Here is a 72,089-nt window from a genome sequence, read left to right as displayed (position 1 = left end):
GATCTCATGGAGTGTCAAGAAACAACAAACCTTCGCACGATTATCCATGGAGGCGGAATATCGAGCATTAACAGTGGCGATCACAGACATCATCTGGCTATGAAAAATATGTCAAGATTTCAAATTACCGATCTCAAAACCCATAGATCTCTACTGTGACAACACCTCAACCATAGCCCTCGCCAACAATTCGGTCTTTCATGCACGGAAGAAACACATAGAGATCGATCATCATTTCATACGACATCAGATTCACTCGAATATCATTCGAGTTCAACCGATCAGCGCTCAATATCAGACAACAGACATCCTCACAAAACATCTTTCCACTCCGTGCTTTCATCTTCTTTATGCCAAGCTGAAGGTTCACAAGAAACTATCTGCTTGCGAGGGGATAAAAAGAATAGACGAGATCAACCACAATTTAACAGAACAATTGAGCTTAAATCAAATAGAAACGAGTTCCACTGCATTTCTCAAGGAGAAGAGTCCAGATGCAACTCACACGAACACTAAATCACAGCCATTCATCTGCAACAAACACAATGTATTAAAATCACAAATGTATACATCACAAGGCTATAAATATCAGAAAAAAGTAGGAATCAAGACAATTGTAATGAGACTTAAATAAAGTCCAGCCTTCTCATAATTACTCCATATCCTTCTTCTGTTGCATTTTGTCGTTTCTTTTGAGATCCTTTGCCTTGAAATTTTGAAAATTGGAATTAAAAAAAAAAGAAATTCATTAAAGTAAGAATATATAGAGTAAATGATTAGTCTTAAAATATAAGCATCATAAGGCTCTTGTGATTGATAACTAAGAAAAGAATATGAGAATGCCATTGTAAATTTGGAATTAGTACTTGGGAGAAATTGATTCGGGTGAACAAAAAAATATTGTGACTATCCTAAGCTTGATTCATATTTAGGCTTTGTGTCTATAAGATGACAATCAATAGATAAGTTTATTTTCTGTTCAGACGATTAAATATAAAATGGATACTATTGAGTCTCGGCCATAGTCATGTTACTTTCAATATATCATAATTATATCAAATAAATCTTAAAAGTAGTGATGCATGAAAAGTAATGATTTTATCTCATAGAAAACCCCAAGAGATATTCTCAATAAATAAAGTATATTTGTATTTTAATTTGAATAGGTCAAAGGTTAATATCAAGAAATAGATGATACAAAACTTTTCTTCTTTAAAGGATAGCCTATACTTCAAGCCGAGATAGTTCACAAGATAGAGGATGAACCATCATAACTTAGAGGTTGTTTGGGATAGTTTTCTAGCTGCTTTACTTTTCAGACAACAATTATAATTTCATTTGGTTATTACTTTTAAATTTTGCTTTCTTATTATTTTTCAAAAATTTATGTTGTGGAAAATTATTTCATGCAACCATAATAGTAAAATTATTTTCTCCACAACACCTTCACAACTAATTTTTATAAAATGTTACCGTCTTCCCAAACAAATCCTAAATGAGATGATTATTTCTATACATAGAAAACATATGTGAGGACAATCATTGAATCACCAAAAAGTTAACCATAGTGAAAGGGCTCAAATTTGGTAAGAAATTCGGCAAAATGTAAAAACAAAATAGTTAAAATTTTATGGAATTGTCATCCTAAATTATCTTGCTCGAGGTCATTTAGCCATGAAGATAATTTACTCAGTATAGCTATGAGAAACTCTATCAATAACCATGAATTATGTTGCATAGTGAGAGTCTCATGATGTTAAATTGAGGGAAAAAAACATAGATTCTTAAATAGATAAAATCTTTGGGTAGATCTAAAGAGAACAAGGGCATTTAATTTTCAAAAGTATAAAGAAACCCTAAGAAAAAAGTGAATGAAATGTCCTAATTTTACACAATTCAATCTACTTGATTGAACTTTTAGGCTTCATTTGAGATAACTTTATTTATGCTTCTTAAAGTAGCTTTTTAGTACAAAATTTTTAATTTGTGCACTAGAAAGCTGCTTTAAGAAGTAGAAAGAAATTCGTCCCAAACGAAGCCTTAATTTTATTTGGATCAAGTTTGTCACCACTTAGTATATATATCTACTATATATATCCACCAAGGTGCATATTTAATTCAAAATGAATTTTTTTTTTCTAAACTAGTTTTAAGTAGATAATCAATGTATTAAAGTTGCTAGATATAATGAAGCAAAATATTCGTTTGAGATAGCTTTCTTAATACTTTCTAAAGCCGTAAGAAAGGTGTCCTAGAGGAAGCCTTACCCATTTATTTTAACATTTTAAATGTTGATGCATATTCCATGTAAATAATAAATGTGTTTATGATCATACATCCGAGGTTTGTAAAAAAATATCTCTACCCTAATGCAATAAAGCATCCATACTAATGTGTTTTAAATAATCTATGGCTTCATTTGAGGAGAAATTATTCTGTGCAGACGCCGGGTGTAACTCTTCATCCGGATGTCGCGGGATCTCCGGATGCCATTCAGCGTCTGCACATAATAATTTTTCTCATTTGAGGCATGTTTCTTACAACTTTTCAAAACAAATGTTTAGTACAAAATATTTAAGCTCAAAAAATTTTTGTACTAAAAAATTGTCCTATATAATTACTGTAATTATTGACAAAAATGTAGATGTCAACCATTACAGTATTTCTTCAAGTTCTGACCCAGCAAAATGATACTAATCGACAAAGTTGATTTTGAATGTGTCGAGCTGATCTGGGCTCTGAAAAATTCGAATGGTTTCGTCCGGCAGAAGTCAGAATTGCAGGCTATGACCAAACTAATTTACTTTAATAAAGTATAAAAATCCGAATTGCAGCAGAGTGGGCATTTGGTCTAGTGGTATGATTCTCGCTTAGGGTGCGAGAGGTCCCGAGTTCAATTCTCGGAATGCCCCCATTCATTTCTTGTACTGCTTTTTAAACTAATTTTTTTAGAGGTTATTTGGTTGGCAGCAAAATGAATAAAAAGTAAATATATGGGCGTTGTTAACTTTTTAGCTGTTTGGATTGAGACGAACTAAAGTGAGCAAAATCTTTTTGTATTTTCAACTTGTTGGTGTAGTTCATTTTGCGGGTAAAATAAAATCGTTCAAATTTGATCTGAAAATGAATTCACAAGATGCAGACGAGATAAATTCAGCTCCTTTGACGGCGTTCCTTCCTATCAACTTTGCCCCTTCGACGATGTTCCCCTCCTGTTTATTTCGCTTCAATTCTTCATATGAGGTAGAGTTGCTTGAGTCGCTTCTTCAGCGGCTCCTTCTTGCTTTTAGACTTCACATCCTTCGACAATGTTCCCTTTCTATCGCGTGAGATATAATTTTGCTCGTGTGGCTTCTTCAGTGGCTCCTTCTTGATGTTCAACTTTGCCCTTTCGACGAGGACATTCCCCTTCGACTATGGGAGTCCGCACGTTGTGAAGGTAACTATCTTTCACCCATTATCACATTTCTTCGACCAAATATCCTCAATCTGCAAAATTCTATGAAGAGGATAATAATAATTTTGCTTTGCTCAACATTCACCCAACAAAACAGGAAAAATAATTCTCTGCATTCACTTTGTAGATAACTAAACAACTTTAATATTTATTTTACATTGTATTCATTTTACATTGCATTTCTATTTTAGCAAACCAAACAACTCCCTAGAACAAAAAAATTTGGGTGTGAAGCCTAAAGCTTCGTTTGTGATGGCTTTTTTACTGCTTCTTAAATCATTTTTTAGTATAAATTTTTTAATTTTTGTACTAGAAAATTATTTTAAGAGACATGAAGAAAGCAGTCCCAAATGAAGCCTAAGCTTATCTCGCGTCTATTTATGTATATATCACTTCTTTTCTTAAGCGTAACTTTGCTTAAAACAGGATATAATAAATAAAGAAATTTTACGCAACTTATATTGTCCTGTTGGTTAGAAATTTTGGCTATTAATCAAGAGATTTTGTATTCGAAATTTACGTATGTGATATGTATATGAATTTGTTAGTTGATCAAATGTAAAAAAAAAAAAGAGTTTTTTAAAGAAATAGGATAATAAAAGTAAAATTTAAAAGTAGGCCTAAATTGATGATATGTAAGTTTTCAATTAATGGAAACTTAGGCCTAAGGGTGACAATTCGGGTCAACGGGTCGGGTTCGGGTTGAATCCGGAATTGACCCGACACTATTCGGGTCAACCGAACCCGACCCGTTTTAAAAAATGCGTCAGGTTTTCGGACCCGAACCCGACTCAATTCGGGCCCAGGTCAACCCGACCGGACACGAATGGCCCGGGATTGACTCAAAATTACTAGTTTTAGGGTAAAAAATTGGTCAATCTTCGATTTTCGGGTCAAAAACGGGTCAATCTCTGTTTTTGGGGTCAAATATGAGTTTTCGGGTCAATTTTGGGTTGCTGGGTCAACCCGAACCCGACCCTTTTCAAAACGGGTTGATTTGCTGAACCCGACCCGTTTTGGGTCCAGGTTGACCCTAACCCAGATTTTTCCTGGTTGGGTTACGTATAACATTTATTATTTATTGTTAATGATTAAAAATTTCATATTAAAATTTTGATGAATTTAATGAATTTATTTTGAATATTTTCAAAACAACATTGTATTAATGGAATAAGAAATGTTTCATTATTTTGAAGACATGATATTTTTATTAAATTTTATTTCAACTTCACTATAATATACTTGTGGAAAGCAAAAAAAAAAAAAAAGCTATAAAAACCAATAAGAAAGTCAAATAAAGGATGACTTTCCTGAAAAATATTTTTTTTTTCCAAAATTCCCTTATGCCGCTTCACGCTATAATTCTCCGTTGCAATTCTCTTCTCCCTCTTCTTTCATTGCTGACATTTTTTTGAAGGCAAATAGTTGCCTTGTCTCGGCGTTGAATTCCCTGACAAGGCCTCGTGGTCTCTTACTCTCTTGCTTGCTTCTTGTCGCCGAATGCAACAAGTGCAGGTGGGTTGTACAGAATCTGATTCCTCAGTTTCGTTGTCGTCTTTTTAGTAGCTTTTATTTCGCTAAAAATGTCTTTTTTATTAAGGATTTTTACATACATAACACTTAAAAAAATTTCTTATTTACTCATTTAACATCTAAAGTTATCTTTTTACACACCGACCACATAAAATTTATTTGACTTTTTAAAATACCATTCCGTCTTCTTCCGTCAAAATCTAGCCCGATATCGCACTACGCTGGCTGAATCGCTGGACTTGTCCTTTCGAGTCTTCGGCCTCCCATCCGACATTCATGACTATCTCCATAGGCAGCCCTGATGATGCCAAGGCCACAAAGATTTTGAAGAAAGCAAGGAGGAAGCTTGCAATGCTAAACACTTGCTTGCACAGAGCTTACAACTAGCTCTTCTATAGCTGTGCGGAGATAATCTTCAATAATGTGAAACAAGAAAAGATGGCATGGATGCTAAGTGACTGCTTCCAATTGGATTATGGGAGACAAGGATTCCTTTCCTGCAATGACGCTGGGCCATGATGAAATGCCTTAAGAAACTAAATGATGCAGAGCACAAAGTATTTCTTGAAATATATCTAGAAACCAATGCCATCTGCCACTAATTACAGTTGAGTTTTGATCAGCTTCTTGGATTACCTCGTTTTTAAAAGAATTCGACATGTTTTCTCTCAGAAGCGATTCAGCTCTGTCTGGATGATCACCCAAAATGGAGAAGGTGGGCGGCGATGAGTTTCGGCGTTCGACATAATGGAGAAGATGATCAAACAAGAAAGGAGAAGAGGAGCTGCTCAAACAAGAGGCAGAGAAATGAGTTTCACACTCAAACAGCCATCATGGTGTGGTATGGGACGAGGTTTTGACGGAGTAAAATGGAATGATATTTTAGAAAGTCAAATAGGTTTTAAGTGGTAGGTGTGTAAATAGGCAACTTTAGATATTAAATGAATAAATAAGTGTTATGTGTGTAAAAATCCCTTTTTATTACCGTATTGTTTAAAGTTTCGATTTACTTTCCATTGCAGATTTCCTTTCCATGCCATGGAAAACAAATACGCCACCATTTTTCGCCACAGCACAACACAACACAATGCAAAACTGCAAGAGATTTGTGATGGAAATTCATTTGCATCTCATATAAATTACAAACTTGCTACAATATATATATATATATATATATTGCTAATATCCATTGCAAAATAGTTGAAATGTTACAGTGCACCATCTGATCATTAAAGTTTCGTTTGGGACGACTATTTTATTCATTTTTTAAGCAGCTTTTTAGTATAAGAAAAAAATTTATACTAAAAAACTGCTTCAAGAAGTAATAAGAAAGCCGTCCCAAACGAAGTCTAAATGTCGCTTCATCCTTTGCCTTTAATTACACTACATTCACTTTTTCGAGAAGAATTGTCCCGGGGATGATCTAACTAGGGTAGAAAATGAGTCGAGTCGAATTGGAGTTTATCCTTTATTTTAGGGCATCTCCAACCGAACGGCAAACACTTGTTTGCCGTTCTTGTTTTGCTCCAACCGATCGCCATTTTTTACGCCATTTGATGGCGGATGAACAGTGCGACGCCAATATTGGCGTCGCACTGTCACTCACGCCATTTTTTTCTCTCAACCGGAAAAACGCGCGAAAGGGAGGGCGATCGTTACCTTCTCAAAAACACCTAAAATGGCGTTCGATTGGAGCATCACCGCGCCATTTTGGAGTTTTGCGTTACTTTGCCGTGAAAAATGAAGTTTTCGGTTGGAGATGCCCTTAGCTTGAACATGATAAATTAACCAAGTTCGAGCTCGAGGTTGAGCTTTATTCTCCGAGTTCAAACCGGCTTGTTTGTAATGAAATAGAAAATGATTATTAGTCAAGTAATTGGTATAATAAAATGATAAAAAGAATGAGAAATTAGAATGAAATTAATAATAAATTATTTATTATAAGAAAGTGAGATATATTTTTTTCAAAATCTTTAACAACTTTGTCCTCAAAATCATGAATGCTAATAAATTTTAATCACATTTTATATTAATATATTTTAAATGAGCTATCTCACAAGCTAACGAGTCAAGTCAAAGGTGGCTCAAGCTTGAATTGTCAGCTCATTGAGTTAGGCTCACGAGCCATTTATCGAATCCAACTCGAGCAGGCTTAAGAGTCGATTTGACTAACTTACCCCCATAGTATAACCTCATTACATTGCCAATTACACGGATATTAGCAACATCTTAATTTTATTTGCATTGCTTTCACTTATCTGTAAGGGCACTCTCTATTGTAGAGGTGTAAAGAAATGACCCAACCTATCAATTTGATCCTAAAAATTTGGATTCATGTTGACCCATCTAATAAATGGGTCAGATTCAGGTTGGATTTTTTGACCGGTTTATTAAACAAGCTAGATTGATATAGACTCACCAACCCATGAATGGCCCAAAAATATTTTAAATTTTATGATTAAGACGTTATAATTTTTTTATATATTAAAATGGGTTAACAAGTGGGTTTCAGATCATCATTTAGGTTGTTAGAAAGTCAGGTTCGGATTAGAGTTTTTGACCGTTTATTAAAAGGGTCGGATTCACATTAAATAAATTTAGGTTGAGTCAATTTCAAATCAGACCTGAATCTGACCCATCAACCTGTTTTGATACTCTAGCCAGCCTATTGTAACTTGTATCAACTGTATGTAATTTTTTTAGTTCTAGGTTTTTCATTAAAATCATAACCCCTGCTTTTTTTATTTACTTCCCTAACTATTTTTATGGATTGTAGTTAATTAATAAAATGGTCAAAATCTCTGTTTGCAAGCAATGAAATGAATCTTTAGAGAATTAAAAAATATGCCATAAAATAAGAAAAATTATTTAAGAATATTATGACCCAATTTTTAATTAGGTTCAGTTTAAAAATTGGCACGTGTTATTTCTATTATGTTTAAATATAATAAGCTCATTTAATTTTGATTTGCAGGGAAATTTAAACATAATGATGACAGTTTTTGTCAAATATATAGCAAAAGAGTAATGTTGCGTCCAGGAGTATTTGCGGCGGTAAAGAAGTACCCCCTAACACTGAAGTACCACTACCGGTCTTCCGCCTGACACCGGAGTTCTATCGGATCGCCACCTGACATTGGAGTGACGTTGGACTCTTGCAAAACTCATAGTTGATACTTATAATCTGGTCGCCTTCAAGGATGAGTCAGACCATTGTATTTTTCTCAAATTCTAGTGGAATCATTTTCAACTGGGCTAGGCCCCGTGGTTTTTCCCCTTTCCCGGGTTTTCCACGTAAAAAATATTGTGTTCTCTGTGTGTGAGCTGAATATCCGTGCAACGCTAAGACGTAGAATTATAACTCTATCGCCGCGTATATTCTAGCCAGCAACAAGTAAAATATTAAAATATTTATATGTTTTTGAAACAAATATAAAAAAAAATTAACACGTATCAATTTTTCAATGATCTTTCTAATTAAAATTGAGACATTGATATCCTGTTTTTTTTTTCTATATAATTAGAAAGGGTTTTATAGCTTGAAACTCTTAAAATTCAACATGGAAAGCTCATAAAAATGCATGTACTGTTTATATATAATCAAAGAATGTTCAATTAATTCAATAAAATTGGACATTATATTCCTTATAATGCACACATTAGCCAACATATCCCTGTTGTACATTTGCTAGAAGAAATATACCTGAAATTCATATTGGGAGAAATTATCACAGAGGAGGATAAACTCTTATATAAGCATAATAATTATTAAAGTTGCACTATAGGAAAATTTGTTGTTACCGTTGGGTTTAAGTAGACCGGCGTAATATCTATTGGATATTTCGCCGGTAATTTCCGGCGGACAATATGCCGGAATAAGCTTCCGGTCTTATCAATAGTGAGGAAGACTGGCAGATAATCCACCAGTAACAGGCCGGTTGAGAATTCACCGAAAACTCTGCCGTTACGTTACCGGCGAAATACCTGCTTGTTAGTTTCCCGCTTTTACCAGCATATTTAATTCAGTCGGAAAGTTCGACAATAATACCGTGTTTTCCTGTAGTGTTGAAACCCTTCAAGACCGATTCAAATGTGATTTTAACCTCATTAAAATCAAGGTTCAATTTGGGATTGCAAAACTACAAGATGCTTAAACAAGAATCCAATGTTGAGGAGGTATAGAAGGGGACTAAGGACATGTGACAAGAAGGCACAGAATGAGCCTGATGCCGGAGCTGAGCTACTTAATCCTATTAAACTTCAGGCTAGTTTAATTCCATATGGTTGTTAGTATGGCTATATATATGTAATGTTCCTTATATATGTTGGGTGTAGCCTATTATGTTGCTACATTTGTCTATAAAATACATAGCCAATACTTGTAATAGAGCAAATTTTGAGTTGAATAAAATTTGAGCTTAATTTAGTTTATATTTCTGTATCATGAAGTACATTGATCAGGTGGTGTTTTCTTCCAAAAAGGAGTTATTGGAGTTGTGTTCGGTCTCCGTCACAGGATCATCGACAAGGTGTTGTCGAGCCCCTTCTAGTACAGTGTCATTTGGTATTAGAGCCTGCAAGCTCTTCTTGTTTTATTTTCTATATCCTAGACAAAGATCCGGGTGGTGGCCACCTTCCATTTTCTCTACCAGCCGCCTCATCCTCCTCCTTTGCATTAGCAATTAATAACCTCCATGGCTCCATCTTTGAGCTGCATATCTTTCTCCAAGGCCAACTGCCAACCATGAAGAATTGCAGGCCACCGATTTGTGTCGAATTATCTTCCAGCAGCAAGAATTGCAGCCCAACCCCTCCTTAGCAACCAGATTCTTCATCCACAACAATCAGCTTCTAATGTCCGCCAAAGCCCGATTCACACACAGAGAGAGAGAGAGAGAGAGAGAGAGCCATCTTCGGCGATATGGATAAGGATTTTTTTTTGAGAGGGGGGTGGGGGATAAGCTCATTGTCAGACCTACATAGATGTAAGTCCATCATTAAACCACACTCTTGCCTTCTTTGAATTTCTTTCCGTCGTGCAAATGTATAATCTCAGTTTGAATTAAGATTTGAACCCTTGCATTAGGTAAGAAAATGGGTTTTAATAAGGTTCAAATTAGTTCAAATTATTACATATGACTTTTGATTTTAATAAATAATCTTTGAATACAAGATTTTATTCTTGGTTTAAAATAATTTCTTTCAAAATAAATATTTAAAATCTTTTATCAAATAAAAAAAAAATTAATCAAATCCACATATAACGAGTCATATAATTTCTCTGAATTTAGCGAATGTAACCAAACTACTTCAAATCCTCGTAATTTATGTTGGCCCAATAAATCTCGTTTACAAAACTAACCTTGGTATATTAGCTGAGAGCTTAAACTCTACCAACTAAGAGATTTTTTATTCAAATATTATGTATGAGATATGTGTATAAGTCTGTCTTAATTGACCTAAATGTCTAAAAAAAAAAATCTCTTACAAAACAACCTGCATAATATATAGCCGCCATGCCTTCACGGATAACAAAGCACATTTCTTTAAACGATATTCCCAGCAAGATTTCACAACCGAAAGGCAGAAGCTAAAGAATCTATATTCAGACATCAATCAACATTGAAGATTTTGATAAATCAATCAAGTGTTTTTCATTACATTAAAGAAATCTCTGAACTCCCATAGTAGAAAAAGAATGAGAAGAATTAAAGATCAAAGCTTTAGATATTCAATGAAAAGAATTTACGTAGCCTGCCAGGCCAACTTCACCAGTACACTTATCCTTTGCCAGCCGCTGATCTACTTTCGTCTTCCATCCTACTTCTCCAAGAGATCCCGGTCAGCCGCCCTGGAATAAACAACTGGGCCAAGTGGCCTAACCAACAAGTTGCCGCCGCCGGAAAAGGGCACCACCGGCAACGATGGGTTGTTACCCGGCCTGACCAAGAAGTTTCCACCAGCCCGATAGACCGGCTCGACCGGGTACCGTCTGTACAATAAGCCGGGAAAGGTAGGAACGAAGTAGGCCTGCGGAATCGGCGGCAGCGAAGCAGGAAACACCGGAGGCAAGATCCACGTTATGCCCGCCGGCTTGTTTCGTGGCCCGGACCTGGCGTCAATGGTCGGGCCCGGGCCCGACTTCTTCTGTATCGTGGTCGTTTGGGACGGAGGCGAGAGCGGGGTATAGTTGGCTCTGGTTGGGGCTCCGGTGAGACGCTGCACGACGGCCTTGAAGTTCTCAGGACGGACGCGGATGATTTTGGGCGCGCTATCGTGGATGATGACCGGGTGTCGCGGCGGCGGAAACTTTGGAGGAAGAGGAGGTTTCTTGATAGTGTGAGAGGCGTTGCACAGCCCAAGCTGAGAAGGTGGCGTCGGGCTGCTGCGCTCCATTGGAGAGAGGAGGTTGGGGTTTGGAAGTTGGTGGTGAAAGAAAGAGAAACATCAGTTGAGGGGAACTTGTACTGGCCATTGATTGAACAAAACATTTATAAACAGAGTTTTATAGCGTACTAGATGAAAAATATAAGTTCTTGGTTAGCTGCATTGTTTTTTATTGATCTCTGATGCGAAAATAATAGGTTTCATGGTTAAAAAAACAAAGGTGAACAACTTGGCGTGTAAATTTTTGTTTTTTTAAATTTATATCCATTAAACTTTATTAATTGGTTGATGAAACATCTCTGCATCAATCATTGTAACTAGTGGTGTCAAAAATTGATCTGACCCTGTTATAAATTAATGCAAAATTAGGTTTCGTTTGGGACGACTTTCTTTCTGCTTCTTAAAGCAGCTTTTTAGTACAAATTTTTTTAATTTTGTACTAAAAAACTGTTTTAAGAAGCAGAAAAAAAGTTGTCCCAAATGAAGCCTTAGTTTAAATTAAAACTCAAACGGTGTTAGTGAAAAGGTGAGGTTAAGTGACAGCTTGATTTATTGTAGTTTTTGTTTAAAAACTGCTAAGTTGTCCTGTATGGTTTATGGCTTGATAAGAAAAAGCTTAAGTCTTCTGTTTTCCTCTATTACTTTAAGCATTTTATTTTTTAGTTTTTGTGTCTCCAATTACTCCAACATTGTGGTATCGAGCCCAGCTCCGATTAAGTGGGTGTCAAATTCTGGATTGAAGCAAAGTTTTAGAATATTTAGTGTAATCTTCTAAAAACAATGTGTGTGATTCTCATTCAAGTATTTTGATAAATTTTTGATGGCAACGAGCACTACTTCTCAACCTTTGATTCCTATCTTCAATGGTGACAAGTATGAGTTTTCGAGTATCAAAATGAAGACCTTGTTGAAGTCACAACATTTGTGAGATATTGTGATATATAAATGATGTACAAATTGGAGAAGATAAAGGGAGAAATAATGATAACAAGAAGAAGCATTCGTAGGCTTTGTTTTTCATTCAACAAGCATTCAACAAGCAATAGATGATAGTATATTTTCAATAATTTCTATGGCAGAGACATCAAAAGAAGCTTGGGATATTTTGGAGAAAGAATTTCAAGGTTCAATAAGAGTAAAAATAATAAAGCTGCAATCTATGAGACGTGACTTTGAAACTATGGATATGAATGAAGGAGAAGGCGTTCAAACTTATCTCTCTCGGGTATAAACAATTGTGAACAAAATGCAATCATTTGGAGAGCAAATATCTGATGAGAAGGTTATATCCAAAGTTCTAAGGAGTCTTCCAACAAATTTTGAACATGTGGTGACTATTATTGAAGAATCCAAAGATCTTGCAGTATATTCTTTTGATAAAATGATGAGTTCATTGATGGCTCATAAGGAGAGAATAAATAGACGAGAAGTGAAGACAATTGATAAGTCATTTCAGGTGACGAAAACTTCAACTAGTAGCAACAAAGAAGGATGTCGTGGTAGAGGAATAGAAGTACTTATAGAGGAAGAGGTGGTTGTGGTGCTTTTCGTGGAAGAGGAGCTTAGAGATAAAAGATCAAGTGGAGGTCAAAAGCAATGCTATTATTGTAAGAAGTTTGGTTATATTGAGACAAATTGTTGAAATAAACAAAGGAATCAAGAAGGAAAAGACAAAGTGCAGTGTGATTTTTGTAAGAAGTTTGGACATTTAGAAGACAGATGTTGGTTCAAAAAAAAAAGCCAATGTTGTAGAGAAGACAACAGATCAAAATAATTTGTTTATGGCACATTTTCAAGGTGATTGTGATAATTCAGAAATTTGTTTCCTTGATAGTGGTTGTTTTAATCACATGACTGGAATGAAGTCTCTTTTTAAAGAGATTGATATGTTAAAAAAAAAATTCAAATTTGATGAGAATAATGTTGTTCAAGTTGCAGGCAAGGAAAGCATTACTGTTGGGACAAATAATGACAAGGTAGATCTATTACATGATGTTTTATATGTTTCAAAACGTGCACATAATTTGTTAAGCATTGGACAATTAATTGATAGTGGATATAAAATTGAATTTGATAAAAAGGCTTGTAACATTGAAGATAAAAAAAGTAAGCAACAAGTGACAAGAATTCAAATGGCTCTAAACAAAATTTTTCTACTTAATATTTCAACCGTTTAAGAAAAAGTATTGATGGCATAATGAATACACCATCTCATGGAGGATATAAATATTTTCTTTTATTTGTTGATTATTATAGTATAATGAATTGGGTGTATTTTTTGAAGCATAATTCAGAAGCCTTTGAAAAATTTATGCATCTTAAAACATTTGTGGAGAATCAAAGTCGCAAGAATATTAAAATTATATGTATAGTAGAGATGGAGAATTTACATCAAATAAGTTTGACAAATTTTGTGATAAGTATGAAATTTCAAGACAATTAACTGCTCCTAATACACCACAACAAAGTGGGATTGTGAAAAAGAAGAATAGAATTGTTGTTGAGATGGCAAGAAGTATGTTGAACATGAAGAATTTATCAAATACCTTTTGGGCTAAAGCTGTTGCAGCTGCTACTTATATTTTGAATATTTCTCCAATAAAAGTTGTTCAAAATATTACATCTTATGAAGCATGGAATGGTTGACAGCCTATTGTTAGTCATTTGAAAGTATTCAAAAGTATTGCCTATGCATTGAAGAATGACCACAATAGAAGAAAGTTGGATAGAAAATCTAGAAAGTTGATATTCATTGGTTATAGCATTCAGTCAAAGGCATATAGATTATTTAATCCAGAGTCTGAGAAGATCATTATCAATAGAAATGTTATTTTTTTTGAAGATGATTTGTGGATTGGAGTGAATCTATAATTCATAATAAAAGAAAAGAAATAATTGAATTTGAGGTGAATCATCAAATTGATATCACTAACAATCAATAAGTTAGTGAAAGTTTATCATATAATTCATCTCTTTCAGTCCAAGATCAGTAGATTCAAGAGCATATTAAGAGAGGCATCATAAAAAGATGAGATCTTTGCATGAGTTGTATGACTGTACATTTGCTCTTATGTTTACAGAACCATTATGTTATGTAGATGCTTGTGGAAAAGAAGAATGGGAAAATGCTATGAAAGAGGAGATTCAAAGTATTGAGAAGAATAATACTTGGGAGCTTTTTAATATGCCACAAGAAAAAGATCCAATTGGTGTGAAGTGTATTTACAAAGTGAAGTAAAATTCATATGGAAGCATCAAAAAATATAAAGCCAGGCTTGTTGTCAAATGTTACGCACAAAAATATGATAGTGATTTCTATGAAACATTTTCTCTAGTTGCTAGATTTGAAGTTGTTAGACTATTGCTTGCATTAGCTGCATAAATGAAGTGGAATGTTTTTCAGTTTTATGTTAAATCTGCATTTTTGAATGGTGATTTGGAATATGATATCTACATTGATCAACCATAAGGTTCATTATTAAAAGCAAAGAGGAGAAAGTTTATAAACTAAAGAATGCACTTTGTGGGCTTAAACATGCACCAAGAGCATGATATTGGAGGCTTGATTCATACTTCCAAAAGAAGGGATTTTATAGAAGTGAAAGTGAGCCTACTTTGTATGTGTTGGCTAAAAATGGTGATTTGCTTATTGTTTGTATTTATGTTGATGATATTATCTATTATGAATCTTCTAATATGTTGATTGAAAAGTTTGAGGTTGATATGATAGATTTGGGGTTGTTGCACTATTTTTTGGGCTTACAAATTATTCAAGTAGATGATGAAATTTTTATATCTCAAAAAAGATATGCATTGTAGTTACTAATTAAAGAAGTATAATATGTTGACTTACAGGACTTTTTCAACACCCTGACTATAAATGAAAAGTTAGTTCAGAATGATTGTACAACTAAAGCCAATGAAAAAGTATTTAGAGAAATTGTGGGTGGTCTTATGTATTTGACACATAGTAGGCATGATATTATGTACTCTATCAATCTCATTTCAAGGTTCATGCATAATCCTTATGTACATCATCTTGGAGAAGCTAAACGCATTCTTCGCATCATTCGAGAGATAACAAATTATGAGATTTGGTACAAATCAGTTTCTAACTTTAATTTAGTTCATTTTACTGATAGTGATTGGGCAAGTTTTAAAAAAGATATGAAGAGCACATACAATTGGATTCATATTCAATCTTGGGTGTGGAGCAGTATCTTGGAGCACAAAGAAGATAGTTAGCACTGCATTGTCATCTTTAGAAGCTAAATATATTACAGCTTCATCAGCAGCATATCAAGCAATTTGGATGAGAAGAATATAAGAAGACTTTTAACAACCTCAATTAAAGGCGACATACATATTTTGTGATAATAAATCCACAATATCAATAATAAAGAATCCAGTATTTCATGGTAGATCGAAGCACATAGAGGTCCGACATCATTTTGTAAGAGAACTTGTGGCAAAAGGAACTATTGCAATTAAGTATTGTTCTACTGAAGATCAAGTTGCTGATGGATTCACAAAAGCTCTCAATTTTCAAAAAATTTGAGAGATTCCGATCAAATCTTGGTGTTAGAATTTTACATTAAGGGGGTGTGTTATAAATTAATGCAAAATTAATTTATTATTTATGTTAATAAAACTCAAACGGTTTTAGTGAAAATGTACATGTTAAGTGACGGTTTGCTTTATTTTAGTTTTTGTTTAAAAATTGCTAAGTTGTCATGTATGTTTTATGACGTGATAAGAAAAAGCTTTAGTCTTCTGTTTTCCTCTATTCCTTTAAGCATTTTATTTTTTAGTTTTTATTTCTAAAAAACTAAAAGGGATGCGGTTCGTTCATACAGGGCAAGCGAACCAAGAAATTTATGAGATTTGGCCGAAGAAGTGCACAAATTGGAAGAAAGGGATGCGGTTCATTCGTACGCGCCAACGAGCTAAAGCCTAGAGGTCCAATTTCTAAGAGGATAAGAAGATTTATAGGATTTGGCCAAAGAAGTGTGAATTAGAAAAAAAATGTTGGCTGGTCCTGGTAGGTCGACCAGAACTGGGTCGAGTTTGGGTGTGGTATTAGCAACAACCAGCACATCAGATAAAGAAAGAGAAAGAAGAGTCGAAGAGAATAGAGATGAGAAGAGTCGCGTGTAGAAGAAGAAACTATAAGCAGAGCGAAGAGGAACGATCTGCCACGTAGACTCAGTGACAGCTCACGAACAGCTCATCGACTTCCAGAACGATCAGCTCACCGGACTTCAAGAACGGAAGCTCATCATGTTCCAGAACCTCCTGTAGAAATATATAAATACAGGATTAAGCTTATGTAAAAACCAAGGAGTAGAAATCAATTTCTAATAAGATCAATTTGGTTTCTCTTCCACATATCCCATTTCTTTATGGTATCAGAGCTCTAAGACGGATCAAGATTCGTCGCTCGATCATGGCGCAATCATCGTCTTCATCATTGTCACAGGTTAGAGAACCTGCACGAACATAAACAGATGAAGAACATCACATCCCAGCATCACTCAAATTTGTGATTTCCAATATCAAAAACTTGGTTCCGACGCAATTATCAGGAGATAACTATCCTATATGGAAATCACAAGTCGTGAAGCTACTCAAAGAAAATGGATTCATGTCATTCTTGTCTCCAACAACAGATCCACTAGAAAAAATATACAAGAACGATGGAAGGAAACAATGTGATAAATTCACAGTATTATAAATGGAATCTTAATGATCAAAATTTAGCCGCAGCATTGTGTTCCACGATCTCAGCCGCTGTTCTTCCGTATGTCATCCATCTGGAATCATGCTCCGCCATCTGGAGTACAATAGAGAAACGCCTGCAAGCAACAAACAGATCAAAGGTAATTCAATTAAACAGTGAATTACACAACCTGGCAATGAAAAACCAGTCGATGACACAATATCTCAGTGAAGTAAAGATGATAGTAGACAAAATTACTGCAGCCGGAGTAACATTAGATACTGAAGATATCTTAATGTATACGCTCAACGGTCTTTCCCCAGCCTATCAGGTATTCAAAACATCCATCAGAACAAATCTCAATCCAATAAGTCTGGATGATTTGTACTCGCTTCTGATGAGTGAGGAAGTTAATATACAAAGAGAAGCTCTCAAACAACTGACTATTACCGAGTCAGGAACAGCTCTGTATTCCTCACGTGGCAAAGGAAGGAGAGGCAGAGGAAGAATGAACAACTCTGGATCAAGAAACACATCAAATAACACTCAAATATGTCAAATATGCAACAAGAAAGGACACTCACCATCAACCTGTTGGCACAGGTTGAACATGAATTACAATTCTCAACAAACAACAGCTCAAGAAAATCAAAAAGCAATGGTGGCATCAACAGAACAACCAAATCCAGATTGGTACCTAGACTCAGGCGCATCGTCGCACTTGACAAACTCAATTGAGAATCTGAATCAACCTCAACCATACAGTGGATCTGATAGCATCACAATTGGAGACGGAAGAAATATTTCAATAGCAAATTTTGGATCCGACATTCTTCCAACACCAAACAGTAAGCTAAAACTATCTCAAATACTTCATATTCCACAAATTTCACATAATTTGCTATCTGTCTATGCTCTCACAAAAGACAATAACATCTCCATTTCTTTTGATGGCAATGACTATATCATCAAGGATTTGAAGACACACAAAACTCTACTCACAGGTCCAAGTTCTAATGGCATGTATCCACCAAAAATCACTCCGCCCTCACAGCCAAACAACGATCTGCATTTTATTGGCATGATCGATTGGGACATCCTGATCAGCAAATCCTTACGGATATTGCAAATAACAAAAAGCATCTCAACATATCCTCATCTACAATAGTATGTCATGACTGTCTTGTATCCAAGAGTCACAAATTAGTTTTTCATAAATCTGTAACCAGGTCATCTAGACCACTTGCTTTACTACACGCTGATGTATGGGGACCTGCCCCAATTACATCTCGTGAAGGATTCAAATACTACATAATATTCATTGATGATTTTTCGAAATTTGTTTGGCTATTTCTTATGATAACCAAATCTGAAGTGCCCTCTGTGTTTATCAAATTTGCCACACTTATTGAAAATCAACTCCAGTTAAAAATTCAATGCCTGAGAATAGACGGAGGCAAAGAATTTTTTAATCAGCAAATGTCTGAATTCCTCAGCACACATGGGATTTTACACCAAACATCGTGCCCATACACCCTTGAAAAAAATGGGGTGGCTGAGCGTAAGTACAGACACCTCATTGAAACTACCCAAACACTTCTTCACTCAGCTCAAATGCCACCAACATTCTGGCCGGAAGCCACCTTAACCGCATCTTATCTAATCAACAGATTGCCATCCATAACAATCAACAATCTCTCGCCGTTTCAATGCCTATACAAAACCAAACCTGACTACTCATTTATGAGAACATTCGGATATCAGTGTTTTCCTTGGCTACCACCAAATCAAAGACATAAACTAGCTCCTAGATCAATTCCATGTATATTCATTGGCTACTCATCTATCTCAAAAGGATACAAATGTCTAGATCTCTCTAACCACAGAATATACATTTCCAGACATGTAACTTTTGATGAAAAATGCTTTCCTTTCAAAAACATAACACCAGCCAATAATCTCACACCTATTCAACTCAACATTCCCCCGGGGCTCCTCGTTCCCACAACTTCATCTACCACTACAAAAATTTCTCAATCCTCACAAAACCCAACCATGTATACACCACAACGTGCAGCTCAGAACATCTCTCCTCAACAGTCTCTAATCAGTGATGAGCAACAAGTAGAAAATTCAAATCATCTCAAAACTACTCATCCTATGAATACCAGACTTCAAACGGGGTCATTAAAGCCTATACAAATTCTTGATCTGCTTCATGCTAATACATCAGCAACAACAGACACTACTGATCCTACATCATACACAGAAGTCATCAAACATGCTGTCTGGAGAAAAGCAATGGCATAAGAATTTTTTGCATTGCAAAAACAAGGGACATGGGAACTCACACAAGCTCCCCCCAATACAGCAGTGTTGGGTTGTAAGTGGACATTCAAGACAAAGTGGCACTCGGATGGGACCATCGCCCGACACAAAGCAAGATTAGTTGCCCAAGGAAATCACCAAGAATATGGTGTCAATTATCTGGACACATTCAGTCCAGTAGCCAAAATTCCAACAATCCGTGCATTTCTCAACATAGCAGCATCTAAAAACTGGCTGATAAATCAACTAGATGTAACCAATGCATTCTTACATGGTGACATAGAAGAAGACATATACATGAGATAGCTAAAGGGATTTGAAGATACGACTAATCCAAAAATGGTATGTCATCTTCGAAAAGCACTGTATGGACTGAAACAAGCACCAAGACAGTGGTATAAAATGTTCTCAGCACACATCAAAAAGATCGGATTTGAGAATGGCAAAGCTGACTCATCTCTGTTTATCCTAAGAAAGAATAACATAGAACTATACATGGTGATATATGTGGATGATATACTACTTACGGGAAACAGCCCAAGTATGATCGCTCAGACAATCAGCCAAATGAATCAGAAATTTGAAATGAAGGATCTGGGAATAGTAAACAACTTTCTCGGCATAAAAATTACTCGATTCAAAGGCACATATTTTCTATCTCAGTCATCATATGCAAAATCCATAATTCATTTGGCTGGATTATCCACATGCAAACCACTTGCCAACCCAACAGCAGTTAAACGAACTCAAAATCCAGAAGCAGATCCTATATTATCAGATCATTACACATATCAGAGAATAACTGGGGCCCTACAGTATCTAACGATCACAAGGCCAGACATTTCATATGAAGTTAACATCCTGTGTCAACACATGCATCAGCCTGAAGCTGAACATGCTCAATCCCTGAAGAAACTTCTAAGATACATTCAAGGGACATGTAACTATGGTATTCCGGTTGTTCCAGGTTCACTAGATCTACATGCCTATTCAGATGCAGACTAGGCAGGTGACAAAAAGATGAGAAAATCAACTACAGGATACTGTACATTTCTCGGAAATACTATACTGTCATGGAGTGTAAAGAAACAAAACACGGTTTCCCGATTATCAACAGAAGCCGAATACAGAGCGCTGGCAGCAGCGACAACGAAAGTTATCTGGATAAGAAAACTACTACAAGATTTCAATGTGAAGCTCAAAACTCCAACAGAACTAAGGCGTGATAATATGTCTGCTATTGCTCTCGCAAATAATCCAGTGTTTCATTCAAAAATGAAACACATTGACATAGATCAACACTTCATTCGTGATCATATACACTGCGGAAACATCAAGGTGATCCCTGTGACTACACATGATCAACTAGCAGACATTTTCATAAAACCTTTAACTACAGCCAGATTTCAAGATCTCAGGAACAAGCTCACCATCCAGCCGGACAGTAAGCTTGAGGGGGAATATTAGCAACAACCAGCACATCAGATAAAGACAGAGAAAGAAGAGTCGAAGAGAATAGAGATGAGAAGAGTCTTGTGTAGAAGAAGAAACTATAAGCAGAGCAAAGAGGAACGATCTGCCACGTAGACTCAGCGACAGCTCACGAACAGCTCATCGACTTCCAGAACGATCAGCTCACCGGACTTTAAGAACGGACAGCTCATCATCTTCCAGAACCTCCTATAGAAATGTATAAATACAGGATTAAGCTTATGTAAAAACCAAGGAGTAGAATTCAATTTCTAATAAGATCAATTTGGTTTCTCTTCCACATATCCCATTTCTTTATGTGGGTTTATGACCCATTTCTCTAAGCTGGTTGGGTTTGGGTTGAGTCAGGTGCTAGCGGGTCATTTTTTAGTTGGATCGGAACCCAACCTAAAAACCCATTTTCACACCCCTAGTGCAACCAATATTTTAGCCTCATAGGACAAATTAAAAAATGGTGATAGTTTCTAATTTGTTTATTTAATTCATCTATTTTAAAAAAATTAAACTCGCCAAACTTGATGTTTAAACGGGCCACTTGTTAAGTCAAACGTCAATAGACGAGCAGGTTAAGTCAGCATAGCCAGTCGCCCGTTTAACAGACGACTTTTGTTTAGTGCATTAGTTTTTTTTTAATTAAAGCTGCCAAAATGTTTATGTATATTTTGACTGAAGTACAAATTATCACAATTTAGAAAAAATAAATATAATTATCCAAACAAAGTTAGAAATATATATATATTTTGATTGGGTTCAAGATTCTTACCGTTTACAAAATCGGGTTAGGTTCAGATTGACTCGAAAACCTTTAGTTGACTCGGGACTGACTAGAATCCCTCCCCAACCTGCATCCCGCACTCGCCCTGCTTCTAGCACTGGCACACCTGAGTCCAACACCTGCGCTCGAGCATGCAGACTGCCTTGCTCTCCCCCAGCTCGCCGCGCTAGACCGCTGTCGCGCTCGTACCTAGCCCACCACGCTCGAGTGGCTCGACCCTACAACCCACAGTCGCCCCAGGCCCCAGCTCGACCCCGTAGCCCTCGTTCTTGTCGTGTGCTCCACAACCCGCTCCCGGACTAGCATGCGGGTTGAGTCGACCCTCGTTAGGGGCGGGTTAGGTTCGGGTTCAAATTTCTAACTCATTTTCATAATCGGGATAGGGTCATGTCGAGTCAAATAGTGATGAGCTATTTTCAGGTTGGACATGAATCTGACCCGAAAACCCATTTTGACGTCCCTCTACTTTATTTTATTTTATTTTAATATGTAATGAAATATAAATATTCTTAAATTCTATAATTTTGTTTCATATTTTTTATATAAAATTATACTTTGGAAATGCAAAAAATATTACTTTGTTTTTTATTTCTTTCTTTTTTTTTACTAAAATTAAAGTGACATTATTTTTATATTTTAAGTAGACGTAACAGTTTTTATTTTTTTGAATTTTATTTTCTTATGTTTCAATTAAATAATATGATTATTTAGGGCATTGGATTTCCAGCATATAACCGTTGCACTTGTTGAATGTTGGCGCTTAAGTTTCATAATCATATGCAGATTTTTAACTTATCTATTTAATCATTTTTTGTTTTCATTTCAATCATTATTCAACCAAACTAATATTTTTTAAAAAAAGGGGTTAGGCAATACCAATATGAGAACAATGAGTACATGATATATGACACATCATAAAAAATAACTCTTCATAAAGCTACATCATAGAAATGTTGCCACAACATGAATAAATGCCTTCTTTGTGGCCTAGGCAAGGGCGGATCCAGCTTTTTTTTTAGGGTACACAAATTTTTTTTATTTCAAATTTAGACTTAAGCTCGACTTGTGTGCTTGAGTGAAAATTGTAGTGAGAAGCATTGATGGGACATGGCGGCTCGCAACGATGTGTGTTGAAGAAGGTATAATAGTGACTTGTAAGAAGGTTGTGAATTGTGAGCTGAGAGGGACACTTAAACGTCGAATACGACTGGGAAGAAGAGGGCTGTGAAGAAGAAGGTGGCGACGTCTTGAACGTCGAATGCGACGGCGAAAAATAGATTTGCGAAAGCGAATGCGAAGTGCAAACTGGCGGGATGGATAGTGACACTTAGGATTGATAAAATTAGGGTAAGTCATGGCTGAAGCTCCTCCATGTGGATTCCATATATCAGGTGTCCACTATGTGTATTTGTCTGTGTAAGTCATGGCTGAAGCTCCTCAATTCTATTAATTAGCCCTCTGGATCCCCATATCATCGGTTCCACCAAAGTAAGGTTGTAAGGTGGATTCTGCCTCAAGGAACACTACAAGAAAGTTAACATTTTACTATAAGAAATTTTAATATTCACATATGATAAATTCATTGGCGCGATAAAACTAAAAAAAAATGAAAAAAAAAAACTAATGATGTATATTGTTTCACTCACATTTAATGTTAAAGACATTACTAGCTCAAAAGCTTTCAACTTCTCAAAGATACGGTGGAAGACATTCTCTTTCTACAAGTCCATTAACATTATTTTTAAATATAAATAATAAGAAGATATGAAGCAATTTCAATCCTACAGTAGGTCGGCAGTTGATGGAGAAGCTAAAAAAAGTTTAGAAAAACTCCAAAAAATAACATGATTAATCATCAAAATTTACAAAAGGTTAATGACACTTTTTTTTCATATGAAGGCACAAAATTATCACCAACTTGTGAATGTCATCTTCACTATTCTAAATTTATTTGTCTTTAGGACATTATTTTACTAAATTAATACAAATCTCATTATTTGGTTGTAGGAATTCATAGCCCAAATACATATATTCTATCCACTTAACTGCCTCCCTCATCCACCAGCGTCAACTTGCATGAGAAGAAACTTCAGAGAGGGGGTATCAGAGAGAAAAATTTTAAACATACCTATTTCTTACTAACACTCATTTTGAACTACTTCTTTCATAATAAAGTGAGTAGGAAGTAGCCTATTTTGACTATGTCAGCATGACAAGCTTTATATACAATAACAAGAATCATATAGAAGCATTTGTCAACCCAAAAGGTATGGTACTAAACTCAAAATGATCATACTTGATCCAAAAAGCTATCTTACTAACATATACTCTTTAACCCTCATTTGATGATATACTGATCTTAAATCAATTCTGAAAAATATTGTGGCACCTGCTAACAGGTCAAATAAGTCATCTTTTTTCTTTCTTCTTAACAAAAAGTATATATGCACTCCAAGGTGAATTGCTAGCTCATATAAGTCATTTATCCATCAATTCCTATAACTGAATTTTTTACTCTTGCAATTCTTTTGGGACCATCCTATATATAAGGAGATTTGTAGATTGATGATGTTCATGGTTGCGTTTCTACGCCAAATTTAACTTTTCTTTTAGTTGATAATCTAGGCAATTCTTCAGGAAAAACATCTTAAAATTTAAAGATCATTGGGATATTTTGTAATGATTATTCATCCTTATTTAAGACATCCATTTTAGCTAAGAATACTAACTCATCTCTCAAATCTTCACCCATCATCACTACACTAGCAAGAGAGGATGTTGCATTCTTCTCATAAGAAAAGTTGAAGGTATTTTTATTTGACAAATTAAACTTAATTCTTTTTATTCTAACATTCAGTTGTAGCAAAATATTTAACTAGTCAATCCATTCTCAAAATAATATCAAAAGCTTTAATATGTGCTATAATCAATTTTGTTGAAAATTTGTGACCCTACATATCCAAATTCATAGGATACATCCTATTTGGCAAGCAAATTAGAGCACATCTGCATTATAACACATAAGGTAGACATAAAACATACAATCTCAACAATTTTTAGAGAAAACTTCTTCAGAAATAAATGAATGGGATGCACCAAAATTAAATATAACCCTGCCAAACTTATTAAAAATCAAGTATGCCTATAAACACCTCCTTTGAATGTTTAGATTCAAGAGGTGTAATAGAAACATTGGAGCTTTCACAAGTTGATTAAATTTAACATTTGATGATTCTCCTTTTAACTGAGCTGGTGATTTCCCTTGCACTGCATCCTTTCCCTAAAATTGAGGTTTTCTTGTCTAGTTTCCTTCCAAATATCTCATATAATATCCCTGCTCCTGATCTCCCTGGTATCCCTATGGCCTTGCATTGCTTCTTCTCTCTTGAGGATGATCCACCTTGCGATGACCCAGTTCACCACATTTAAAACATCTTCCAGAGCCCACTAAACGCTGACCTAAATGTCTCTTCCCATATTGATCACACAAACGTTTTTCAAGATGACTCTACTTCTACTTATCATCAAACTTTGGCTTCTTATTTAGGAATCGATCATCCTTTTCAAAAACATTTTTCTTTTACCTATTTTTGTTGCTCCCAACTATGCTTAGAGAAATTCAGCTCATTTTTAATCCTTATGGCTCTCTCTACTAGATTGAGAACTCACCGATATTAAAAGGTGTCAATACTAGTCATAGTTGATCACTAAAAATTCATAAGAATATGTAGCATTTCTCCTCCTAAGTGATGACATAATCTAGTGATGCATAGCATTACTGAGAAGTGAACTCAGCTTCGTATTACATAATTATCTTCAAACCCTGAGTGAGATTGAAGAATTTATCTAGTAGAGCTAGTCTGATTGAAGGAGAAATGAACCAATCTTTGAATACTCTCACAAAATCCTCTCACTGTATGTTAGTGATAGGAATCTACCCAAAATTTTCTCTATGATATGCTTGCCACTCTCCATGATGTAATTGCCACCATCTTTCAGTCTCTCCTTCCAAAATAAATGTGGTTAATATTAATTTTCTATTTTTAGGATAGATCATACCATCTATGATTTTTCCTATTTTCAACAACCTATTCTTAGCTATTGTAGAATTACTTGTATCATTGAAGGTTGCAGCTTAAAAGTTTGAAATAACTTTAAATGTTGACCTACTTCACTGCCAAGTTTACATTTGGATTCACTATTGCAATAGATTTTCTTATATATGTCATTTTATCCACCACTTGTGAGATCAAATGCACAATATCTTAAAATTCTTTAGACTTATTCCCTCATTCATTTATGTTTTTGTATCAGGTATGAATGATTGACCAATCATTCTTTATGGTAATTCCTCAGGCATAATTATATATATGCATATAAATAATTTATATAATGCATGACATATACTTCTATATGTCAAAATGCTCAAAATTAAATGTAGAATTTAATGAAAATAAATTATCATCTAGAGGAAATTTATGCTCACATTTATTTTGAACATTTTGTGTATTATAGAGGGAGAGAAGGAGAGAGGAATGAAAAGTTTGGATATTGATATTATTTTTTTATTTAATATTTCAGCAAATTATGGATATTGATATTGTAATTGCTATTGATTCACTATCATTTTTGCTACTTCCGATTCACTATTTACTGATCTATTGATAATGACCACGTGATTTCTCTAATAAGTAAGTAATATTGAGCAATGTGATGTAAGATACTCATTGAATATTGATATAAAATGATTGGACTTCATGTGTATACTAATTTGATTGTACTCCACAATTGTGGATTCTGACAGTTTTTAGTTATTAATTTACACGATTTGTTTATTCGATTCGATCTTCGTACTGAGCCATTAATTTATTGGCTTATCGGTTTACTAGTTTACTATAGTATTGATTCTAGTGGTTTTAGTACCATAACGTTCTTATATTTCACATATTTTATTATTTATACAATGCACAGATTCATGGTCATAATAATTGGTATTGTTATGAATTGACTAACGATATGCATACTGCTTCTTTATCGTGCTTTGATTCAATGATCAAATTTTAATGTCATATTGGGTTGTTTAGCTCATTATACATGATTTAAATGATTTTAAGTCAGGGAAAAGATTGAGAACAGTGAGGATGATCAGGATTCCTTACATTAGTTCCAGTTTATTTTAGTTATTCTTTTGTACTAATGAATGAAATAATATGTTGTAATTGTATGATTCATAAGTAATGTATATGATTTTTGGAGTATTTAATATGATTTTTGGAGCAATAAATACAGATGTATATTGATGTTTTGATTGGTAGATTTATTTTAGCTGAAAGATGATTTTATTACAATAAAAAAAATTAGATAGCTCTAGAGTTGTCATATAAAAGAAAAAAAAAATTTCTTTCAATTTTGATTATGGGGCATGACAATATACTTCGACGCATCATAGTTTAGTGATTTAAGCACCTTAAGCTTAAGTTGCTCTAATTTTGTATTCATCGGCACTTGCAAAGGACGATTTCAACCCCCAGTATATGTTGGTGCAAATTTACTATCCATAGTTAATTGACCATCAAACATGAGGACAAACGATGCCAATCGTCGACTAATTATGGACCCCTTAAACCTCTTAATAATCAAACAAATTTAAACCTCAATCATCATCATTTATACTCTTACTAATATATCTAATTAGCTTAAATAAAATAACAATAACTTGTAAATTTAATTGATTAACTTGGTCGATTACCTATATATAATTATTAAAATTACTATAGATTAGTTAACTCTTACTGATCACATATAGCAATGTTAATTAGTGTGTAGATCAGTTAATTAATTTCTACTAAATATAAGTTATTACTTTACTTTCATTTAAATGAAATTTTTATTTGCTAAATTCACTCCATTGTAGGTTATTAACAATAATAGAAGAAATTGTTCAATTAATTTCAAAATAAAGCCTCCTCCCAAACATTTTTACTTCAACACCACACCCAGCTTTAACATGACAAACAAAGCTCAAAATATTCCTAACAATTAAGCATGAAATCCCCTAACATCTCACGCTATTGCAATCACACAAACTAGATTTATAGGAAGAGATTCACGTTCTTCCCATTTTTTCACAAAGAATGTAAGAGATTTGAGTAAAGTAAAAAACTAACCTTTAATTCTTTACGAAACAAACTAATAAAGAAAAAAAAAAAACTAACCTTTCTAAAGGAAAACAGCCGTAAATGCAAAAAAAAGGGAGATATTATTACGTGCAGAGAACCGTTCGATATAGATCAAGTACTAAGTAGAGGAAGAAGTTGAATTGCCAAAAAAGTTGTCAATTCTCTCACATCATATGATATAGATCAAGTACTAAGTGGAGAATTAATAGTGTTTTTGACAACATGTGAAGGTAACCTCTAATCATCTAAAATGACAAGCTTGTAGGAGGTTGGGGTGGAATGAAAGGTAGCCATGCACGACGAGGAGTGTGTGAGAATATTGAGTGTAAATGAACAATAAAAGAAGAGGTTACTTTTTGTTTCCTGGTGCATATAGCAAAAAACACAGAGAATAAATGTCTAGATTACAAGGAAGCAACACATTAACAGTTTCAAGCCTACCGATCAAGTAAATCAAGCAAAAGAGAAGTATCTAATATTGTTGCATCTTGAAACATTAGTGGCAATACAATAAGATAAAGTTTAACGTCTTAGTTTTGTACGAAGATCGAGTACATAAACAAATAAATGAAAAGGGTGCAATATTCATAAGAAACTCCAAGATTATTACGTAGAAAAAGATGAAAAGTGGAAAAGCTACTGGGTCTGACCCAGTTTGAATGAATCCGCTAGTATTGATGGTTGACTACAAATATTGTCCTTCCATGAGGGGAAGGCCCAAATATGCATTGTATATAGCTCATTACAAGATAAATGTTGTTAAAAGAGTTTTGACATATCTATTTGGTTATTAGGATTGTATTTGGGTGACAGTGATCGGAGGAGACCGTAGTCAGTGGCAACGATGATTGAAAGGATCGTAGTCGGCAGGTGATAGTGGTCAGAGTGGATAGTAGTCAACAGGCGATGGTGGCCGGAGGGGATCGTAGTCTATGGGTGATGATGGTCGAAGGGGACCGTAGTCGGTGGGCGATGGAGGTCAGATAGACCGTAGTTGACAGGTGACGATGGTTGGAGTGGACCGTAATCGATGGGTGACGGTGGTTGGACGGACCGTAGTGGAGTGGTGAAGATGATCGGAGTGGACTGTAGTTGGCTGGCAAAGATGGTGGTCGAAATGACCATAGTTGGCAGGTGACGATGATCGGAGTTGACCATATATAGTCAATCGGCGATGAAGTTCGGAGTGGACCATACTCAGCTGACAAAGGTGGTCGAAAGGATTGTAGTTGGTGAGCGATGGTGGTCGAAAGGAAGTCTGATGGTGGTAGACGGCCCGGTGGTGCAAGCTTGAGAAACAAGATAGATCCTTTATTTTTCATCTCTTCCTCCTTGTCCCCTCATAGTGAAGAATGAGAGATCTATTTATAATTTTTTGGGGAGTGACATGGTTAGTAAATAAGGAGAAAATCAAGGGTGTGTTGGGAGTGATTCAATGAACGACCGATATCAACTCCCTCAATTATGGACCATTTGTTAAGCAATCGTGTGCTCAAATGATGTCATAATTTGGCGATCTTAGGCTAATTGGATTTGCTTCGTCAAGTTGCTTGATTTGATTATAATAATGCTACATTTGGATATCATTGGTTATCTAATTTATGCTTTGAATCTTCCAACTATATTTCGGGCACTCAAATTGGACCCATTAGATCTCGGATAGGACAAATTTTGATGTCATTGGGTTCTTCTCCTCAAAACGTTCAGTTTGACTATAAGTGAATGTTTTGATGACATATTAAATATCATAATATTTATGCCAAATAATTGAGCATCACTTAATCTTTTCAATATGCCTATAAAGTATTTTAAGAAAAATCCTTAAAGGTAGGATTTGTGTTACCAAGCCAAGAAATGATCTTGTAGACTGCATGTCATATATATGGGAATAAAAGATATGACATCATTTATAGTAGCAGTAACTTGTTAGAATTGTGATATATGTGGGATAAGTGTTAACAAGCTATTTATTATCTTTTCAGAAGGAGGAGACCTTGTTAGAATTGTGATTCTAATGGAGGAATATTTCATTTTTCACTAAGGAATTTGGAGCAGAATATATTAAGAAGTTTGCAACATTTTTAAAAATTGAATCTTATCAAATAATTTTTTTTTTAAAATATTTTGAAGCAATTTTAGTGATTTAGGAAAATTTCCTAAAAGTATTAAATAATTAATTTATAAAAATTCAAATTTATTAAAAAGTTTAAACTTTTTTTGATATTTAAAAATAAAAATTTTACATATATGTTTAAGTCAAATTCAAATAATATGTTTAAGTCAAATTCAAACGTTTAGATATTTTTGATTTATCTAAGCTTAAAATAAAATAATATGTCTAAGTCAAATTCAAACTTTCTCAATTTTAATCAAATTTATTTCAGATGATTTTATGCATTAAATAATTAGAAAATAGTTTTTTTTTCTGATTATTAAATATACCAAATTATGGCTAATTAAAAGTTTTGAAATTATTTGAACATGAGTGTGAACACAGTGCAAGCACACCATAATTTTTCTCGAATATATTAGTGAATATATGCATGGTTTCTTTTTTATTTAATAGTGATTGTACACATTGGAAAATCCCTATCATGTAATGTAATGCTCACCATGAGTTGATAAAAAATTTTAGAGGCATAAATTGATGTATTTGAGTTATCAAAATTTTAAGAAAATATTTTTCATTTATTTAATTATATTTGAAATAATGAATAAATGAATTTAAAAATAAGCAAAAATACCTTGGTTTCTTTTTCTAAGATTCTACATGTTTTGATTGGCATATGGTTAAATTTCATCAAATTTGGATTTAAATTGTAATCACAATATTCATAAGAAAATCTTTGGAAATTTCTCTAAAAATTAACCTCAACTATTGGATTTTATTTAAATAAGACCCAATGGTTGTTAAATAATATTCATACCCATGCCATGTTGAGAACCAAAGGGAGATAGGGCTCAAGCCAAGTGACTTGCGATGGCCCAAATTGAATATCTCCTTCATTGAGATGGGATCTGATTGACTCTCATTAGGGTGAGCTAGAGCATATCCTAAACTACTTATAAGTGATGGGTTCAACTTACTTCATCGTGGACTCAATAATCATAGAGACTAAGATCCTATAGGGTAACGGGTTATAAAATGCTTGCTAGCTTGGTTGAGCACAATTGTGGTAAAGTCAAGTTTGATTTGGTGATCAAAATCCCTTGGAAGAGTTTTGGCCAAACGACTAAGTCATATGGTTGAAAATCACCAAATGAAATGAAGTGTTAAACAGATATTTGGGCTAGTTTGACTATTGATCAAACTTGGTCCATGATTCAAGATCAAGAGGTCTCATGGCCAATTATAATGCACACGCATGCAATTAAATTAATGAAGAACCAGTTGCTTTTTTGTATCACTAATTAAGTATATAAGTACTATTTAGGGTTAAACTTAAAAAAAAAAGAGGGACAAACGTAGAGTTAATTAAAGTCAAACTTTTGATATAGTTGAATATGATTTGAAATTAAATGATTCCTATGCACCTCTATGTTCCTTACTAAGTCCAATGCAATCCTAAAATCATCCTAAGATAAAATGTTAGTTAGCATATGTTAAGGCCTCATGTAGTAATTCTAGTTGAGTTAAGCTAAGGTTGCACTTATAGAATGAGAAAAGGGATTGAAGTTGAGATTGAACTGATAACGAGGAGTGCTTCAAACATTATTGACAATGGGCTAGAGATCTAAGCAAAGTTACTAACTTGTTCAAGTTTAAATGAATTAAAGTAAGCATGACTAACACATGCCTTTATTGGAAGTAGCTTGAAGTGGAGAGACAATAACATCAAGGTGTTTGAAGTGTAGATATTTTTTTATTTCAATGGCATGCATATGAAATGCTCATAGCGATCAAACATGAAATACATTATCATTCAATGCGTGAAACCTTTCACCACCACATCCCAACCATATGATATTCCTTTGAGTACTTTTGCTGCAAGCAATTATGATAAAACATTGGAATGCATTATTTTTTCTTATAATGTACATAGCTTGTATGTCTAGATATAGAGTTATTCGAATTCATATGACATACAATAGCCTTATTCGTAAGGCATTTATAAAACTATGAATATAGATGAACATTTAGCTTAAAACTAGTGACTTCAACTCCATTTTTTAGATGGCCTAAATCTGATCCCAATAACTTCTTTGAATTGCCAACAACTCCTACATTCTTCCAATTCATGATCTATGTATGGATTTAAATTACTCTTAAAGAGATGGAACTTATATTTACTAACATTAGAGCCTATGATTATCATTTTTTGAAAGTAATCTTGCGAATCTAAATGTTGTAATTTTGAATTATCAAATTAGTTGAACTTTTGGCATTAAGAGCTTCAAATATCATTTTTTTATTGTTTAGAATATTCACCAATAATCAAAATGGGCTTTAAACCCTTTGAGTTTTCTTTGAGATGAGTGTAATTATTTATTTATAGTAAAAAAAATTTATGCTACACTCCTTTCATAGCAAACATAAGATCTTTAAAGTCAATCGTGATCATTTTTTATCAAGACATTATGATGCAAAATTTTTTCATATTTTTATTAAAGGCCTTTATTTTGAATGTATTTAAAAATGTATGAAAACAAATATTCAAAAATATTCTTTAAAATTTTATATTATTTGAATTTAAACTAACAATATTTAATTAATTTGAATATAAAAATATAATATAAATAATTTATTTTTAAAAAATAATTTAATTAATTTTTATGTTTCTTTTAAAAAGAAAGCCCCGCCGCCACGACGGCTGCGAGCATCCTTGTCATTACGCATAAAAGAACGATATTACCCTTTTCTCGCTCATGTTAATGTTGGAGATCCACCATACGAAATATAGTCAACGGTCTAGATTCATTCACCTAGAGGGGTTTTCCGTCATTTCAGTGTTGGAAACAGCCCCCCTTTACTCCGGCCAGAAGTGTCCTTACACGTCATCGCACGTTACACCGGTCCACTTCTCACCTGCGCGCGACCAGCTCGACCTTGCCTTCCCTTTCTTCAATTCCATGTCCAAGCCCAAGAAAACTCAGTACAACAACCTTCAGATTTCACGGCCAATCGCATCGCCGATTCGCAGAAATCACCAGCGTAATCGCGAAATCTGCTTTGGAAGCTCCCTTCTCCCGACGATGAGGCTGGCGGAGGGGCAGGCCGTCCCATCGAATGGCTGCGTCCGGAAGCGAACTGCGGCGCCGCCTCCATCGAGCGAGAGGAAGCACAAATCCATGGAGGATATAATGAGGACGGCGAAGCCCGCCTTACCCCTCACTGAAGACTATTATTTGGATGTTCTTTGCCAGCAATGCCGGTTAGGCGAAGAGGAGGATAAGATCATCCTTTGCGATCGATGCGACATGGGATACCATCTCTATTGCCTCCGTCCAATCGTTCCAAGGGTTCCAACGGGAACCTGGTTTTGCCCTAGCTGCAATGACGCAAAAACAGTTCGAAGTATGTACATTATAGGCATGCTCTTTTAGATGTTGGTATTTGGATTCGATTAAGAATGATAGGAGTTCTGATTCCTGGCTCTTGGGGTATCTCAGCATTTCCACTTATGCAGAAGTCGATCGCCAATTTCTTCCGGATTCGTAAGTGTACAAATGAGCCGCCTAAAGAGAATTGTGGGCCCTGGAATGGTGGTCAGTGTCAGTTGTTTGATTTTTTACTCTACCTGATTGTTCTTTAGGGCGGATAGGTAGAAGTTTGATCTGGCTTTTTTATTTTTTATTTTTAATTTTTTTTATTAACTATTCACTTGGGCTTTGTTTATCTTCGAGTAGGATTTAACTCAAGCAGAGTTTAGTAAATCTGCAAATTCGGATTTAGTAAATGTTGGGCTGTTAAATCTGTCTGGTAAAACTTTTTGGACGTTATTATCAGGATTTAGGATTAATGGATATGAGATTTAACTAGTAACAGGATGTTGGGAGTCATTTTTGAGCTTAAACGATAAATTTACCAAAAATACATGCGGGTAAACACAATAATATAACTAATATTATATTAAGAACATGATCAAGATAATTTCTAAGAATCAATATTTTAAAGAATAATCTACAAATTGCTTGATTAACCATCCTGGTAGATGTTAAAATGTGAAATTATTCAAAGAACCAACTGTAGACATGCTCTTAATTAGGAACCATGATGATCCATGCTCTAGAAGTAAGATTGAGCCATTTAATGGTAATTAGGATCAAAACAAGTTTTTAGATTGGATGACCTAATTGGTTGAATTCTTTGGTTGAAATGAGAAGAATGATTATCAAAGGATTTTTTGTCAAATTTAAACCCATAGGTCATGCTAGGATGCCCTTGTATAATATATGAGCTGAAGAACAAAAGGAATGATAGAACTATTTTGACTTGTGTAGATATGAAGCAACTGTTGCAATCAAAATGCTGCCTTAGATACCGTGAGAATTTTTTATATAGTCAATACCTAACGATAAAATAAAATTATATGCATGTGATTGAATATTTGAATGCCTTTGAGGACTTATTAGCCATAACACCTACATTGATTTATAATGGAAGATACCAATAAATTTGTCTTAGATATTATGTCATACATTAGGATATAGAATTATATGGTCCTCATATCTTAGAAGAAGCCTTCTACTATACTTTATTGATTGGCATGCATAAAAAAAAAATCCCAAGTTCTAAACTTGGAGGTCCTTCCACTTCCACCCACAATCCTAGGTTTAATAATAAACCTAGAAATTGTCTAGGCTTAATAATAAACCCAGCATAAGCTTTTACTAGCATTGTCTAGGCTAAGCCCTCCATTGAAAAACCTAGAAATTCCAAAGAATTTGCCTTCTTGAAGTGCCACAACAAATGATATTTGTAGAACCAATGAAAGTCATAAATCCTCTACTTATATGAGAATAAGACCTCTAAAATTGGTGATATTGAGGAAGACTTACATGTAGACCTCATTTCCAATGATGAAATCACCCTTTCTTTTTGGCTTTCATAAGATTTTTTTTTTATTATTACAAAATTTGATTCTGAGGATTGGAGAAAAATATTTTTCATATGTATATCACATGCAATAATAAGGTTTAGATTGGTTATTTATATTGGTAGTTCAATTAATGCCATATCTACACATGCATTAGTCAGTACAAACATTTAGCCTGTGCCACATCAAATTATATTCCCTTTTAGTTGGATAAACAATGCCTCTATACCTATAATCACTAAATATTTAGACTCCATCAACTTAGGCAGTTTTAAAATTAAATTTTTTTGTTATATTCTTAATGGTATAATACATATTCTATTAGGAAAACTTTGGTTGAATGGTATTGATGTGATTAATTATGATAAGGAAAATTTGTTATATTTTATCGGACTTCCGCCTGGCCACCAACTGACATTGGATTTATGCTCGGCCACCGGTTGACACCGGACTTTCATCGGACTTTCACCCGACCACCAATTGACTCCTGATTTACGCCTTGCCCCCGACTATCGTCGGGATTTTGTCGACTTTAGCCTAGTCACCAACTGTCACAAAACTTTTTCCTGTCCATCGATTATTGTTATATTTCCTCCTGACCACCATCGCTGATTATGGTCTTTCTGACCTTCTTCACCTGACTACGATCTTTCCGACCACCGTTGCCTGTCGATTATGGTCTCTCTGACCTCCGTCACTCGCCGACTACGATGTCTTCAACTACCATCTCCAGACTATAGTCTGTCCAACTGTTGTTACCCGACAGTGGTCTTTCTGACTTTCGTCGCCCGCCAACTAAGGTCTTTTTGACCTCTGTTGCCCGACTATGGTCCTACCGATCACCGTCACACGACTACGGTCCTTCCGATCTACATTGCTCACCGACTATGGTCCTGCTGACTAAGTGAACATATCAGCATTGATTCTTCCAAATCCCACCATGTAATGAAGTCTATATGATGTATATTGGCTATATCGAGCCAAGGCCTTTCCCTAAGGAAGGGCCTCATTTGTAATCAACTACAAACATTAGTGAACTTATTCAAACTGGTCCAGGCCCCGTGGTTTTTCCACTTTTTAGGATTTTTCATGTAAAAATCTTACTGTTTCTTATGAACAAAACATCTTTCACTTTTATCTGTATGCGTGCTAGATCTTTGTACAAAGCTAAGATGCTAAACTTTATATTTCTCTACTGTTGCGAATATTCTAGGACACAACACTTATGTATCAAGAATAATAATAAAATTATCAAACTCCTCCTTATTCAACCATAAGTAGAAAAAATTTAGGCTACCTCATAAAGTCTAATGTTGAGCTTCTATTGATCAGTTTTTACCCTTATATATCAGCCAAAGCCTGCCCTTACCCTATACTTACTACAATAAATGATGTAACACAAATAATAACTTTGATGGGCTATTTTTAAATCCTCTCGATCTAGATAATATGATTCATCATCTTTTGTAAACCACAATATTATCTTTATCGCAAAAGGTACACAATTATCAAACACGTGCTACAACAAAATGACTTTGGTGATGATGGAATGGATAAAACTATTTTCATTCATATTGTTCTTAGCACAAATGTACACAATTTTCAAACACTTGCACCATATTATTATCCTCCGTACAAATTGTACATAATTTTCAAACGCCTATGCTACAACTAAATGATTTTAGTGATGATGAAATGGATAAAACTATATTTCAACTCTATCCATCTCAGAAATATGAGGACACTAAGTTTATTTTACCATACTTCCAGTTTCCCTCATTTGGCACTACCAAAATTTTTGTGTTGAATAGAAACCTTGGATGGATGATTTGTTATCTAGTCTAGCCTCTTGTAATATTCTCCTTTCCTATTTTCATGATATTATGCACATGACCATCAAAGTGTTTCTTGTCTATATAAATTTTCATACTATCCCTTTGGTAGAAAGAAAAGATCTATTTATATATGTATACCCAACTTTCCACTTTGTTGTTGACATTCCTCTCGATGGTTTCCCAACACCTACATACACTCCACTCCTAGATTTAATGTAGTGCATACAGGATGGGAATTTTTTTTTTCTTCGCAATCATTTACATGATTGCAATAAATTTAACATTTGGAGCAAAATTTTTTGAGGTGTGGCGGAGTTAATGCTATACAAATTCACGATCAAAGTTTGAATAAGAGCATGCCATCAAGATGGAAGAAGCATCATGATCAGAATCATCTTTCACAACACAAATTTCAAGACAACCAAGCAAGAGTTTGCCCACTTCATGATGAAATCATGCGTATACTTAATTTCATGGAACTTTTCATACAAGTAATGAGCGTCCCCTCCCAAAATTTTGTATTACTTTCCTTCGTTAAATGATTAACCATATCACCAATCCATGGGATGTCTTTTAAGTGGCCCAACAATTCCAAATCAAGTGGAAATCAAGAATATAAGATTGGATTTCTGTAAGTTTATAAATACTAGCCATGTAACGTTATATTGATTATCATTATATGAAATTATTTTTTTTCTTGTGCATATCTTGTGTGAAAGCATTTGACTACTTCTCTACTTTTTTTGCAGAACTTGATTTCTGATCCTCTAAGATTTTTTATTGAGTTCTTAATTATCCTCTCTATCTTCTTCTCCTCTTCTTTCAAACATAATTCTCCCTCCAACTAGCTAGGGCCCAACCAACCCTAAACCCTAGTCTCCCACAACCTATGTTACACCGATACACCTATTTATGAAGGCGTGTTGTATCCGATACACCGATACACAAATACGACTTCAATACGGCACTGATACGTGTCGGATATGAATTTGCCGTATCCAATTAAAATACTATTTAATTTCAGAAGGGCACGCGTATCTGATACGCATGTCCGTTGAAAAACAAAACAAAAAAAAAATCCGAAAAAATATCCGTCGTATTTACTTCCGCGGTTGCAAGCGAGGTTCTCTTATTTCCAAGATGGATTTGAATCTCTTGATGATATGAGAATATTAGAAATTGCTAATCTTTCACTTGATGAGCCTGAATTAGAAGCTATGATATTTATTGAAGATGATATAGAAGTTCAAAGACAAACCACTGAAAAAGCTAATCATGTCATTCCTTCTATTGAATAGTTGAAGCTTCATGTGGTAGACAATTTATGTTTATGCTTTTGTTGTTGTACTAGACATTTAATGTTTACTTTTATTTTAATATTATAAGCTACAAGGCTACAAATGATGTTACTTTTTTTTTTTTGGAATATCAAATATTATGCTTTGATTGCTTTCTTAATTATTATTTATGATTTATAAATTATAATGCCGTGTCCGCGTCATACACGTATCCTGTATTTTTAAGAATTGACGTGTCCCGTATCCGTATCGTGTCGTATCCGTATCGTAGTCGCTAAACATTCAATCGATTGGATTCGGGTTATAGGTTGTCATATCTGTATCGTATCGGTGCAACATAGCCCACAACTCATGCAACACGTCAAAATCTTCCCTTGACATCCCCCACAACCGCTACAACCTCAACTCCCAATTAACTTTAAAATATCTAAGTGAAAACCCAACATAAGGAGATAATTTTATTCTATGAACAACAAACTTAAAAAATCACACCTATCTAACCACTCATTCAAAAATTATAAATGACATTTATTAGTTTCTTAATATCCCAATCTTACGGTCTCAAGTTACTTACCTCTTCCTTCAATGAAAAACAGCCTTTTATAATAAGGAAGTTCCAACTCCAAATCAATCCAGCAAACCTAATCACCTATTTAACTTCCTTAGCAATCCTTTTATCTCCATCTAAAGACATGAAGTTGTGTTCTTCATTATAAAAATCCACTTGACCCTACGTCATGAAATCTAGTAGAAGTTGAGAATGTGATTGTTTTGCACTCTGAGTCTCAAGATGTTGAATGTGTGGATGCTTGAAACCCTACTAAAAGAGAAGATGAGGTGACGGTTTCCATTAACATGGGAAAAGAAAGGACATCTATTGAAGAGAGATTTTCCGAGAAAGAATCAGAAAAATGTTGGATTCCTGTAGCAGTTCGGTTGAGTGTGACGATCTTTTCATGGATGATAAAACTAGGCGATTGACCTCCTCTAGAGACATTACATTTCCTCCTATCATTGCGGAATAAGATCCTATTACTTTGGATATTCCTCCATCTATTGTAGAGATTCTTGTACTTTCTCTTGCTTCAGAGGTTCGTTCCTATGAATCATTCTGCATTAGTAATAAAAATTGTCATTTCAATCGTTTTGTATTGATTGATCAAACAATGATAGCAAAGATCAGCAATTGTTTGAATGGCGTTAAAGTGTAGATCTCCTGGTTCTGCTGTGCTGCTTGGATGAGCTTTTTACCTTAAGCATCTACTAGGTTAGCAAGTTATCTACATTGAACCTCTCAAGAAGCATGGAAGAACTCCGCATGATCACCTCCACTAGAGTGCATTCTACATCTTGATGTGGGAAAGGGAAGATTAGCTGATAAGCACAAGCGATGTCATAGTGGACAAGTAGTAGTAATCTCAATTGGAGTAGTCATAAAAGAAAGACTTCTTGTGTCTGGCCCAAAGCATACCTATCTCTTCTTCTAATAGTTTGATATGGATCTAAAGATCCCCTTGGGGAATAAGATCCTCTCTCTTCTCACATGCTTTAATATCATACTTGCACAGATTTTGCCAAACACATTTAATCTATGGAGAGATGGTATGATTCTTTGATAAGTACAAAATTTCTTGCCCAATGAATAGATTCTTTTATTTCTTTGGAGTGAGATGTCTTGATAGCATCTATTATTTCTTGACTCACCCTATCTTTGTGAATTTTTCTTTCAATAAAATTTGAGCCCCCCCCCCCCCCCCCATTTCTCCCCTCCACCCAATATATATATATATATATATATATGGTGTACCACACTACATTATTGATATTTTTCCTCAATAGAGGAATAAAAATAATGGGCATCTTACACTTCAAATACAAATTATTATATATTTTTAATGAACTCTTTTGATTTAGCTTCCTGGCCCATTATCAATGTTTAAAGGAGCTGTAGAACCCCAGGTAGCAGAAGACTTGCTATTGAGGATAGATAAAATATATGATAGTATGCAGTGTCCAGAGAACAAGAAAATACCATTGACCATATTTTTATTTAAAGGATAAATTGAGAGATGGTGGATAGGATAGTAGTGGGAGAAATTTAAAAAAAATGAATGTAGAGATTTCTGGGCAGAGTTCATAACTGTTTTTAGACACTAGTTTGTACCACCATCAGCCCAATAGTAGATGCAGGAGACTTTCATGAGGTTGGATTAGGGGAACAGAACAATGATGCAGTATGAAGCAGAATTTATTGTGTTAGCCAACTATGCCCCCACAGTTGATCAACACAGTGGAAGAAAAGTGTTTCAAAATTTTTAGAGGACTCAGGGATGAGCAGAGGCATCCGTTAGTGCCACTGAGTATTCATGAGTTTTCATAACTAGTTGAGAGAGCAAGATTGATAGAAAATAATTAGGCAATTCCAATATTCGGACAGGATGAGGAAGAAAAATTTTGGAGATGATGATATGATTAGAAGAGACATCTGTAAAAAGAGGAGTAAATCAGACAACAGAAAAGGATCTAAAGTGAGTGTGAGAAGTGTACCAGAGTGTGCCCGGTGTGACAAGAGGCATACTGGATGGTATTTTTTGATGATTGAATAGTGTTTTAGATGTGGATAGAGAGGATATCAGATGGTTGATTTCCCATAGTAGCGACAAGGAGCAAGATTTGGATTTAAAGGGGAGCAGTCCAGACTCCAGACAAGGTTATAGACAGGAGATTGTTGGATCTAGAGGGAACAACAAAGGGTTCGTGAGCATGATAGATGGACATGGAGTTAATGAAGGTGAAAGTGAATTTGTACAGTCTGATATGTAGTACTAGCACGAATATGACCTTGAGTTTACAATTTAATTCAATAGAGTGACAAAGATGTTCCTGGAGGATCCACTAGGCACATTTTTTATCTTATGCCTTTAAATGCATTTAAATTTGATTGATTGATAATCATTGCATAGCATATTGAGTGATTGAATGACATGTGTAGGTGTGATGATTGAAATTATGAATACTTGAAATGGAACAATAAGTCAATGATCATTGTTGTTTTGGATTTTATTGAACAAATTTAAATTGATTTTATTTTTTTAAAATCGTATGAATTTGTTTTGAAATGAATTGATTTATTTTGAAACAGATTTATTTTGTACTTATTTTGTTTCCCAAATCTTTAGTGAAAATGTCGGGGAAGACATTTTTCTAAGATGAGAAGATTATAGTAGCCTTAATTTTGAATTTTCAAAATTTTCAGAAATTTGTTTATTAGAGCGTTGTAGTGCTGTGCTTTCGGGCGCAGTGGCCCCTTGGTGTCATAGCTCTATATTCTACAGTAACTTTGGAACCGCATGCCAACGCAATGGCTCCACGCATTGATACGATCTTTTATATATATTTTCACTCCATTTCCTTCCCCCATTTGTGGCTTGTCAGATAAGGAAGAAGAGAGGGAGAGGAGAGAGGAAGAGATAGAAAGTCATATATGGTCATTTTTGTTCGTTGCCTTATGTAGGAAGAGTATTATGTTCATTGTAACTCAATTTTTATTTTAGTTTTCAATGGTTTTGTGTTTACTGGTTTAAAATTTTTAAAAGTAATAAAATATATTTTCTCCTGATTTATCGAGCTATTATCGTATAATTTTGTGTATGATGGATAAAATTTTTATAAATATTTTGACTATAATTTTGTGAAATTTCACCAGGTAAATTGGAAGTTATTATTTTCTGAAGATTGATGAATAATATGCATTTTATAGAATTTCCTTCTTTGCATAATACTATACACATGTTTCTGCATTATATAGAAAAATGTTACTATTGATGTTACTATTGATATAAGATGAATGTGGCATTTACCTGTAAGCAAGAAAGGCTAGTAGTTAACACTATAATTAATACGAGTGATTCTTAAAATGTAATACTCTATATAGGAGGATGAGCTGACAAGGTTTCCTTTTAAGATGGCTTGTGGTGTTATCCCATTATAGCCTGTAATTGATGATCAATTACGCCGACAGGTAGAGTGACGATTTTTTATAGATTATTGGAAGTCACCTGTAATGACAATCAAATTAACAAATAAATGATAAGATTAGTGGATGATAGATGAAAATATAAAAATACCACATTAAAGATGGATGACTTGTCTTGCTGAGCTATATGATTTTGATGCATATATTGAGGGCATACAGAATAACAAATAAAGAACTAATGATTAAGAGTAGATGAGATAGATAATTGATTTATGCATTTTTTATTATTGTTCATGCCTATACAGTTTAATTGATATATCATTCATGACTTTAGGATACTATAGACCACTATATTAGGCATATGACATCACTAATAGTACATAGCATGCTGATGTTATACTTATACGTTCATGATTCATCTTACTGATGATAATATTGAATGATTGTAGTACTAATACATTGTTTCCCATTGTATTGATTAATTGATTATTGACGCATTTACTTTCTCGCACATGTTATTGACTTATGGATTTCAGCATAATAAATTTTTTGGCTATTCATTATTGATCATATCAATTCGTGCTATTCGTTATTGATCGTTGATTAAATTGAAAGCGATACATGCATAGTGATTTCTAAAACCTTGTATTGAAAGTTTTAGTGGGTTTTGGATTTTTGTTGGGCTTTGCAAGCTCATTATGTGAATTTTATTGATTTCATGATAGGGAAAGGGCTAGGACTATGGAGTGAGGCTGGTTGAAATTTTCATGTTTTTCTTTTGATATTTTTGTATTCTCTTTTATTTCTTTTGTAGTTGTGAGCTTGTAATAGATTGTTGATTACAATAATCTATTGATTATTGTAAATGAGATTTTTTATGAAAGAATATAGTGAAAGATTTATATATATATATATATATATATATGATGTTTAGTTAATTCCGGTGGATGTAATGATTTATATTGATGATTTTATAGAAGCTCTGGTGGATGACTAAAAGATAAAATAGATAATTCTTCTAATTTTGGTCTTTGGGCATTACATTTAATAGTGATTATCCTATCAAATAACATCACATATAAATAATTATGACCAAAGCTCTTTGATTGGATTATTTTGCATAAATGACAAGATTAAATTTTGATCATGATTAGAGCCTGCAAGTTCCCTAGTGGCTAAAAACACTAGAGTAATGAATTATAGAGTATATTTTAATATGATATAAAACTCTTTGTTACTACGATCAACTTAAATTTATCTCTTTATACATTCATATAACCTAATTCTATAAAGATCTCTTTAATGAAGTAATCAATAGCTGTTGACAAGGATCTTTTGATTAGGTTTGGTCGACTATCTCTCTAATAACTAAATAGATTGGGATTCATGATAGCTCAGGATGATGAATTATAAGCTCTTGATCTGGTTCATCATCCTTCTCCCTATTGTCGGCTTTTAGTATAAGATGATAAATTTCAAACCCTAAACTAAATTTGCTTTTACTAAATGCTAAGTATTAGTTTTAATAATTAGCCTTAATAAACATTTCTCTTATTAATGAGGGGGTAGTTGACCATACGAGTTTGTCTCTATGGGAAACCTGAAATTAGATTTTAAAGTTTTCGTGAAATTAGGACAAAATTGCTAGGTAGTGTCTTATTTTCACCTTAATTTTCTCTTATACAAAAATTGACCCAAAAATCCCTAAACTTAAAATGAATAACTCAACTCAATAGTACACATAATTCATAAAGCACTCATATACTTACGATCATAACTCGACTCAATAGTACACATAATTAATAAAGAGCATTGCAAATTAGGACGAAATTGCTAGGTAGTCTATACATTATTCAAGCACTCATATACTTACGATCATAACTCAACTGCATAGTACACATAATTCATAAAGAGCATTGCAAATTAAAATGAATGAGCAAAATTTGATTCATATCAATTGATTACATTAGATCACTCATATTTTCTTGCAACAAAAAAAGGAAAGAAAAAAATAATGATAATCCTAGGCATTGGACGAACTCAGTTCATTGGTGTCATCTTTAAAGGACTAGTCGATCATCAACTCAAAAAAATTTACTTTATTTCAATATTTGTTGGAAAGTTCCAGGCGAGCCATTAGCTTCTCCAGAGAATAGTTGATGCCTTCATCATAGTTTTTCCCAAGTAACTTCAGATAGGTTGGGGATGCCATGAAGGTGACCAACTCCTCCTCTCTTCATCTGACCATCATGTGTGTTCCTTGGCTCAGTAGACCTTCTTTGCGTGCTACTCCACCTGCTTAGCAAGTAAATTTTCCCTATCAAGAGAAGCACGAAGATCTTTAGAACCTTTCCTTGTCAGCTCACTTGTCATTTGATGGAGGCCTCCTTGGCTAGTTTAGTCTTTAGAGACTTGACGTCCATATTAACATCCCAATAGAGATCATACTACTTGCACAGAGACCTCATCCCCTATTGAATCTCTACCTCCAACATGCCGACTCAAGGAATTTTTTTTTTGTGAGCCAACATGTAATTAGTATGCTAAATCACAATATTGGCACCCATCATGGCAAAAGGTAATATCACAAGAAGATATGGTTGTCACGACTCTGCCCAATAGCTCGAATTAACGAGGCGGGAACTAACGATCATACGGTAATTACACAAAAACTTAATACTTTCTTTTCATAAATAACATCAACAAAATAAACATTAAATAACAACATAGGGAAGAGCCACTTACTTCTAATTCAAATATCTCTAATACATCAAAATATAAAATATCTCAAAACATAAAATGAAAACATTACAGTAGTCCACGATACATCATTTAACGCATTATAACAATTATCTATAAAAACCTACATCCTTGAACTGCTCTACATTGGTATGTAACCTGTCTCTTTGCCATTAGTCCTTAACAGGTTCTCCTGAAAATTATTCCCACAAAAAGGGGTGAGCCAACGTTCAGTAGGTAACAAATATTTATCATAAATTCATGAAGCAATAAAAAGAAGATATTATGCATGCAACTCTCATTTTGGTAGTGCTGAAAATTTATTTCAGAATGATTGCAAATAAAATAAAAATTATGCTGACTTTTGTGTATGCATATGTTATATAACATTCTACATACTCAGGTTTCTTTAAACTTTTCATAGCCTTCTCATTTTCATAACTTTTCTTTTATGTTCTTATATGCATAGAAGCATATATATATATATATATATATATATATATATATGCACACCTATCTCGAAAGTACCAGTATTTTATATTGATTAGGTATATAATCGAATTTGGCCAAACATTTTATTTCATTTACTCCGAAAAGTCCTTTACCAATTTGTTATGAGGAGTCATTTACTATTTTGCTCAGAAGAACCCTTTACTAGTTGGTACTCCGGATCATCATGCACATTCAATCATAATGATTATCATAGAAATTAAATTGTTCAGGAATTCATCTATACTTACCTAAATTTGTTTCATGCTCATTCTCCTATATACAAAAATTTTGTTTAAAGGACATGCCACTTTACTTAACCTTACGTTAACAAACACATGGGTATAATTTTAGCATTACTGTAAAAATAAACATAAATACAATTTTAACATTTCTTGAACAATAACTAACATGAATATAATTCTAACATGTTATGATTGAATGAATAAGAAAATTCAATAATTAAACACATGCATTATTTCATATAAATGAAAGTTTAAGAACTTGAATTTAATTTAAATGCAAGTTCCTACCTTAAGAAAATACCGGACGTGCAAGGATATTCGTTTAACTCCTTGATGCTTTTCCTCTTCCACTTCCTCATCTTCCACTTCTAAAATCTATGAAAAATCCAACATAAACTTAATTCATTTCTAATAAAGGATTTCAATTTCCCTAGTAGTCACCTTAACATTTCATGATCATTAATTTAAATTTTCGGATTCATTAATAACCCTAAATTTTTTGGAAATTATAAATTCCTTAATTTCATCGAATAATCATGCCCAACTTTTCTATAAACCTAATTAATATTTAGGTTAACTTAATTTCAGATTAATTTAATTTAAAATTATGAAAATAATTTTTTTGCTAAAAACTTTAATTTCCACCTTTAAAACCCTCCTAATATCATTTGAAACAATAATCATGAAAGGGTTTTCTTAAAAATTCAAAAGTATGAAAAATCTTAATTTTCCAAATTGGGGAAACTTAAAATTTCATGATTACAATCCTTCCCTAAACATCCCCTAACAATTTCCTAAAGAAATTTTAGGTTTTGGAGAAACCCTAGAAATTTCTCTTAAAAAAAACTTTACAAAAACTAAGAAATATCTTAATTAAATCATACCTTAACTCTCCCTTAGTCTTCCTTTACGATTTTCCCAAGGTTGACCGCCGGAAACCGTCGCCTGAAGCCTCCCTTCGCTCCCTTGTGTCCACCTCTTGCGTTCGGCCGAAGCGAGCGTGGAAAATATGAGGGGACCAAATGGATTTCGGTCCCCTTAAGAATGGGGCGGGTAGGGGAATTCCAAAAAGTCCAAATTGCCCTTAAGTACTTTAAATGTCCATGAAGAAGAGAACAGTAGTTTAGTAAATTACCACTTCATTTAAAAACTTCGACGATTTTTAATTATCATTTTGTGCACAATGTACTATAAGTATCTTATATTGTTTTGATCAAAAATTAATGTACTATTTTATAAAATTATTTTCATCGAAATCCGACGACTATAAAAATTAGCCTAAATTTCATCGCGACGCATCGAAATGTGTGCAAAACTTACTATCGACATTTTCAGGTTTTACAATGGTATTTAGATAAAATATATTTGGCATATCAAGTCATAAGCAGCTCATGATGGGTGTATGGGATTGAAGAGATGTTTAAACTCTACAATATCAGTGACCTTATGAGTAATTGTCTTCTTCTTTGGCTTCTTTGGAGGGGTCTTGGACAACTTTCTCTTTCTGTGGGCTATTGTCGCTACAAACTTCTTCTCAGCTCTTCTCTTGGCCATGTCTTCATTGTTCACAATTCCTTGGCACCAAGGAGGCACATCCCCTTCCACTAGGAGGGTATTGAGATCACTGATTTTGGTAGCGCACAGTGGAGAAACTCGTATATTGGGAGTGGCTTCAAACTTGCCACTTGGCAGAACTCATCAATGTTGGCTCGAGCCCTAAGGTTGAAGGAGAATGATTTTGAGAGATGGGAGGTGCTATGGAGCAAATAGGAATTTCTGGCACCTTTAATGAGTTGAAAGGGAGAAGTAAGTCAAGAGAATTCGTTGTTGAGAAAACAACCTTTTTAGCCTTCTTCCTTTTCTTTTTCCCCATCTACAGATTTTCAAGGGGTTTCACCCCCAAAAACTCTATCATCTCCTAGTCATATGGGAGAGCTTATATATCTAACTTTCCTGAAATCATTACACTCGCATAAGCATCACAAACAAACAACATCAAAGACAACTACAGATGAAGTTGAGAGAGGTGAGTGACTTATTCTAAAGATTTTTAAATATTTCAAATGGCCTGATATGTATGGATACCAACAAGATTTGGCCCTTGACGTGAAGGAAAATATTATACTCCTCCACATCCAAATAATGGATGTATGCCATCTCTATGGTGAATGGGATAGACTCGTTGGCACGGACTTCACGAATAAGTGTAGGGCTGCAAACGAACCGAGCCGAGCCGAGTATGTGAGTGTTCATTTAATATCAGCTTGTTCAAGTTTGGTTCATGTTTGTTCGAGCTTTATTGTTTGTGTTCATATTTGGTTCATTTAAATTAATGAGTGTTCATGTTCGGTTCATGTTCAGTTCATGTTCGTTCGTTTAGTGCTTATCGAGCTTGTTCGCGAACACATTTAACGAATTTTTTTTAACTATCAAACAAACACGTTCATGAACATATCTATGAACAAACACATTTATAATAAAAGCAATTCTCTATGTAACAAAGGAAATGATTATTTATATTTATTAATTCTATAGTCAAATATTAATTAATTTTATCGAGCTTATTCACGAGTTCAAATTCGAACACGAATCGAGCTTCTTATCGAGTTTAATGTTGAGCTTGTTCACGAACTTCAAATGATGTTGTTCCTGAACATAAATGAGCCGAACGCATTAGTGTTCAAGTTTGTTTATTTAAGAATCAAGTATTTAAAATATTGTTCAAGTTTGTTTGTTTAGTTAATTAAACGATCACAAATGAGCTTTAATCGAACCGAACAACAAGTAGCTCGTCGAACGTTTGGTTCGCTTGCAGCCCTAAATAAGTGCTTCACTTTTCAATCCCCTTCTTATCATCTAATTCACTCATTTGGATGCGTAGAAGGAAATTGGATGCACCCATCCTTAAAAGCTAGTATACTCATCCGTATATATCTAACTTTCCTGAAATCATTACACTCGCATAAGCATCACAAAAAAACAATATTAAAGGCAACTACACATGAAGGTGAGAGGTGAGTGACTTACTTTGAAGATTTTTAAACAATGCAGATGGCCTGATATGTATGTATAGTCAACAAAGCTTGGCCCTTGCGGTGAAGGAAGGCATTATACTCCTTCACATCCAAATAATGGATGCCCACCTTCTCTATGCTGAACGGATGTGCTCGTTGGCATTGTCAACCCTATCACCGACTTCTTGAATAAGTATTTCACTTTTTAACCCCCACCTTACTATTTAATTCACTCATCCATATGCATGTAGAAGAAAATTAGACGTAGCCATCCTTAAAGGCTTATACGCTCATCTGTATTATATTCCTCCACGTCCAAATAAGGGACATTAACCTTCTCTTTGGTGAATGGAATGGGCTCGTTGGTATTGTCCACCTAATCACTAAATTCATGAACAAGTACTTTGTTTTTCAATCCCTCACCTTATTATCTAATGCACTCATCCATATGTGTGTGGAACAAAATTGGACGCACCCTTCCTTAAAGTCTAATACCCTTATTTGTATTATACTCCTTCACATCCAAATAAGGTGCGCCACCCTTCTCTTTGGTGAATGGGATGGGCTTGTTGGCATTGTCCACCCAATCATTGACTTCATGAACAAGTACTTTATTTTTTAATTCCTCATCTTATTATCTAATACACTCATCCTTATGTGTATGAAAGAAAATTGAATGCACCAATCCTTAAATGCTTTTATGGTGACAACAGAGGGTGATTCTCCAAGGTTTCTTCTCCTCCTTTAGATCGAGATGATGGGGACTATGCTCACAATGGACTTTAGCATGGTTTGAGTAGGGATGATATAAGTTCAAAATGTCAACAATTTTCTGACATAGAGGAAATCGTAGTAGTAAACGTATGTGGTCGTAGTTAATGCATAGCTCATCCTCACAAAAGGTGTTCAAGAACATGTCCTTAGTGGGAACTCATGCAATGATGTTCTCGTCTTAGAAGTCGTATCCTAGAAACATCATGTCGGTGAATAGCAGAATTGCGAGGGAAGCTTGAACATACTCGAACTCCTTAGAAGCATCGTAACATTTGAATAAAGCTGCCATCCTGGAAGTTGACCACTCACGCTAGCAGTAAGAACTAAGAGAAGAAAGTGAAGAGAGAGAGAAATAGAGAAGCAAGGGGCAAGTATGAGCATAAAGGTTCCAAAGAAAGTTAAAGGGGATATTTCAAGGCAAAATGTTACATCTGTCATGAATGTTCAAATTTCACACTAAGTTTTTCCTCAGCATTCCTAAAACAAATCCATTCATATTCCAAGAACTATGAGGATGAGGAGCCTAAGAAGTAACTTAAATAACTCAGCTTACAAGCATATATACTCATCACAAATAAATTCAACAACTCCACGTACATACAAGCATACAAGTTATATAAACTCAGCATCACAAACTCAAAAAATATGTTCACAATAAACGAAAACATTACACGTGGAATAAAAATATAAAGGTTGGCCTCTTCAACAAGATAACATTACGTATGAGAAGATAGTCTCACTCATAACTAGATTTTGTAGGATGAACTCTGTAACAATTCCAATTTCTAAAAATAATTGAAAATGAAACAATCTGAATTCCTGTTTGAATTGTACCGCAACGGAGAGAAAGGGAGAAAGCCATTTTTTTGCGGCCGGATTGCTTTGCCGCTTTTATAGAAATTGTTTAGATCATTGTAGGTGATTCTAATCCTAAATTGGTTTTCAAATATTTAGATTTAAATGTTTGATTCTTCTCATAACTAATTTTATTGCATTTTCCTAGTATTTATTAAATTTTTACTGCACAACTTTTTGTATTTTATCGTACTGATTATCCTGAACATTTTTACTATAGCATTTATTAAATTTCTCCATGTAAAGCAGAAGTTATTGTATTTTGTATTGTTTATACTAATTGAATAACTGATATTTTTTATTATAAGCATATTGCTAATATAAACATTGAAAATGAATGTGAATGTGGTTGAGTAATATTGATTGCTATTATTATTATAATACTATGATAATAATATATATGAGGACGAGTAAAAACTGGTTTCACTGATGTTGGTTGGAGACTAACTGACCTATACAGAATGATATTCCGATGGATTTTCTTTTAAATACTATGATTTGATATTATCCTCTTTTGATTCATGTGATACTGATTGGGAGTTATAAGGAGATGTTTACTGTGTCGATGGGTGAAGAGTAACAACTTTGTTTACTGAGCCAACGAGATATTGATACGGATTACTACTTACTAGAAAAATACCGCTTAAAACAAGGCTTTTTATTTAGTTTGACTACTAAAATGCATGTTATTGATTTAATTTTACTGTTATTGTATGATTTTACTGCTTTACTGTTATTGTTTACTTATTTACTATTACGGTACAAATTTTCTATTGTTGCTGCTACTGATTTTATTGATGATACTGTACTAATGCTGCTATCGATATGGACATTGATATTGTTTAATACAATTATTGATTCACTTTATTGATTATTGATACTGATTCAATGTATTGATTATTAGGATGTGATATACTGAGCACGTGATTAATATATTGATTTGATACTGATATAAAATTACTGAATAGCATGTGTACATCATTATAGAGTTTTACTGCATTAATATGATTCCAACAGACTTTACTGATGCTTTTGTTTTATCATTTTATACAATTTTTTTACTAATTAATTGTCGATAGGACAACTGTTTTATCGATTCGACATTCGTACTAATTTACTAGTTTCCCCACTATACTGCTTGACTATCTTTCGTACCATAATATTTTACTATTTACATATTCTACTGTTATTGCATGTGCGTTTTATTTTTTCTGCATCGATTCATGATTATATGACTTCTAATGTTATGAGTTGATTGACGACATGCATATTATTTCTTTATTGTACTTTAAGTCTGTTGTAGGATTGGATGACTTGCTAGGATTTTTAGCTTATATGTTGTTAAATGATTTCAGGTCAGGGTAGATGATCATATGTGTGAGAGTGATCAGATAAGAATTCTCCAGGTTATTTATTAGTTTCTTTCTTTGTCTTTTAGCTATTCTCCTGTATTCAGGACTAATGATGACGTAATGTAATTATATGATTTCTAAACATTATATTTGATTTTGAAATAAGAATTCAGATGTAATTTGATGTTTTAATTACTAGTTTTGTTTCAGCTGATATTATATTGATAAAAGAGAAATAGATAGCTCTGATATTGATTTTAAAAGATAAAAAGATAATTCTTTCAAATTTATTCTTGGGACACTACAAGTTTGGTATCAAAGCAATTGTTGGAAGAATTGATTAAATTATTATGAGAGTTGTATAAATTGATTATGAGTCAGATAGATTGAATAGATTAGGTGTATTATTTTTCATATATAATTAAATATATATGTGAATTATTAAGATTAGATAGGATTGTATAAAATTGAATAACTACAATGGATCTGCCTGAGCAAGATATACCAAATGAGCAATACGGTGTAGCTCTAGTACCATTGGATACTATTTTGTAGTTGGCTAGTGTTCTCATATAGGTGATGGGGGATACATATAGTAATCCATCTGAGAGAAAGAAAGAAGAGGGGGATAGACATTTGCAAGTATTTCATAAGTTGAAGTCCTCACTGTTCAAAGGCGTTGTAGGACCTCAGGCTACAGAGGATTGGTTATTAAGGATAGAAAAGATTTTTAACAGCATGTAGTGAGAGTTGTAAGGTACTGCTAGTTATGTTTCTTTTTGAAGGAGAGATTAAGAGATAGTAGATTGAACAACAGAGAAAAAAAATTTTAGGGTTAGACTAATACTGAGATCACTTAGGATAAGTTTTGTAATAATCCGAATTTTTTTGAAATGATTTCTTTTAAAGAAAAAATCTAAATTTTAGCGTCATGCCTTGTCGAAGAGAAGATAGGGAAGAGAGAAGATTGTTCGGGGCTTTTTAATCCGTCCATTTTATTCAGAGATTTTTTTTATTTGTTGTAACTCAAATCTCATTTTAGTTTTCAATAATTTTATTATTATATAGATTTTTTATATTAAATAGAATTGATTATTTCCTATTGTATTTTGATTGTGACATTTTCATAAGCAAGAAGGTTGATTGCTAATATTATAAAATGGGTTAGCTATTAAAATATAATACCTTGCACAGGATGGTGGGCCGACGAACTTTCCTTTAAAGATGGTTTGTGGTGTTATCCCAATTGTAAAGTACAATAGATGATCGATTATGCCGATGGGCAGAGAGTGATGACTTTATTGATTTAATGAAGCCATATGTAATGATAATTGATTAATTGGATAAGTGATAATTAATATGACTGATGACCAATTGGGAATCAGTTGGGATAAAAAATATTAAAAACACCACGTTAAAGCTAAATGTCCTGCCTTATTAAATCATACATTGATGCTTGCATATATTGATAGCACTGATAATATTGACAGATACATTAATATCATTGAAAATATTGGATACATTGATAATACATAAACATATGATGCGTATGAATAGATAAGATAGATTTTTTTAGTGATTTATAAATAATTTCTACATCATTGTTTTAATGATTTATTGAATTTTATACTCATTATTAATTTTTAGATTTACTGTAATGATTATCTGCTATTATTATTGATCATATTGAATTTTATTGATAATATTTGATCATTAAATATATTGATTATTATTGATTATTTAGTCTTGCATTAAAGTCTTTTGTGAGTTTTGGATTACTACTAGGCTTTTGAGCTCATTATGTGGATTTTAATGATTTAAGATGAAGGAAGGGATCATGACCAGTTGGATTGAGATTTTCATAGATTCTTAGGTTTTTTTTTTAATTTTGTTATGTATTTTCATTTATTCTTTTATAGTCATGATCTTGTGATAAATTAGTAATTGTAGTGATCTCCTGTCTTATATAAATGATATTTTGGGTGAATAAATAGTAAAATATCTTGATGTATATGATTTTAGTTGCTTTCAATATTTATTGTTTATATTGATGATTTATAAAAGCTCTGACATATTTTTAAAATGATAAATAAATATTTCTTTCAAATTTTGATTCTAGTGCATTATAAATTGATATCATAGGAGTTGTTGGAATAATTGATTGAATTATTACCAGAGCTATTAGAATATTATTATGAATCGGGTAGATTATGTATATTAGGTGCATTGATTTGCATTCATAATTGATTGCATAAGTGAATGATATGTGATTGAATGAGCTGTATGAGTGTATGATAGGAAGTGATTGAGTTTGATGAGTTTCGATTTGTGATTTATTTCGATTCGTTTTGAGTTTTGATTTTATAAATTTTTTTGGTATTGATTATGTGCCCAAATCCTTAAGTTAAATAATGGGGGTGACATTTTTTAAGGTGGATAAATTTTAATAATTCAAATTTTTTGAAATGATTTTCTTAATGAAAATTTTGAATTTCAACGTCATATCTTACTGAAGAGTAGAGAGGGAAAAGAGAAAAGGTTCTTTGGGGCATTTTCATCCTTTAATTTTATTCAGAGATTTCTTCTATTTATTATAAGTAACTCAAATTTTATTTTTGTTTTCAATAATTTTGATTTTTATATAGATTTTCTTTTATTGAACAAAATTGATTATTTCCTACTTCATTTTGATTGTGGCAATTGCATAAGCAAGAAAGGCTAACTATTAACACTATAAAATAGGTTGACTATTAAAATATAATACCCTGCGCATGAGGGTGGGTCGACGGGCTTTCTTTTAAAGATGGTTTGTGGTGTTATTCTTGTTATAGCATATAATAGATGATCGATTATGCCGACGGACAGAGAGTGATGACTCTTTATTGGCTAAATCATACATTGATATATGTATATATTGATATCATTGATGATATAGAGAGATATAATAATATTGGATGCATTGATAATACATAAATATATAATGCATATAAATAGATAAGATATATTCTTTTAGTGATTTATAAATGATTTATGCATCATTGTTTTACCGGTTTATTGAATTTTATACCAATTATTAATTTTTAGATTCATTATAATGATTCTCAACTTTTATTATTGATCATATTGAGTTTTATTAATAATATTTGGTCATTAATTATATTGATTGCTATTAATTATATTACACTGAGCTTATCGTATTGATTCTTTAGTCCTTGCATTAAAAGTTTAGAGAGTTTTGGATTACTATCAGGCTTTTGAGCTCATTATATGGATTTTAATGATTTTAAGTCAGGGAAGAGAGCATGACCAGTTTGAGTGAGATTGTAAGAGATTCTGAGGTTTTCCTTAAATTTTATTATGTATTTTCATTTATTCTTTTATAGTTAAGAGCTTGTTATAAATTAATGATTGTAGTGATCTCCTAGCTAATATAAATGACTTTTTTTGTGAATAAATATTAAAATATTTTGATTTATATGATTTTAGTTGTTTTCACTGGTTATTATTTATATTGATGATTTACAGAAGCTTTGATATATTCTTAAAATAATAAATAGACAATTCTTCAAAATTTAATTATGGGGCATTACAAATTCGCTATAGTATTGAAGATAGATGCAAGAAGCATTTATTAAGTTTGACTAGGGATCCAAGACAGTGATGTGGTATAAGGTTGAGTTTACTGCACTGGCTATGTTTGCTCCTCATTAGATCCCTACTGATGAAGAAAAATGCTACAGATTTCTGTAGGGTATGAATAGAAAGCTGAGACATCCACTAGCACCTTTTTGGATTCAAGAGCTTTTTGAGTTGGTGGAGTAGGCCAAATTAATAGAGATTGATTTGACAGCATCAGCATCTAGATATAAGGTAGGCTCCATATATAATGTTAGTAGGAGGAGCAGAGATGAGACAATCAGGGATATAAACAAAGACGGTGATAAAAAAGTTACTATAGTGATTTGAGGGGATCTGGATCGATAGAATCTACTAGCAGCTATGACAAGTGTATTTATTGTGGTCGACAACGTTTGAGTTAGTGCTACCTCTTAATGGGGCGATGTTCTTGTTGTGGATAAGAAAGACACAAGGTAGCAAGTTGTCCTTAGAGGAAGGGTTGGTTTTTGTGCAGGACAATTCGGACAAACTAAATGATAGAGGACTGTAGGGTCAATAGCATACAGTGAAAGACCAACCAACATGACAGATGACAGAGATGTCAGTGGTAGTCAGAGGGAGACTATTACACCATGATCGACTGCATCTACTCCAGTGATGTCACATGTGTAAAATTTATAGTATTTGGAAGACCGACAACAACCAAAAATCTCTAATTAATTTTAAATGATTGAATGACATAGCAAATCATACATAATTAAATTATATGCGATAGAATGAACTGCATGACTGTATGATTTTTTTTGACGAGTTTTGATTTGATTTGATTTTTAATCATGCGAATTTTGTTTATATCAATATTTTAAAAGCCGAAATTGGGAATCAAGGCGTTTTGTCTAGGCGAGGCGTAAGCCTCAAAATGGTAAAAATAAGCTAATGTAAAACTATAAATAATGATAAAAATGATAAAATATTAAGTCAATTATGAACTTGAAAGAATATTGTTGATATTTATATCTAAAAAGAAAAATATTTTCATAATATGTAATTTATATTAATTAGGCTAATTATATTAATATTTAATTAATAATTATATTACTAATTAACCAATTAAGTTAAATTAGATAATTAATTTATTAACTAATTATACTATTAATTATTTAATTAATTTTCTTTATTATTAATATTTTAAATTATATTAACTAAGTTAATCAATAATAACTTAGCCGCGTCTAGGGTTTGCCTTTCATCTTCTCTTTTTGTCCTTGATGTTCGGCTTCGTTGCTTCATAGGAGGTGTAGAGATTGCACGCTTCGCTTCTTTAACTCCTTCATGGTTGTTCGACTTTGCTCATTCGACTATTTTCCCTTCCTGTCGGAAAGTAAGTTATGACATTTTGATCGTAAGAAATAACGAGAGCTCGCTGGCTGTGAAGGTAACTTTCTCCCTTTCAAGGCGTTGCCTCAGTGCGCCTCGGTGCCTCACATCTTGAGGCGTACGCCTCCATCGAAAAGGCATAAGCCTCGCTCGAACGTTCGAGGCTTAAGCCTCAGTTCGCCCGACCTCTGCCTCGATTCGAGGCAGCCACCTCGAATTCCTTTTTAATCCGTGGTTTATATCAATTTTGTGCCCAAATCCTTAAGGGAAATATCAATGACAATATTTTTCTAAAATGGGTAGATTGTACCAATCCAAATTTCTAAAAAAATGAAAAAAATTTGAATTTTTGTTTGAATTGCAGTGCAGCAAAGAGAAAGCAAGAAAGTTGATTTTTTGAGGCTGGATAGCTTTGTCGCTTTTATAGAAATTGCTCAAATCACAGTAGTGGAATCTAATCCTATTTTTGTTTTCAAAAATTTTGATTTTAACTATTTGATTCTCCCCATAACTGATTTTATTGTATTTTTCCAAGATTTATTGAACTTTTATCATACATCTTTTTGTATTTTATCATATTGATTTTCTTGAATATTTTAACTGTAATATTTATTGAATTTCACCGAGTAAAATAGAAGTTACTATATTTTGTATTATTTTTATTGTTTGAATAATTGATATTTTTATTGTAAGCATACTTTTAATGCAAGCATTGAAAATGATTGTGAATGTATGGTTGAGTAATTGCTAGTCGTTATTATTATTATAATACTCTGATAATAATATATGTAAGAACAAGTAAAATTGGTTTTACTGATATTGGGTGGAAACTAATTGACCTATACATAATGGCGGGCCGGCGGGCCTTCCTTTAAATATTGTGGTTTGGTGTTATCATATACTAATTCACGTAATACTAATTGAGAGTTATAAGGAGATGATTACTGTCCCGACGGGTAAAGAGTAATGACTTTATTTACTGAGCCAATGAAATACTGATACGAATTACTATTTACTAAAAAAAATACCTCTTAAACAGGTACTTCTTACTTGTTTATTGTGACTACTTAAATGAGTGTTATTGATTTATTATTACTTTTAATGTACAATTTTACTACTTTATTGTTTATTGATTTACTATCACTGTATGAATTTACTATTATTGCATTGCTTTACTGTTATTGCCACCGATTTTACTGCCAACACTATACTAATACTGCTACCGATACGAACATCATTATTGTTCATTACTATTATTGATTCACTAGACTGGTTGCTGATATTAATTCATTGTATTGATACTGAGCACGTGATTATGATACTGATTTGATATTGATATATAATAACTGGATAGCATGTGCACATCATTATAGGGTTTTACTGTATTGACATGATTCTAAAAGTTTTTACCGATGCTTTGGTTGTACCGCTTTATACAATTTTCTTACTGATTGATAGTTCTGATACGGTGACTGTTTTATCAATTAGACACTTGTATTAGTTTATTGGTTTCACCATCATACTACTTCACTAGCTTATATACCATAATATTTAACTATTTACATATTCTACTATTATTGCATGTGTGTTCTACTATTTCTGCATCGATTCATGATCATATAACTATTATTGTTATGAATTAATTGATGACATACATACTGGTTTTTTACGGTGCTTTGAGTTAATTCTAGGATTGGATACCTGTTAGAATTTTGGCTCATTATATGAAGTTTAAATAATTTCACGTTAGAGCAGATGATCAAGTGTGTGAGATTGATCAGATCAGGATTCTCTAAGTTTACTATTAGTTTATGTTTTAGTCTTTTAGCTATTCTTTTGTATTCACAATTGATGATGATAAATTATAATTATATGATACATGGGTATTGTGTATGATTTTGAAAGAAAGATGTAGATGTATTTTGATATTTCTATTACTAGTTTTGTTTTAGCCGATATGATATTGATAAAAGAGAAATATATAACTCTGATGTTGATTTTAAAAGATAAAAGAAATAATTCTTCCAAATTTTATCTTTGGATATTACAAGAACTCACACCTTGCATAGGACCTATTTGACTTGGATGACTCCAAAAACTTACGAGTTGCTACTAGCTCAATTTTCAAGTCCTGTTATTCTCAATGAATCGAGATAATTACTCGTTAATAGGAAACAAAGGAACTCATTTTTCTCCTACACGACAACTTTTTTCTTCTCTTTCTTAGTGCTTGCCAGGCATCAGCAAGTTGGTCCTCAAGGACACGGATGCGATCCAACATAATAGCTAGAGACAACTTCAACTCAGCAATCTTGGCAATTGAGCCCCCCGTTGTGAAAGATGGGATAGAATCACGAGTGATGGGAGCTGCCATAATGGCCAAGTCACTTGTTTCCTAAATAGTGTTTATGGAGTGGAGTAGACGGTGAACACGCCATTAGCAAGGACACTTTTCTCAGTAGCTAGAGCAGTCTCTTCAAGACTCCAACAGTTGTCATAGCCAATATAATACCCACAATTTTCACCTATGTAAGCATGCATTTTTATGTTTTATGAAGGTATGATAAAATGGAGTAAATTTTGAGGAAAAAAAATGCAGGCACCTTTCCCAATTAGTAAATAAAGCAAAACAGTAAAAGCCCACTCTTTAACAAGTTGATAAGAATAACAAATACGTAATTTTTTTTTGGTAAGTCGCTCTTTAAAAATTCAAAAGAATTGAGATGCTACATATAGTATTCAATGTGCTGATCAGAGAGAGTCAAGGATGCAAGGTGGACTCTCTAAAAAGTCAAGGAACATCTAGAAGGAGCATTCACCCTGGCTAAAAGGGCACTTGGCTGAGGAGCACTCACTTCAGTCATAGCGGTGTTTATCTTAGGAGCACTCACCCCAGCTAGAGAGGCACTTGCATGAGCAGCACTTGTCATACATGATCTAATCAGGCAATCAAATCTACTAAATTGGCAGATAGTCCCGAATACTTGCTAGAGGCATCCCAAGTCCACGTTAGAGGCAACTATCTGCATGTATCTATTAGGGCCTCAAACGTGTGTTTTTAACATTTGTATCATATGTTTTATGTACACTATTAGTGTAGCGTCTCCTATAACCCCTAGAGTCCAATAAAATAAGGATCAAAGGGCAATTTTTGGACATGCAATATATTCTACAATTGCTCGTTTGTAACACCCCACTGACAGTGCAAGGTGCAACAACAAAAATAACTTAACCTTCTTAACATTTAACATTTAAGAAACTTAATAATTTTATAAATATGTTCTATCCATAGTACAATCCATTTACCATATTAACGTAGCATCTAAATTATCTCAATAGTATCATAAAGTAATTACATAACCATTAAGAAAATTCCAAAACATCACAATAATTAACAGTCTACTTGCCTATGTTGTAGACTCACAAATACTGCTAAACAATAGAATCTAAAGATTCATTAATCTGGGCCTAACTTGTTTTCAATTTTTCTTTATTTTTTCATGTAACAACATACAACAACAAAAACATCAAGCCTTTATCCCACTACGTGGGTCGGCTACATGAATCATTTTTTCTCCATTGTGTCATGTTAAAAGTCAAATTCTTGTTTAAATCTAATAAAGAAAAATCATTTCTAATATTTTCTAACCAAGTCTTTTTGGTTATACATATACCTTTTTTAACATAAGTCAAATCTAATATGTCTACTTTCCTAATCGGGTCATCAGGAGGTTGTTTTATGTGACCAAACCATCTAAAGCGACTCTTTCTAATCTTATCTTCCACTGGAGCTACTCCAACCTTTGACGTATATGCTCATTTCGTATTCTATCTCTAAGGGTAAAGCTACCCATCCACCTAAGCATCCTCATCTTTGCTAAATTTAACTTAGTATTATGCTTCTCTTTTAATGGCTAAGATTCGACACCACAAAGCATTTCAGGTCTAACCACCATCTTATAGAATTTTCCTTTATGTTTGAGGGGGACTTTTCTATCATACAACAAGTCTGATGCATTCCTCCACTTCAACCATTCAACTTGAATTCTACTAATAATATCCTCATCTATTTCACCATCACTCAAAACAAATACCCAAGATATCTAAAATTTGTACTCTTATTAATAATTTGATCACCCAAAGTCACACTCCCCCACTAAAAGTATTATTACTAAAATTACATTCCATATATTTCATGTAGCAACATCCAGTATAAAAAAAAAATTGATGAGTAATGAAGCTAAAAAAGTTATGCAATTCAAATAAAAAAATTTAATGAAATATTATAGAGAATAATATAATTGAAATCATGACTAAATTAACTCATAAGGTAATTGTAAAATAACTTAAAACATATTCAAGATCATCTTTCATTGTATTTGAAGCCTATGCATAATACCAATATTAGTTATCTTAGGTTATGGATTTCATTTTACATTTAATTAGCTTTTATAACTTTCATCATATTATTCAACGGAGCCCAAATAAAACCTGACATTATCACCATCAAACCGCATTGAGCTCATTTTTGTCTAAATTGGGATCCCTTTTGCCCTACCTTCTTCATAGATTTTATTTCATTTCAGTGCCAACTCTTTTACTAATATGATATTTAACTGGCTTCAAAGTTTACACACTCATATTAGATTTGTCATATTTCATGCTTACTATACAAGATACATCTTCTACATTTCTTATATTAAAATAATAAGAATGTATTACATAACTTGTGTTTTTTTTTTTCCAGCATTTTTTCAATTAGGAAAATATTTATCAAATCATTCAATATCTAATTTTAAACTTAAACAATTTACATATGGTTGTTCATACATGGACACTTGACTGTGAATACACCTTAAACAAAATGATTAACTTTAATGCTTATTTCCTTTTAATTTAGTCAAATATAATTGTACAGGTCTAGAAATGACAGCATTTGCTTTTTGAATTAAAATTGTATTACTTACCTCTGTGTCGAGTTGTCCCCTTGAATTTGACACCTCGTTCTGTTTTTCGTTTGTAAATTACCTCAAAACCTCCCCTCTGCATTCACTATATGAATTTCGCTACTCTCTTTCCCTTAATACCTTCTTCTTCTTCTTCTTCCACTGAATTCTGCACTCACCGAATAAATATTATTCCTTCAAGGTATTTACAGCAATCTACTCCAAAGCCTTAAACAACCTACGTTCCACTTTCGCTACCTCTCAGCTTCATACCCTATTGATTCCTGCTTGCATTAAAAGTATTCGAAAGGAAGAGGCCTGCAAACAAATAACTGTATAGTGCATACACCATATCCTTGTCAACCGTCTGATGGCAAAAATCATTGGCCGCTACTTTCAACAACCGCTATAAGCATCGATTTGGGAAACAGAAGAAATAGTTAGTTTAATAAGGATAATGGAACGCATAACAGCTTTTGTATATAACTTTTAACTTTAATTTAATTAACATTCAATTAATGCTAATGTAGTCCTTGAATTAATTTAACTTTAAGTTAATAGTTAAATACTGCTTTGAGTTAATACTTAATAATAATAATTAGTAAGTTAATAAATAAATAATTACAATTATTAACTTTTAACAATAATTAAACTTTAAATTTTAGTATAAATTTTCAAGTTAATTTAATAGTCCAAATCTATATGTTTACTTGTAACTTTTGGGTACTACATCTTTCTTCTTCTTATGAGATAGTAGAGTGCCTAGAGCTTCTTTCTCCAAAGTCTCTCCTTCCCCCCTCTCTCTCTCAACCTTATCTTCTTTTTCCAAGTCTTTGTCGGTTTTGGGAATAACGTATGAGTGTTGGCCATGAATAAATTTGAATCTCACACAATTAATTGTGAACTAACTTATACTGATGTACCCAGATTCTACTAACAATCTTATCACTCCTCTTAAGTTAAAATCTTAATGTTGCATACTTTGTAAGGTAAATTAAGGTTTTACTTGAAACATTAAGAAATGGTTGCCACTCATAATTGAAAAATGAAAATAGCAATCTTATATAAGTTATTCATTTGCATGTGCATATCGTTCATTTCAATCAATTAGGAGACTAAACATGAATGGTTGAATTATTCTAGGTAATCTTATCTCTCATCTATTTTATCCAAAATTTTGAAATCAAATTTGATCACTTTCATACTTCACAAGTTGTGACTAGTAAATTGAGCTGTTTTTTTAAATATTTTGCAATAGGTATAGCCTTGAATTAATAAATCACAATGTTAGGGATAATGAACCACATGAGAATCAAAGTTGGCATAGATATACCAATGATCAAATTTACTTTTAAAATAAAAGCTTTATATCAAATTATTTTTTAATTATCTAATGTGTGATTATACCTAAAGCCTCACATACCTCAACAGTCTCGCTCCCACTTGAGAGTATCTCAAATCGGCCATTACTCCACCATCAAACAAAAGCTCATCAATTGTCATGCACCAAGAGTCTACTCAACTATATGAATGTGGGCTCCGAAAATTCGGCCCCGGCCTCCGCTCGCTTTTCTTTTATTCGGCGAGGGAGTTTTAGCGAACTAAGTTCCGGGGTAAATTTTGGAAGGCAGATGGGTTTGTAGATAAGACACTACCCAGAGATTTCGCCCTCATTTTGTGAGGACTTTATGATCTGAGTTCTGGTTTCCTATAGGCGCAAGCCCCTATAGTTAATTACCCCTCTCGATCACGAGAGAGAACTTTCGATTAAGGCTAGTCGTCAATCAGATACGTAGAGATACGTGTTATCTGGCATATAGTAGCAGCAATGGATTTGATTTGGTTGGAGAATTTGGGAATTGGAGTATTTTGAAAGATTTGAAAAGTTTGATATTTATAAATAGGAAATTCAACACCACCTAGCACTTAAAGCGGATGTTGGGAATAGTGATGATGACCCGATCAAAGATTCCATGGTTCCGTCATCCTGGCTGCATGTGTCCCTGTCTATCTTAGTCATGAGGTAGTCGACCAACCTACAGAAGGTCTTTGCGGCACCATGGGTTGTCGCCAAAGGGAACCTTTTTGTAGACCCGGGTTGAATTGTTGTCTAAGGACAAATTAAATCCATCCTTAGCTAACAGAGAGCTTTTGTGCCTATCGATTCTAATCACCTATTGATTTCATATCTCAATGGATTTAACGCCATTAATGAGCGTTATGGCTCTGTCCATAACCGCTATCTGTGGTGCCATTTGGCGGTCAAAAACCATCGTTCAGAGGCCCCTCTGTTTCAAACGTTACCTTGCAGTGCCATTTGGCGGCGAAACGCGGTAGAGGACACTACACGCCCTACTGCAATAATTGTTTGAGAATGGTCCTATGATATTTTCTACTAGGCATTGGCCTTGTGAGCTAATTTAATTCCGAATTTATTCCGCCTCGACAAATCTATTGCGATTGCGAATGATTTTTTTGCTTACTGCGTTTGAATGGATTTTATTTCAATTTGAAATATTTGGATTGGAGTATTGAATTTTTCTGAATTGAGTAAGCTTTGGTAAATTTGGTGTTGAAATTTTAAAGTATTTGGAGTGAGCTGTTGGATATTTTGAAGATATTGTTGAAAATATTTTGAGAAACCCCTCCGGTTTGAGATCTTAACAATTCACATCGGCCATTGCATCGGGTGTTGGGGTTCATTTTCTTTATGGACTGAACCTTGTCACTCTGTCGGGTCTGTCGACAGAGGATCGGTTCCATAAGGCTCTAATCCTTTGATAATTGAAAGTTGCTCATTGTTGTAGCCTGAAGGGCCTATATATGAATGCTATTAAGACAAATTATGACGGTGCGTCATCAAGCCGTATATTTGTTTGTCTGTTCGAAACCCTGTCGACTTCTATGTGAACCATATAGAAGGAATCGGTTTCGAACCGTAATCACTTGTCAACCCGCGCAGTCATCCCTAGACGGTCACGTTTTGTACCAATAACACGCGTTCTGCCGGGGCCCCAATCGGGGTTTTTATATTATTTTTACCCCTTTAGTGTACCTTATGTGTATACATATTTATATCCAGCGTGCAGGGTACTTTAAAATATTTTTAGACGCCTTCTTCTGCTTGACGGAGATTGCTATCCGGTGGCTAGCAGTTCTGAACAAATCTTCTGCTTTCGTACAGTAGAGCTTCGTCACTATGTTGATTTTGTAGGCGAGTTATAGGTCACTAAACTAATTTCCTGCTGGGTCATAAGGAGCTTGTACTTGTCGTATTCTCTATGTATTATTTGGTCCTGGCCTTTCAGTGCCCCACTGCTCATGTAGGTAGGTAGATTGTCTTTCTTTCACGACTAGAATTGACTCAGAATACTGGCATTTACTGATGTTGTTTTTTGTAGTCTAGCCGCCTTAGGGGTATGTTATTGTACTTACATCCATATTTGAAAAGGATTTGTATGTTATTGCAGATTCTTTTTGTTGTGTTGATTGATGATGATAACTGGAATGTCAAGTCTCAAAAGTTTGGTTGGATCTTCTGAACCCATTTTTTTTTCATCATTCTTCCACTTGAACAGCCGTTGAGAGTTATGTGCTTTGGCTTGTAGTATTATGTTGACTGTCAAACCATCAGCTCATTGTTACCTCCTGTAACTTACGATTATCATCTACATATCAGTTACATGTTTAAATCAAAGTGATTATACTAGCTGGATTGTTTAATTACATATAGATTTGCAAAGTTCCTTGATGATTGGGTGTTGTCGATGATTATTCTATTCACCATTTCATGAGTGACTGATCACTTGCAGTCCGTTAAACCATCCAAGTTTAAGATTAACACTTCCATTGCCATTTCAATTTGAAATGATAGCCTCCCCAATTCCATAGAATTGGTATCATTGCAAAGAATTCCTTGTTGATTATCTTGTCTTAATTAGTCTAACTTCATCAAGTCATAGTCAGTTCCCACGACTCTTCTTGCATAGAGATGAATGACCCAAATTCTCCTTAATTAACAATTTAATTTTTCAAGATTGAATGAGTAATTCTTTAACAATTCAGTCTAGAACTATGTCAATCGTTCAAATCAAATTCCCCCCCTTTAAATTTGGGTTTTTGTTTTTTACCTTTTACTCAAGTAATATTCTCAGTTCATAACATGATCCTTGTATTCCATTAGGGTCAATGTTGAGTCAAAGCTCTTTTTTCGTTTTTATTTTAAATGAGTCTAAGCCCGAAATATGTCGAGTTCAAAGTTGAGTGTAAGTCATCTGCGGTCCTAATAATCAAGTTCTTTGGCTCTGAGTTCAAATGTTCAAATTCTTGTTCATTTTCATTCGTATTGTTCAAAATCGAATGCCAATTCAAGTCCTGTGGTCCAACCTTTTGTAGTTCTGTAATTTTGAGCCAAGTCTTGTTCAAAAACTGCAAATCAAGTCAGTAAAGTCCCATAATTGTTCAACCTTTATATCATTCAAATCTTTTTTCTTTGTCAAATTATTTAATATCTTTGTTGATCAATGGTAGTTCATGTTGGTGTCAAGATTTTGAGTCAAATGAATCAAATTTTTAGCTCAACTTGAAGTTCCATAATAAGATTTCAATATTAGTTCAATAGTCCTTGATTTTTCAATCCCAAATTTCGCAGTCCTCTGTCCGGCGTCTCGCCATTTAGGGGAAAACTAGGAAATACTGGGCCTTTCCACCACGCTAAGAAAAGCGTGCAGGTAAGATTCCCTCGTTGAGGAACACTCGCGGTCCGTGTAATTTTTCGATCCCCACACGCTAAGAAAGCCGTGCATGGGTATTTGTTGTAAAAAAAATATCTTTTTTTATTTTTGAAAAATATTTCAAGAACAGTTATTTCCGCCAAGCGGGTACTTTATGGGTTATCCCGCTTCGTCGTGCGCTATCGCACCGGAAGTCCTCCACCACGCCCTAAAAAGAGCATCGCATTAGGCGGGTTATCCAAGGCGATACGGCACTTTCGAAGAAAAGGAAATTTAGGTGATTACGCCGCTTCGCGTCAAGCGTCGAGTAACGCACATCCTCTCACCGCACGTGCTATAGAAAAGCGTGCATAGTGGTTCTGTTTCTGTCTCTGACGAATCGCGTTTGAAACGCGAATTCTCCGGAGTTTAGGGTTAAGGAGAGTTATACTGGCTTTGCGTCGGTGTGGATCAAGATCTTAAGGTGAGTCATAAAAATTTAATTAGAATTAATAATAATTAGTTCAAGTTAAACTCAATTAATTATAACAAGATTAATATTAACATTAATAATTATACTTAGAAACTAATTTATTTAATAGTTAAATTATAATTATAATAATAATATTAATTAATAGTTAAAGATAATTAATTATAATTAATCCTCATTAATTATAATTAATTGTATACATTATTAATTATTAAAAAATTAATATATTTTATCTTAAATATTGATCATAAATTCAATAGAAATTTATAATTATTATGAATTAATTAGATAATTAAGTTATAATCAAGTTATAATGCTAATTATATTTAACAAAATAGAATTATAAGTATATACTTTTCATTATAATTAATTTATAGATAATTATAATTATTATATTTTAAATTAATTAATTAATTAGATTCTAAAAATTAGTTATAAATTAATTAGAAGATAAACATAATTTTAACATGAGTTACAGAGAATTAAACTCCTGTAACAAGAGTTAAATCTCTGTTTTAAGGATTCGATCGAAGACCGCACTCAAAGGGAGAAAGCCACCTACAACACCACGACTCCCTGTTTGTCTTCCGATCAAAAATCGATCCAACAGAAGGAAATTGGCGTCGGTAGACGAACCCGGATGGAGGCTGCTAAGGGTTTCGGGTATGTATAACAGACCTCTTCTCTCTCCTCTGTTGTGAAGAGTTCGATCGAACAGGGGTTCCGGCGGCTTCAATGGATTCGGTCTGTGGAATGTGCAGTAGTTCTCTCACTCACTCATCTCTCTCTCCTCTCTCTCTCTCTCTCTCTTCTCTCTCGGCCAGAGGAGATCGGGCAAGAAGCGGAGCTCGGCAGTGGGAGAGGAAGGAGGTCGCGGGATGAGCTGGAGCTTTTCGGAGTGTGGAAGTCGGAGGTTGTCCGAGCGGGAGAGAGCTCGGCAGGATGTGGGAGAAGGGTCGGGAGCAGCTAGTGTGGAGTCGGACAGAGGAGAGGGTGACGGGATTGGAAGAGGGATTTCGTGTGTGGAGAGGGATCGTGAGCTGGAGCCGGAAGTAGCAGACGAGGGAGAGGGAGGAGCTCGGGATGAGAGGAAACGAAGTCGAGGAGATTTGGTCGGAGGAGGGTCGATCGCTGGTGTAGAGGTAGCGACGGGAGCTCGGTCGTATGAGAGGAGTCGTGCGAGAGTGAGGATCGAAAGGAAGTGTCGGGAAATGGAAGAGAGAGCAGCGAACGGGGGAAGAGGCAGTGGAGGTTCGGTATTTAACGATGCATTTGGGCGTTCGATCGAGGAGAGGTCGCGGGATTTAAGCAGAAATCGCGTGAACTGAGCGATGCCAGCGCCGAACCATGTCAGGTATGCGGGATTTCTTGCGGGAATTCGGGAGATTTGGGCGGCTTCTCGACATATACGAGGTATGCCATTTTTGTTATTTCTTTCTCTTTTTGTTCTTTACACAGAGGTCAACAATGAATCTGTCATGGGAATCACCTACTACTAAAATTTGCTCAATCATGATGGAGTTGTGAGTAAGATCAATCCAAAAATCACTTGAACTACTTGATCCTAGCCAAACAATGACTATGTACCACTTGCTAGGGAAGGATGAAGTAAAAAGAGGCTAAAGTTGAGCAAGATAAATATCTATTGTTGGAGGTCAAGTGTTTCATATTTTGTAATTAAGTCCAATGCCTCAAATGCCCTTCTAATACATAATTAGCAATATCAGGAGCTACTGCTTCTGCCGCATGGTTATAGCATTGCTTATAGGTTGGTTGCAAAAACAAGTCTACTAGCCTGTTAACAGTACTATGAAAACAAAGGACTGTCCTGATCAGGCCACTGGAACCATGCTAATCCACAATTAAGATGTCGTTACTTGTTTCTTCCCATGCTTAGGGTCCAATTTTTGCCAGAATGTCAGATAGTGTGCTAAACCATCCAACTCTGGAACTTTCCATTAGATATTGCTACTTTTATGTTCCATCCTTAACATACCTTTTCCTTCTCACCAGTTTTCACTGATTTAATAACATTTGTAATGCTATTGAATTTGTTTGCTTTCTAAGGTAGGAAAAGAAGAAGGCGTTCCGTTTTCTTAGGCAGCCAGAAGAAAAAGAGGAGATTAGTAACCTTTTCTCCTAGTAAAGATCCGAATCAAAGACTAGTGCAAATGGCTTCTCTCGCAACTGCTCTAACTTCTTTGAAGATGGAGTTCAGCAATGATTTGACTTACTTTCCTGGAATGGCCCCTAGCTCTGCTAATGCAGCAATCCTAGAGAAGGGAGGAATGCAGGTTTAAAAATCTATTCGCAACAGTCCATTTAGAGTTGGTCAAAATCTTTTTTTTTTTTCTAGTGCTTTCTTTCTCTATTCCCTACTCCACTACTTTTTCTACTAATCAGGTCCTAGCTAGAGAAGATAAAGAAACAGTAGAGCTCTGCAGGTCCATGTACATGAGAGGGGAATGCCCTCCCCTGGTTGTAGTTTTTGATTCATGTGAAGGGTAGTTGCCTCAGCTAAATTCACACGGCTTATTTCGCGACATACTTTTCCATTATATAATTAACAATTGCCTTGGCCACTGCAGCTTCACAGTCCATGCTGATGAAGACATAAAGGACATGACCTTTATCTCTGAGTACACAGGAGACGTGGATTACCTAAAAAAACGAGAACATGACGATTGTGACAGCATGATGACCCTTCTCCTTACGACAAATCCATTTCATAGCTTAGTGATCTGTCCAGACAAAAGGGGAAATATTGCTCGGTTCATCAGTGGAATTAACAACCACACTCCGTAAGCACTGCTCTAGTATTCTGGATGGTTACTGTTATTATCATATTGGTTAATTGGATATTTTCTATGATGTTGGGCTTGGTTCCAACTGGTCTTGCTGGAGCGGGTGTTATGCTGATCAGTTTGGAAGCTTCAGGATTATGTTTTGGAAGGGATTTTCTGCATTGATTTGGTTGCCGACGTAATGTCGCTGCCGGGCTGAACTCTTATTTATGGATGGGTTTTTTTATGCCTTAGACGATGATGTTTACCCGTCCCGGTTACCCTTTGGATGGTCTTCGGGCAACCGAGGGTGCCAATTTAATTTGAATCTGCAGTTCTCTCTGCAGTTGATCACTTTTGTTCCTGAGTCCTGGCATTTTTCGCTATTTGTCTGTTTTTCTCCTTTTTCCTGTTATAGTTTTTGGTTTAGCAATCCTTTGACTGTTGCTTCTGAGCGTAAGCTCAATTTTTGTCTGAGCATTGTTTGCTCCCCTGTGTTTTTTTTTTTTTTTCTTCCTCTTTACATGATTAATGAATGGGCTTGGCCATTAATTTCCCCAAAAAAAAAAAACTTTGCTGGAGCTATCCAAATTCTTCCTGCAACTGTTGGAGATACAGAACTTTCTATGGCTGAATCTAACCATTTTTTCTTTCTTGCAGGGAAGGTATGAAGAAACAGAACATTAAATGTGTCAGATATGATGTGGATGGGCGGTGTCGAGTCTTACTCGTCGCTTGCCGTGACATTTCTCGCGGTGAAAGACTATATTATGATTACAACGGGTATGAACAGGAATACCCAACTGAGTATTTTTTGTAATATTTCCCGAAATATTGTTAACCCATTTTCCTAACTTTTCATTGGAAATCATAAATATAGGACCGACGGGACTGTTTTTTTACTAATGCTATAATGGATTTATTTACAACGAGCGGATACTATTTCAATGGATAGTACTAAAATTATTAAATCCATATTCCCAATTTGTAACCTTGGAGGGATTATTTGTTGAAATTGTTGTAGATGATGGTTCTTTGCTAGGTTCATCCTGAGCCTTATCCCTAAGACCATAACACTCTAATAGTCTAACACATTGAGGCTTGGTTGTGGCTTTTATTCATTTTTGTTGTAGGTTAATTGGTGAGACATTCAGATTAATGACTACACATGCAATTATTCGAAGTCATAAAATCAATTGTACTTGTAAATTGTAATGCATTTTTATATTTACAATTTTAGAAAGTTATAATTGTTGCGGGCTTGAATATATGCGGCGATAGAGTTTTAACTATACGTCTTAGCTTTGCACGGATATCCAGCACACACACAGAGAACACAAGATTTTTTACATGGAAAACCCTTGAAAGGGGAAAAACCATGAGGTCTAGCCCAGTTGAATGATTCCACTAGAATATAAGTTGGTTACAATGGTCTGATTCGCCTCCGAGGACGATCAGATGACAAATAACAACTGTACGATAGAAGTTCGGGTGTCTGGTGATGGTCTGGTGGAACTTCGGGCCTCAGGTGATAGTCTAATGAAGGTGAGGGCCTCTGGCGGTGGTCCGGCGAAGTTCCAGCGGTGGTCCGGCAAGGCTCTGGCAGTGGTCCGACGAGGCTCCGGCGGTGGTCGAGGAGGAGCTTCTTCCTTCTCTTCCTTCTCTTCTATTCTTCTCTTCTTGATTGGGTCCTCTTTCAAGAGAAATGAGGGGTCTATTTATAGATTTTCTGGATTGACATGCCCCGTAAATAGGCGAGAGATCATGGGTAAATAAGGAGTGGTTGGATGGACGACCGATATTGAACCCCTTGATCATGGACCGTTCGTCGGGCATTTGGAGGCCTTAGTGATTTTGGAATTCGATGATCTTGGGCTCGTTGGATTCGTCTCGTCAAGCCGTTGATTCAAGTATAAGCTTGTTAAAATCGGAGACCGTTTGGTAACTCAAATTGTGATTCGAACCTTCCAACAGCACTTCGAGTCTTTGATTTAGACTCATTTGGGCTCGGATCGAGTTGAATTTGGTGTCGTTGGGTTCGTATTTCCGAGATGCTCATTTTGACTATAAGTTCACTGAAATCGGAGTTCGGGAGCTCCATGATTTAATTTTTGAAATTTCCGACTCCATTTTGCATCGAGATTCGTGCCCAATCAAGATAAATTTTTGACGATGTATCAATAATGATTGTAAAATGTGTATTGTGTAATGTATTTTTAAAATGTAAAGAATTAATAAAACTTTAATTTTATTCATTTATTGTTTATTGTTTCTTTGAATTTTGAATTTTAGAATTTATACAATGTTCTTATTTTTATGTTTAATTTTAAAAAAAATTGTCAAAAAATAACAATATAGGGTAGGCGGTCGTGTCGACCTGACCCTGACTTAGCCTTGGTCGGGTTTGGGTTCAGTAAGTGGACCCATAGAGCTAAGTGGGTCAAATTTGGTCAACTTGTTTAGTCCTGGGCCAGTTTGGATTTGACCTGAATCCGACTCGTTAACCCGAATTGACACCCTCTAATTTTCAGCATGTATATATACTAAAGTAAGGCATCAAACTGCAATATTCAGGTCTGGCAATGAAAAAAAAATTCCGTGTCTATAGAAATCGATCAAAGCTAATCATTTTTAAATATACTAAAATTAAACTAAATGATAAATTTTAAAAATACTTAAA

The 72,089-nt window shown here is 34.2% G+C and overlaps 2 protein-coding genes and 1 non-coding gene across 5 annotated transcripts; 2 read left to right on the top strand and 1 right to left on the bottom strand.

Annotated features, from left to right (window-relative positions):
- The first annotated feature begins 2,840 nt into the window (after positions 1 to 2,840).
- On the top strand, positions 2,841 to 2,912 carry TRNAP-AGG. The gene has a single exon. It is a non-coding gene; the product is annotated as a tRNA-Pro (tRNA).
- Positions 2,913 to 10,810: 7,898 nt separating this feature from the next.
- LOC110100038 (VQ motif-containing protein 20-like) lies at positions 10,811 to 11,386 on the bottom strand. Its single transcript, XM_020827425.1, has one exon. The coding sequence runs from the start codon at positions 11,384 to 11,386 to the stop codon at positions 10,811 to 10,813; it is 576 nt and encodes a 191-aa protein (XP_020683084.1).
- A 21,503-nt stretch (positions 11,387 to 32,889) lies between these two features.
- Positions 32,890 to 70,398, top strand: LOC110100023 (probable Histone-lysine N-methyltransferase ATXR5). 3 transcript variants are annotated; one of them, XM_020827378.2, is made up of 6 exons: positions 32,890 to 33,384; positions 33,480 to 33,524; positions 68,694 to 68,920; positions 69,030 to 69,130; positions 69,215 to 69,427; positions 70,070 to 70,398. In XM_020827378.2, exons 1-6 carry the CDS (start codon positions 32,940 to 32,942, stop codon positions 70,227 to 70,229), a joined length of 1,191 nt encoding a protein of 396 aa, XP_020683037.1. In that variant the 5' UTR covers positions 32,890 to 32,939; the 3' UTR covers positions 70,230 to 70,398. The 3 variants fall into 3 exon arrangements, with proteins under 3 accessions (XP_020683037.1, XP_020683035.1, XP_020683038.1); XM_020827376.2 differs by having other exon boundaries at positions 33,480 to 33,575; positions 70,070 to 70,397; XM_020827379.2 differs by lacking the exon at positions 33,480 to 33,524.
- Positions 70,399 to 72,089: the final 1,691 nt, after the last annotated feature.

The sequence above is a fragment of the Dendrobium catenatum genome, unplaced genomic scaffold, assembly GCF_001605985.2.
Source record: "Dendrobium catenatum unplaced genomic scaffold, ASM160598v2 fragScaff_scaffold_993, whole genome shotgun sequence".
NCBI classification, from domain to species: Eukaryota; Viridiplantae; Streptophyta; class Magnoliopsida; order Asparagales; family Orchidaceae; genus Dendrobium; species Dendrobium catenatum.
The sequence above is the reverse complement of the archived record's forward strand: the minus strand, read 5'-3'. Positions and strand labels throughout refer to the sequence as shown.

Bases quoted from the DNA above. Each gene is read 5' to 3' on its own strand.
- LOC110100038 (XM_020827425.1), bottom strand. From the start codon at position 11,386: ATGGAGCGCAGCAGCCCGACGCCACCTTCTCAGCTTGGGCTGTGCAAC.
- LOC110100023 (XM_020827376.2), top strand. From the start codon at position 32,940: ATGTCCAAGCCCAAGAAAACTCAGTACAACAACCTTCAGATTTCACGG. The intron at 33,576-68,693 runs GTCAGTGTCAGT...TTGCTTTCTAAG, and splicing joins TTGTGGGCCCTGGAATGGTG to GTAGGAAAAGAAGAAGGCGT. The intron at 69,428-70,069 runs GTAAGCACTGCT...TCTTTCTTGCAG, and splicing joins GGAATTAACAACCACACTCC to GGAAGGTATGAAGAAACAGA.